At 41.1% G+C, this 71,449-nt stretch overlaps 4 protein-coding genes, 1 non-coding gene and 1 pseudogene across 8 annotated transcripts in view; 4 read left to right on the forward strand and 2 right to left on the reverse strand.

Annotated features, from left to right (window-relative positions):
- The first annotated feature begins 2,414 nt into the window (after positions 1 to 2,414).
- On the forward strand, positions 2,415 to 4,044 carry DEFB121 (defensin beta 121). The gene is made up of 2 exons (XM_008995589.4): positions 2,415 to 2,530; positions 3,522 to 4,044. The coding sequence occupies exons 1-2, from the start codon at positions 2,473 to 2,475 to the stop codon at positions 3,695 to 3,697; spliced, it is 234 nt and encodes a 77-aa protein (XP_008993837.3). The 5' UTR covers positions 2,415 to 2,472; the 3' UTR covers positions 3,698 to 4,044.
- Positions 4,045 to 21,202: 17,158 nt separating this feature from the next.
- On the forward strand, positions 21,203 to 33,849 carry DEFB119 (defensin beta 119). Of its 4 annotated transcripts, none has more exons than XM_008995588.5 (3): positions 21,203 to 21,479; positions 21,919 to 21,990; positions 33,576 to 33,849. In XM_008995588.5, the coding sequence occupies exons 2-3, from the start codon at positions 21,930 to 21,932 to the stop codon at positions 33,767 to 33,769; spliced, it is 255 nt and encodes an 84-aa protein (XP_008993836.1). In that variant the 5' UTR covers positions 21,203 to 21,479; positions 21,919 to 21,929; the 3' UTR covers positions 33,770 to 33,849. The 4 variants fall into 4 exon arrangements, with proteins under 4 accessions (XP_008993836.1, XP_017827357.1, XP_078231589.1 ...); XM_017971868.4 differs by lacking the exon at positions 33,576 to 33,849 and adding an exon at positions 23,172 to 31,036; XM_078375463.1 differs by lacking the exon at positions 21,203 to 21,479 and having other exon boundaries at positions 21,868 to 21,990.
- Positions 33,850 to 34,549: 700 nt separating this feature from the next.
- LOC144582924 (small nucleolar RNA SNORA40) lies at positions 34,550 to 34,677 on the reverse strand. Its single transcript, XR_013536475.1, has one exon. It is a non-coding gene; the product is annotated as a small nucleolar RNA SNORA40 (small nucleolar RNA).
- Positions 34,678 to 37,058: 2,381 nt separating this feature from the next.
- On the reverse strand, positions 37,059 to 39,879 carry DEFB118 (defensin beta 118). Its single transcript, XM_002747388.6, has 2 exons — positions 39,772 to 39,879; positions 37,059 to 38,099 (listed from the first exon to the last, which is right to left on the reverse strand). Exons 1-2 carry the CDS (start codon positions 39,827 to 39,829, stop codon positions 37,786 to 37,788), a joined length of 372 nt encoding a protein of 123 aa, XP_002747434.1. The 5' UTR covers positions 39,830 to 39,879; the 3' UTR covers positions 37,059 to 37,785.
- A 15,873-nt stretch (positions 39,880 to 55,752) lies between these two features.
- On the forward strand, positions 55,753 to 58,669 carry LOC100393636 (HAUS augmin-like complex subunit 6; annotated as a pseudogene).
- An 11,158-nt stretch (positions 58,670 to 69,827) lies between these two features.
- DEFB116 (defensin beta 116) overlaps positions 69,828 to 71,449 on the forward strand; it is a 5,859-nt gene continuing 4,237 nt past the window's right edge. The window contains 1 exon segment of the mRNA XM_017973099.1: positions 69,828 to 69,894. Within this exon segment, the coding sequence (XP_017828588.1) occupies positions 69,828 to 69,894 (67 nt within the window).

A 71,449-nucleotide genomic window follows, 5' to 3' on the forward strand; every position in this document is an offset into this window, starting at 1 on the left:
GAACGATTGAGGGAAAGAGCAGCTTCTGGAAAGGTTTGGCAACAGTGAAGATAAGAGGCCAGTGAAGAGATCCTGGGAGGGACAAGGAGAGTGAGGAAAAGGGATAAGCTTGGAAACATGTTCTGATAAAAAGCCGGGCATTTATCCTCTTATCTTTCCCCAGTGCCTGAACAGTCACATCGAATACACTCCGAGCCTGGACGCTGGGTGAGCCCTCTGGGTCTTAGACTTGAGATACTAAGTATTGAAATTTTCAAACTTGAAAATCACAGTAAGAGGAGAGATCTCTGAGCTACTGCCCATCCTAGGGTCGCTTGCATTGAACGTTGATTATGTTGACAATGAAAAGCCAGGAGAGCTTCAAGAAGGAAAGAGGACAATAGCTAAATGTTCCAAGAAGTCAAGGAGGGTGTGAATTTGTAGTAAATAGCAATAACTTATCAGATGCTTTCTGATTATCAGCGTTGTCAGCGGCTTTCCCCTACACCAGGCACTGTTCTGTGAGCTTTACAAGTATTACCTAGTTTAATCTTCAGTCCAGTGTACTCGACCCCTTCACAGCAAACCTCCACTGTCAGTAGCATCACCTCCATATTAGAGATAATTAAACTGAAGTTCAGAGACACTAATTAACTTGTTCAAATCACGTGGCTAATATGTGGCAAAGTGAGGATTTGAACCCAGATTTGTCTGGCTGCAAAGCTGTGTTCTTTCCGTTACCCCACATTACCCCTAGTGATAGATTGTCAAACGCCATGTCAAATAAATCAAATAAAAAAGCCCAACGTATTCATTACCATTGCTAATTACACATAGCACCAGGAGCCAGAGAGTTGGAATAGAACCCCGGAAAATCTCCAAGCCTTATTTAGGCCTGAAGTTTCATCTTCTTTGCCCACTACCCTCCAACGCTTCCTACCCGCAAAGATTACCAAGAAGTGACATGTAAATACATTTCCTTTCCTGCTGCAGTGCTCCCGGCAGGGAACTAACCAGAAGTGGGTGGAAGAAATCTGAGAAAGGAGTGGAAGGGTGCTGGGCAAACGCTTCAACTGGGGTCACTTACGGTTTATGAGTCAAAGCAAGAGTCAATGGCCAGGCAGGGAACAGGTTCAGACTTTTCTGAAAAAGAAAGATAGATCTTACCATTTTTGTACTAAAAAGCACTTGGCTCTTTCCTAATCTATCTGCTGGCCTTATGCATAAGTTAGCCATTACTATGTAACGTTCCATGCCAAAACTCAGTGGCTTCAAACAGCAATCTTTTATATGTGGCTAGATTGCTCTGCTTGAGGCTGGAGTGCCTGGTGCAGCTCTGTTTCTCACTGTAGATTTGTGAGTCACCTGGAGTAGCTCTGCCCCACATAGCTCTCATCCTCCTTGGACCACTGGGGCATGTTCTTCTCATAGTGATGGCAGAGGCACAAAAAGGCACATGAAAACATTCATCGTCTCTTAAAACCTAGGCTCAGAACTGGCACACTGTCACTCCTGTCCATATGGCACTGGCCAAAGCAAATCACATGCCAAGACCAAAGTGAAGGGACAACAAAATAGAGTTCTCCTCTAGAATGAGTCCTTGACAAATGTGTGAATTCAAGTATGGGGGATGAAGTAGGGCCAAGAATGCAATCCACCATTTCTTATGTGAAGGACCAGGCTGGGCATGATGGGTCATGCCTATAATCCCAGCATTTTGGGAGGCCAAGGCGGGATAATTGCTTGAGACCAAGAGTTTGGGGTTGCAGTGAGCTATGATTGTGCCACTGTGCTCCAGCCTGGGTGACAGAGCTGAAGACTCTGTCTCAAAAAAATAAACAATAATAAAAAGGAAAGACCACAACAATAATAAATGGCTTTTCTTTTGCTTCCTATGAGGTTGCTATTTGTTCCTATTAAACACGTTCTGTTAAAAGTGAGGGCTGTGGCTTTCCTGCTCATTCCACTCCATGAATACTGACATTCTAGTTTCCAGTGGTGATGGCCGTGAAGATACTAAGGCATTTTCCCCTGCTCTGCCCTTTATTTGGTATTCTTATAAAGAATCACCAACACATGGGGCATCCTAAGATGCCCTTGTTGCTGGGAGGAACCCAACGTGCACAGAAGTATCACTCCTTTCTGTCTCACCTGTTTTTTGGCGTCTTTTTTCTCATTAATAAAAAATAAATTAGTAATCAAAATGCTTTCCCCCTTCTTGGTTCTCCAGGTGTATTATAAAATTCTTCAAAGGCAAGACTCTGTCTTCTCTTCGTTAACCTTCCTTCCCCCTCTGCCAGCCCCCTCATTCAGTGCGGTTGATACCTTCCTTGCCTGCCTGTCTGATCTCAAATGACTGTTCTCTTTCTGGTTGACTGATCCGGGCTCTGCCATGCTCCTCAGGACAATAAATACCAGTCTGGACTGCCCAGAATGGAGTCCTCTGTTTTTCCAGTGAGAAGCCTCCTATCCCTCTCTAATCACTCATCATTCATGAAGCTCCTTCTTCTGGTTTTCACTGTTACCCTGCTCCTGGCCCAGGTCACCCCAGGTAAACAGGATATCCAGAAGGGTATGGGAGTCAGGGAACCTGATGCATGTTCAGAGAACTCTGGGGGCTCTGACAGGTTGGGCTGGGAGAATGGCCTGGTAGAGTTCACTGAGGCCTTTTGGTCGTCTCTCTAGTCATAGGCAAGTTTGAGTTCTCTGGTACCAGCTGGTCTTCCCAGTGTCCATTACTTGACCACTCCAACCTTATCTCTGGTTGGCTCTGGAGAAGCTGAACATGATGACCTGAGGGTGGGATAGGGTGTAAAGAGAGAGACTTGGGTATGGATTATAGAGAAAATAGGGACTTTTAAAAAAAATTGCTTGCAAGGATTTGAATTTTGAGCTATCGTTGCCTCTAGGAAAATGGTTCTCAAATTTCCGATTGTGTGAGGATTCTGATTCCACTTTTTTATGCAGCCCCAAATTATGTGGGTTATCTTAAGTTGTAGATTTCCCAGAGTGGCTGTTCCTAATTCCCTAGAGAAAAGTCCCAGGATGTTGTGAAGAAGGCAGTATAATATCCTTGAAAGTTTTGCAGATGCTGCAGAAACCTTACAGATATTCTCATTTGTTTATTTCATATTCCTGTCACCTTTCATTGACATGGTTATAGGGGGTACTCAAGGATATCAAGAAAAGGTGGCTAATTGCTACTAGACACCTGGGTACATTATAATATGGGGGAGATAAAACCCTGGAGAGAGGGTCCTCTTCCCTCTCCCAAGGAGCTGGCCAAGGAGGGGAAGCTGCCCAGTAGGTCCCATGCCACTGAGCCGGGGGTGTTCTGGGGGTCCTAACGGGGCACAAGTGGAAGAAGAAAGCATAGTGGTCTATAATCTCCCTTAAACTTAGGGGATCCTATGTAAGGGCATCTTCCTCACAGATCTCCTCCTTTTCCTTCTACTCCTCTACTGGGCTTTAGCCTCTCCCTTTCCCACCCTTCTGCTTTCTTTCAAAACTGACCCTGCTGTCTTCTTCCTTTTTGTTTTCAGTCATGAAGTGTTGGGGTAAGTCAGGCAGGTGCAGAACAATGTGTAAAGAAAGTGAAGTATACTATCTATTGTGCAACACCGAGGCTAAGTGCTGTGTGGATCCCAAGTATGTACCTGTAGAACCACCAAAACTACCAAACACAAATACAAGCCTGGAATCAATTTCTGCAGTCTGACACCTCTCTTCCAACCTGGAGCCTCAACATCCTGGGATCCCACAGTTCTATTAAACCATTCTTGGCAGTATCCTGTTTCTGTCTGATAGTTCTACCTAGTTATGTTTAGAAACAAGTAAATAAGGAAGAAAAGAGTGTGTGTGTGTGTGTGTGTGCGCGCACGTGCATGTGTATGCATGTGAGTGTGCATGCACATTAGGAAGAACAAGACGTACCAGTAGGTGGTAATAATCTAAACTTTGCAAATAGCTCCCAGCCTGCTGACCCATAGCTGGTCCCAGAGGAAGTAAATTAAAGAATATTAATCATGTCCACTTGATTTCTGTTTTCTTCTAGACCAGCACTGCCAACAGAACATTATGCCATGATGGAAATGTTTCCTATTTGTGTTGTTCAATATGGTAGCTGTTAGCCACATGTGCTACTCAGCACTTGAAATGTGCCCAGTGTGAATGAGGACCTGAAGTTTTAATTTGATTCAACCTAGCTTTAAATTTATATAGCTAAATGTGGCTAGTGGTTACTGTGTTGTACAGCATGGCTTTAGAATCTAGACTGAAGCAGGCTGTGGGTCCCAATCTATGAGTATTTTAGAGGAGTCCAGGAGGCAAGCAAGAGTCTATGATGAACGTAAGAACCCATCGCTGGCCCAGGGCTTCTCTCTATTCTCACACCCACGGCTTTAATTTTCCCTTGATCACACCTGCAGTCTGCCCCTCAGGGGCTCCAGTGTGTTGCCTCTTGTGAATCTTCCTCACCGTGGAGGGTGCTGGCATCAGGCACTGTGTGGATCCGTGCTCCACCTCTTTCCATTCCCTCCATTTGAGGCCATGGGACATTAAACTGCTGGCCGATTATTTTCCAGAACTGATCCTGAACCGAGACCACAGGAATTTTACCACATTCTGCCCCATGATCCCAAGTATCCCCAACTCTTGCTATTTATCTGACTAATAAAAAATAACTTGATTCTTTTTTTATTTTTAAGATGGGGTTTCACCATGATGGCCAGGCTGGTCTCGAACTCCTGACCTCAGGTGATCCACCCACCTCGGGCTCCCAAAGTGCTAGGATTACAGGCGTGAGCCACCGTGCCCGGCCTATTTTTTTTTTTTTTTAATTGTACTTTAGGTTCTGGAGTACATGTGCAGATCATGCAGGATTGTTGCACAGGTACACACATGGCAATGTGGTTTGCTGCCTCCATCCCCCTCCTCCCGTCACCTACATCTGACATTTCTCCCCATGTTATCCCTCCCTGACCTCCCCATCCCCCCGCTGTGTTTTATCCTGTGTTTAAAAGTTCTGTTTGGAGTCACCTGCCTCCTATTCAGCCCTTTCACATTGGAGTCCTGACCTGGCTTCAGCCTTATGTCCCCAGTTCATCTTACTGATGACAAACTTCAGCCTCAGTTTCAGTGTCTAAGTATCACCAAAGCTGTCTAGGGAAGACCATTCGATGTAGGATCAGAAAATCTGGGGTCAAATCCTTACTTCATCACATGTCAGCTGCATGACCCTAGGCAAGCCATTTAACCCTCTCTGCTCTATTTTCTCATCTCTAAAATGGGGAACTTTCCTACTCAAGGCATAGGGTTGTCATGAGAATTAAATGGGCATCTAGCGCGCATTCAGTTCTTGATAAAAATGTAAGATGAATCTGGGCTGATCTCATTTTGTAATTTTCTACTTTTAGGTTCTGCACAGTAATTCTCTGCCCGGAAAAAGTTAAATCCTCCTTCACTATGTTGCCACCAGCTCCTACTTCTCAGAGTTAATAACTTATAAAGTTGAAGTAAAGTCCTGTACGCTACCATTTTTTCACTAATTGTCTTACCCTCCTGATTCAATTTCCCTTCAGTTTAGTCCTGTAATATTTATCTTGCAGACTCAGCTCCCTTGCTCTACTCTGCATGGTATTAATGCCAAACTCCCAACCATGGTAGAACACAAGCACCTAATTGCTTTCTCTATAGGTAAACTTTATTTTTTAAGGCAAGATCTTGCTCGGTTACCCAGGCTGGAGCGCAGTGGTGTGATCATAGCTCATTATAGCCTTAACCTCCTGGGCTCAAGGGATTCCCCTGATTCTTCTGCCTCAGCTTCCCAAATAGCTGGGACTACAGGTGTGTGCTACCACTCTTGGCTGTTATTTTTTTATTTTTATTTTTGGTAGAGATGTGGGTGTTTCTGTGTTTCCCAGCCTGGTCTCGAACTTCTGCCCTTAAGTGATCATCCTCCTGCCTTGGTCTCCCTAAGTATTGGGATTACAGGCGTGAGCCACTGTGCCTGATCTATATATAGGTCAGTAGTTGATTGTTCTTAGAAAAAATAATCCAACTAGTTACACTGATTACACTGGAAATTCAGGGCCTCCAGCCTCAAAGACCACTCAATACTGCCCAGCTAATCTCCTGTTTTTCCCTATGAAGCTTGATTTCTCATTCTTTGAAATGACTAGTCCATGTTTTTTCCTCTCTCCTCAATTGTCTACCATTCTCTATCCCCACCAAAATATCATTTCTTGCCTTGTATTTTGAGAAAATAGAAACCATCAGAATCAACTCCTTCATCTTCTCTCTACTAAGTCTACACACTGTGGTATTGGGTCCTACAGCTCCTGTCCTGCTTTGGTTTACAATGAAAGAATGTCTACTCCTGAGAAACTGGCCCTTTTGCTTGTCCACATTCATTTCCTCTCCCCTTCCCAAGAACTTCATATTCATTTATTCTCCCCTTCTCTGCCAGATCATTTCTATCATACAAAGATGCTCTAGTACCTTCCATCTTTTTTTTCTTTTTTTTGAGACAGAATCACCATACTGGAGTGCAGTGGCAAGATCCTGGAGCACTGCAACTTCCGTTTTCTGGTTTCAAGCAATTCTCCTGCCTCAGCCTCCCAAATAGCTGGGACTACAGGCATGAACCACCACGCCCGGCCGATTTTTTGTATTTTTAGTAAAGACGAGATTTCACCATGTTGGCCAGGATGGTCTCGATCTCTTGACCTCGTGATCCACCCGCTTCGGCCTCCCAAAGTGCTGGGATTACAGGCATGAGCCACCACGCCCCGCTCACCTTCCATCTTTTTTTTAAAAAAGTCCCTGAGTCCCACATTTCTCTCTGGACAATGCCTCATTTATTTGCAGTGCTTAAAAAAATACTTCTCAAAATGTTGTCTGCCTTCACTTTATCCATTTTTTTCTCATCCACCTTTCAACTCAGTTCAATTTGGTTTTGACTCTGCCACCGAACCTTTTCTAGTAAAGATTACCAACTATCTTCAGTGTTGTCAAACCCAACAGAGGCACCCCTGTTTTCCTCTTATTGACCACCGAAGAGGTGTTTGACATAGAGGCCACAACGTCCTCATTGAAATGCTTTCTTCTCTTGCCTTCTAAGATAGCAGACTCTCCTGGTTTTCCTCTGAACCCCTGAGCCATTCATTTTTCACCACCACCCTGTGCCTACTAGGCAGAAGAGGAACCCGAGGCTCAGGAAATGAAGGGAAATGGCCAAGGCAGCAGAGTCTGGCCAGGGAGCCTGCCCCCTGTGCCCCTTCAGTCTTCTGTCCTGGTTCCTCCTTCCCTTTCCAAAGGCCAGGACTGTTTCTGGGCTCTTTTTCTCTTTTCTCTCTGCTCTTTTTCACTAGGTACTTTGAGTACCTTCCATATGCTGATCATTCTCAAATTCATAGCTTCTATCCTGAACTTTCTCTAATGTCTAAACTGGTATATCTTTTCCCTTAAATGACATCTCCATCTGGTTATCTAATATATCAAAATGGAACTCCCAATGGGGACCTCACCTCACCGGGCCTTGTTAGTACCCTGTTACTTTCTTTCTTAGTAAATGGTAACAACATGTGCCCAGATGCACCAAACTTACAAGTTGTGCATGATTCCTCACTTCACCTATTTGCATTCAATTTCTCAGCAAGTCCTGCGGCTCTACCTTCAAAATGCATATCAAATTTATCCATTTCTTTCCATCTAGTTCAGGCCACTGCCATTTTCATGTGGTCCTCTACAGTAGTCTCCTGTTTTCTCTAATTAATTTTGCACATAGCAGCCAAATGGTAAATTATTTTCATTTTTTTTCAGATCTAGTCTGAATCCAGAAAGGTAAATTATATCCTGTTACTACTCTGTTTTGCACCAAACAATAGCATTCCATTTCACTAAGAATAAAATCCAGACTCCTTGACGTGGACTAGGAGGCCTTGCCCTACCAGTCCTTGCTCACCTCTCTGTCCTTCTCCTTATACTCAGGTCACCCAGGCTTCCTTTCTGTTTCTTGATGTCAACATGCTCTTTTCCTGTCCCAGGGCCTACTTACATGCTGCTCCCTCTTCCCAAGAAGGCTCTGACTCTGGTGTCTATATGGCTTTTTTTGTCCCATCATCCAGGCCTTAATTTAAATGTTATTCTTGATTATTATATCTAATGAAGTCCTTTATATCACTATGCAAATGTATGTTCTAGCACTTCTCAAAAATCAGTATTTTGTTTATTTACTTTTTTCTTGTCTCTCTTCCAGGAGAATTTGGGTTTTATGATCGCAGGGACCTTGCTGGTTTTACTCACCATTCCGTGGTGCCTGGTACACTGTAGGAACACAATGAGTACTTGCTACCTACGTGATGGGTAAACTCCAGGAATGGTCACTTTCCCACTCAAACAGGTCTTCCTTTTCAAGTTCTTGTGTTTTACCATCGCCTGAAACTCAAGCCTTCTTTTTCCACCCATGGTTCACCCTCATGATTTAGTAAATGCTTCTCTTTCCTTGATGTGGATATTCTAAGCAGGAGTGGTACAGTGTGAGTTTAAGGCACCTTATACAAGGGGGCAGTCTAAGATAGCCAAGCACTTCTTTTTGAGATTCTGATGAACATCAGATTCAAGAAGACAGGACTTTCTTCAATCTGGGCATTCAGGGATTTGAGTACATTATAGAACATATCTAGCAATGGGGAGTAGGTGGGAAAGGACAGGAAAAATAATACTGTTTGTGCCCAAACTGGAGTTATCTAAATTCTGGCTAATTTACATGAAGCCTTTGTTCTATATTTTGAGTCCACAAAGATCTGTCTGTGTATGGGCAATCACTCAAGAGTCTGATGGCAGGCTGGCACGGTGGCTCATGCTTGTAGTCCCAGCACCTTGGACTGGCTGAGGCAGGTAGATCACTTGAGGTCAGGAGTTCAAGACCTGCCCAGCCCAACATGGTGAAACCTTGTCTCTACTAAAAATAAAAAAAATTAGCTGAGTGTGGTGGGGGGCACCTGTAGTCCCAGCTACTTGGGAGGCTGAGGCAGGAGAGTCACTTCAACTGAGGAGGTGGAGCCTGCAGTGAGCTGAGGTCACGCTATTGCACTTCAGCTTGGGCAAAAGAATGAGACTCTGTTGGTAGCTCTCAAAAAAAAAAACAATCTGATGGCAGCTCTATGCTGTCTTGAGACTGACTTTGTATGTTCATCTCTTGACTTCTCACATCAAGTCAGCCATCGAGGTCCCTTGATTCTTCCTCTGTGATGTTTTGGTGCAAACCTTACTCTCCTCATTCTTTTTGGGACTGCTTTCTAAGCTCAGTCCCTTATTAGCAATCTGCCTCCTCTTCCCCATATTGAGGCCTTCTACCCTGAGTTTTGCAGCTGTTCCTCTAATCTCTCTGTCAGGTCAGATTGTCCCACATTCTGGAAACCAATCTCACAAGAGTTTCTTACTGAATATAGCAACATTCCCTCAACATATTTGAAGATGAAACACTTTACATTTGTTATTAGATGTAATATGAGAGTTCATTAGAGAGCAATTTAAGCAAAAAGGATAATTTCTTGGAAGGATAACATGTAGCTCATAGAATTGACCAGAAGTCTAGACAACTGGGCTTGGAAAGACCAAGACAGAGTGGGCTACAGAAATAGCCCAGCAAGATCTTACCACAAGCATTGCTGCCGGAGCACTGGGTACCAGTATCACACCTGGACTCTTGCCATTGCTGCTGCCACCGTGTATTTCCTCCACCTTCCCTGTGGTTTGGATTTAGTCCTTTAAGATTCGAGTCATTTGTGCAGGCACCCAATTGTGGGAGCCTGGGTCATGCATCTGTCTGCCAATTCTGATAGCCAGGGCCAGGACTAGGGTGAGGAGCGGGAGGTGCCTAGGGTATGACACATAAGGAGGCCCTCATTCTCAGGGTCGTGCAAATGCCTCCTTAAATGTCACCCTTTAGGTACCTGTTGCACTTCTCACTTCACCCTGGACCCGGTCCTGCTAACTGCATCCTGCACGTGACCTTTGCAGCACCCGCCGCACCTGTACTTAACCTTTGCTCAGCATCCATTTTCATCCATTTCATGGAGACTGTAATCTCCATGAAGACATAGACCATGACTGATTCATTCTCTGTACCTGGAATAGAATCTGGCATTTATTGCATATTCAACCAATATTAGTCGAGCAATTGATGGGCTAAAATGAGGTATATAAGTAGCTTAAAAAAGACAGCAGAAATGGCCTCACAAGAAAATTCCTTCTTTCAGGTTTACTCACATTAGAAGAGTGTTTGATATTCAATGGGCACAGACTAATACTAAAATTCATATTGAAAATAGAAGATGAGACACTTGACAGAGATAGGTGGTGGTCACATCCATCACTGTGATGGTCGCCAGTCAACGATTTCATTATCAATGAGTAGATTGAGAGTTGTGCTTTCAAGCCAGGTGTGCTAGCTCTTGTCTGTAATCCCAGCATTTTGGGAGGCTGAGGCAGGCAGATCACCTGAGGTCGGGAGTCTGAGACCAGCCTGGCCAACATAAGAAATCCTTTTTCTACTGAAAAAAAAATTACAAAAATTAGCTGGGTGTGGTGAGGCCTCTAGTCCCAGCTACTCAGTAGGTTGAGGCAGGAGAATTGAACCTAGGAGGTGGAGGTTGCAGTGAGCCAAGATTGGGCCACTGCACTCTAGCCTGGGTGAGAGAATGAGACTCCATCTCAGGAAGAAAAAAAAAAAAAAAAGGCAACACATTCCTTCACTGTCTGGTATTCCCATTTAAAAGCAAGGACACGTCCGGGTGCAGTGGCTGACAACCATAATCCTAGCACTTTGGGAGGCCTCGGCAGGCAGATCACTTGAGGTCAGGAGATCAAGACCAGCCTGGCAAACATGGTGAAACCCAGTCTTTACTAAAAATACAAAAATATTAGCCAGGCATGGTGGCAGGCACCTGTAATCCCAGCTACTTGGGAGGCTGAGGCAGGAGAATTGTTTGACACCAGGAGGCGGAGGTTGCAGTGAGGGGAGATTGAACCATCACACTCCAGCCTGGGCAACAGAGCGAGACTGAATCTCAAAACAACAACAACAACAAAAACAAGGACACATAGTAAGTTGCTCAGTCTTGTCTATTAATCAGATCAACTATATACATGTATTTAATGCTTTTTTAAATAAACATTTTGGCAAGGTGATGTATCAAGAATTTAGATAGCAATTACCTGATAATTTTTTCCCTTATTTTGTTCAAACAGGCATCAGCAAAAAGAATGAAAATATATTTTTCTATTCTATTTTTGGAAAGGAAGTTAGTACTTTGTATTTGAAATCCTGGCTTTCCTTTTCTACTGGGGAGTTGAAAATGTGTGTGTGTGTGTGTGTGTGTGTAGGTCAGGGGACACAATGAAGACAATCCTTGCCATTTTTCATTTGGGAGGCCTAGGCACAAAGGGGGTAATTAAATTTTATGGTTTCCAAACACTGCATGTTCTCACTCACAAGTGGGAGTTGAACATGGACACAGGGAGGGGAACATCACATGCTGGGGCCTGTTGGAGAGTGGGGGACAAGGGGAGGGAGAGCATTAGGACAAATACCTAATGCATGCAGGGCTTAAAACCTAGATGATGGGTGGATAGGTGCAGCAAACTACCATGGCACATGTATACCTGTGTGTGTGTGTGCATAGGTATACATGTGCCATGGTGTACACATTCTGCACATGTATCCCAGAACTTAATACCTAATGCATGCAGGGCTTAAAACCTAGATGATGGGTGGATAGGTACAGCAAACTACCATGGCACATGTATACCTGTGTGTGTGTGTGCATAGGTATACATGTGCCATGGTGTACACATTCTGCACATGTATCCCAGAACTTGAAATAAAATAAAAATGAATAAAACTTTCAGAAGAAAAACCGTATGGTTTCAGGAGAAGTGAGATGAGGAATTTTAGCTTGAAGGTCAAGAGAGAAGAGTGTTACACATCTAAGGGTGTTGAATTTTCTCAGAACTGGGAGAGGAGGTGGGGGTTTGGCTTCAAGGGAGTTTGATGAAGCACTCCAAACTGCTACTGCTACCCCACAGTAGCAGGTGCTGGATGAGGTGGCCTGCATGGAAGGCAGTCACTGTGGAGACAGCCACTGTGGCCGTAGCCCTGGGAGGAGCAGCAAAGGCCTCGATGGCTGCGCTGATGGTTGGTGGAGATAGCCATGGTGAAGAGCAATTTTCCAGCTGCCCAGAACTACCCAATGAACAGCAATGGAGCCCATCCGCAATATCCCAACCATGAAGAGCAGGGAAATAAAGATCATCATCATGGAATAAGGACCAGATCCTTCCCTGTTTCCCAGAATCATCAGGTCCTAGTGGGATCAAGTGGAGGATGGCATGAAACCCCAGTACTGACGCTGGACATCTCGCTAACTTTGACATGTAGTGTCTTGGAGCTGCACCTAAATAAACAAGTAAATTTAGCATTTCCTGAGGCTTGAGTGTGTGGGGCATTCATAGCTAGTATGTGACTGTTAATATTTTAATGAATTGTAGAAGAAATATTCTTACTAGCATTTATCTTTTTTCATGAACACTGCTTGAAATAGGACACAGTTGTGGATATGCTGGCGTAGAGGGTTTCTCTGGAATCCAGCCACTCTAAAACAGCCGCATCACACTTTTATGCAAACTGGGTCCTCATATTATCTCTCTCCGAACCACCTACCTTTGCCTGGACACTTTCCCTACCTCACTGGGGAAGTAAGGAGATGGTGTAAATGCATGGAAGTGAAAGATGCCCGTAAAAGGCTGTGAGTTTATGACTCTTATTTCTTTCACATCTTTGTCATATTATTCACCTAATTGATTAGTGGGAGGAGTCAATGAGATAGGGTAAAAATACCTGGCCTGTGTGAACTCCTTCCTGGAAACTTGATAACTAGTATTAATAATTCCCTACTCTCCCTACGTGGAATTTAGGCTGCAGGGAGTGGGTGGCTTTTCAAGGACTTACAAATGCAACTGTGCAGATTCGAGGGAGTGGGTGGTGTCCAGTCTTCAGAACTGGCCAGGCCAGGCTGTCCCCACGTGGGAGGCATTACAAAGCCTGAGACTACAGTCTGTTCTAGTCTTGGTGGGCCCCAGGAGATATCAGGCAGCAATTATGGGCCAAGTTGGCTCTCCGACTAACACTCCCCTCAGCCCCCAGCTCCTGGCCTCTTTTCCCCCAGTGGCTTCAGCTTCCTGGCCACGATACTCCCGACACTCCCTTCAGCCACTTCCCTTAGCCTTAGCCCATATCTCCCAGCTGAATAGAAGAACCACCAAACTGTTGTGTTCCAGAGTCACAGGATGTAGAGATCTGAGAGGAACAAAGAGACTGAACTGAATGGAGCTCCACGCTACGGCATTTGGAGATCTGAGAACAGATGCACATGTACATAGGTACTAAACAACACAGAAACACATATTCTAATGTCTACATGCAAACTGATGCAAGAATCAACATATGCACGTGGATGCATTCAAGTACTCACATACACAAAATACATGTCAATAACACATACAAAATATGCATAAGATACATAAAATTTGAGCATGTAAACACATGCACAAATCTACACATGTATACATAAGTATACACACAAACAAAATACAGCACAAATATAAATCCACATACTGAACTATAAATGTTCTATAGCAATTAAATCATTTTTAAAAATTTCTCCTGATGTAGGTCAAGGTCATTTTTCTGAGTCATCACAGTACTCCTTGGGCAGTCCTGTGCAAACAGGGATTCCTAAGAGGGCTTATGAAATATTGAAAAGAGCTGTAGTGAGGAAGTGCCTGGAACCTCCAGGTTGGAAACTTCTGGTTTAGTACAATAATAACAGCACATATTTATACTGATGCCAAGTATCAGTTATTGTTCTAAGTGCCTTATGTATATTTACTCATTTAAACCTAACATCAACCTTACAAAATATTATTACTCCCATTTTATAGCAGAGGAAACTGAGGCTCAGAGGGGTTAAGCAGCTTTCTTTTTTTGAGACAGAATCTCACACTGTTGCCCAGGCTGGAGTGCAGTAGTGTGATCCTGGCTCACTGCAACTTCTGCCTCCAGAATTCAACTGATTCTCCTGCCTCAGTGTCCTGAGTATCTGGGATTACAGGCATGTCCCACCACACCTGGCTAATTTTTGTAATTTTTAGTAGAGACTGGGTTTCACCATGTTGGCCAGGCTGGTCTCAAACTCCGGACTTCAAATGATCCACCTGCCTCAGCCTTTCAAATTGCTGAGATTACAGGCGTGAGCCACCACGCCCAGTGTTAGGTCACTTTTTAAAGGTAACTCAGCCAGGAGACTAACTCCAGAATATAGTCTTGTAACCCATCTGCTATGATGTCTCATTTCAATACAGAGCCCTGACATGTTGCATGACATGCTCAAGGACACATGGTAAGTTGCTCAGTCTTGGACCAAATTGCATGCCTGGCATGTTCATCACACTGCTGGACAGCACCCCCAAATTCCCTCATCCTGGTCAGCTCCATCGCACACCAAGGAAGTCTTCATGAACACTTTAGTAACATGAAACACCAAGAAGTTTACAGTGCTACCAGTGGAATTCAAAACAAACAACACTCAACTCTGAAATAATATTTTACTTCTGTGAAATGATACAAAACATTCCTGTCTGCTGAGATTAAAGGGGGTTCTTTAGATTTTCTGAATTTGTTTTTGGCCGCGCCTTACCAGTGCCCTGAGTCTGGGCATATGCTCAGTCCTATTGAGCCATCCAGTCCTGATCACAGTCCCCCCCACCCCCACAGCTCTCTGCCCAGTGTATCTCCTCCATGCCCCACAGGGCCTTCTCCAGATCTCACTTGTTTTCTCCAATCTCTAATCCCTGACACAGCAGGAAACCTGGCTTCACTTTCACTGAGGCTGTAGAGGACAGACACGCTCAAGACTCTAAATTCCCTCCTCCCTTACCTCAAAACAAAGAATTGTAACTAAGATGTATTGAGCTTACTACCTGCCAGGCACTGTACTGAACTCTAGATAGGCACTTATCACTTAAAGGTTACAACAAACCATAAGCCAGTATTATTAGCTCCAAAACTTTTTAAACAACTTACCCACGGTCACTGCATTGATAAGGGTTTTTTTTGTTTTTATTTTAGATGGAGTCTCACTCTGTAGCCCAGGCTGGAGTATGGTGGCATGATCTTGGCTCACTGCAACCTCTGCCTCCCGGGTCCTAGTTCAAGCAATTCTCCCACCTCAGCCTGCCAAGTAGCTGGGATTACAGATGCACACCACCATACCCAGCTAATTTTTGTGTTTTTAGTAAAGATGGGGTTTTACCATGTTGGCCAGGCTGGCCTTGAACTCCTGAGCTCATGATCTGCCTGCCTCGACTTTCCAAAGTGCTGGGATTACAGGTGTGAGCTACCACACCAGGCCTTCAATAAGAGTTTTTAGCAAACGGAATCTTTTGTCTGCTTGGAAGTTCAGAGAATTCCTAGAGCGAGATTTAGAAAATGGGTAGGACTAGGGAGGTAGGGTAAGAGGAGACAGAGTGAAAAATCACGCCAGGGACCCGGTCTAGTGAGGACACAGCTGCACCAAACTCCGTTTCTCAGAACCCTAAACTCTACAACTATTTGTCCTGCTTTCCTATTGCCCCTGGACACTGGCTCCTTTGCTAAGGTAAATTCTCTACTGTTCCTTCTTCCTGGAATCATGAGCACCTGATTTAAAAAAATAGCATGGGACAACATACCAGAATTTCTGGGACACATTTAAAGCAGTCTCTAGAGGAAAATATATAACTATAAGTGCCCACATGAGAAGAGTGGAGAGATCCAAAATTGACACCCTAATGTCAAAATTGAAAGAGCTGGAGGAGCAAGATCAAAAAAACTCAAAACCTAGCAGAAGACAAGAAATAACCAAGATCAGAGCAGAACTGAAGGAGATAGAGACACAAAAAACCCTTCAAAAAATCAATAAATCCAAGAGCTGGTTTTTTGAAAAGATCAACAAAATAGACAGACCGCTAGCCAGATTGATAAAAAAGAAAAGAGAGAACAACCAAATAGATGCAATAAAAAAAAAAAAAAAAACGATTAAGGGGAAATCACCACAGATTCCACAGAAATTCAAACCATCATCAGAGAATATTACAAACAACTCTATGCACATAAACTAGTAAACCTGGAAGAAATGGATAAATTCCTGGACACCTGTGTCCTCCCAAGCCTAAACCAGGAGGAAGCCGAAACTATGAATAGACCAATAACAAGGTCTGAAGTCGAGGCAGCAATTAAGAGGCTACCATACAAAAAAAAAAGCCCAGGTCCAGATGGGTTCACAGCGGAATTCTACCAGACACACAAAGACAAACTGTTACCATTCCTTCTGAAACTATTCCAAATAATCCAAAAAGAGGGAATCCTTCCCAAATCATTTTATGAGACCAACAGCATCCTGATACCAAAACCCGGCAGAGACTCAACAAGAAAAGAAAACTTCAGGCCAATATCCATGATGAACATAGATGCAAAAATCTTCAATAAAATACTGGCAAGCTGATTGCAACAGCACATCAAAAAACTTATCCATCATGATCAAGTAGGATTCATCCCGGGGATGCAAGGCTGGTTCAACATACACAAGTCTATAAACGTAATTCACCACATAAACAAAACCAAAAACAAAAACCACATGATTATCTCAATTGACACAGAGAAGGCCTTTGACAAAATTCAACAGCCCTTTATGCTAAAAACCCTCAATAAACTCGGTATTGATGGAATGTATCTCAAAATAATAAAAGCTATTTATGACAAACTAACAGCCAATATCATACTGAATGGGCAAAAACTGGAAGCATTCCCTTTGAAATTGAGCACTAGACAAGGATGCCCTCTCTCACCACTCCTATTCAATATAGTACTGGAAGTTCTAGCCAGAGCAATCAGGCAAGAAAAAAAAAATAAAGGGTATTCAAATAGGAAAGGAGGAAGCCAAATTGTCTCTATTTGCAGATGACATGATAGTATACCTAGAGGACCCCATCATCTCAGCCCAAAAACTCCTGAAACTGTTAAGCAACTTCAGCAAAGTCTCAGGATATAAAATCAATGTGCAAAAATCACAAGCATTCCTATACACCAATAACAGACTTAAAGAAAGCCAAATCAAGAACAAACTGCCATTCACAATTGCTACAAAGAGAATAAAATACCTAGGAATACAACTTACAAGGAACGTAAGGGACCTCTTCAAGGAGAACTACAAACCACTGCTCAACGAAATAAGAGAGGACACAAACAGATGGAGAAACATTCCATGTTCATGGTTAGGAAGAATCAATATCGTGAAAATGGCTATACTGCCCAAAGTAATTTACAGACTCAACGCTATCCCCATCAAACTACCATTGACTTTCTTCACAGAGCTGGAAAAAACCACCTTGAACTTCATATGGAACCAAAAGAGAGCCCGCATAGCCAAGTCAATTCTAAGCAAAAAGAACACAGCAGGAGGCATCACACTACTGGACTTCAAACTATACTACAAGGCTACAGTAATCAAAACAGCATGGTACTGGTACCAAAACAGAGATATAGACCAATGGAACAGAACAGAGGCATCGGAGGCAACACAACATATCTACAACCATACAATCTTTGATAAACCTGACAAAAACAAGCAATGGGGAAAGGATTCCCTGTTTAATAAATGGTGTTGGGAAAACTGGCTAGCCATGTGCAGAAAGCAGAAACTGGACCCCTTCCTGACACCTTACACTAAAATTAACTCCCGATGGATTAAAGACTTAAACATAAGACCTGGCACCATAAAAACCCTAGAAGGAAATCCAGGCAAAACCATTCAGGACATAGGAGTAGGCAAGGACTTCATGACCAAAACACCAAAAGCATTGGCAGCAAAAGCCAAAATAGACAAATGGGACCTAATGAAACTCCACAGCTTCTGCACAGCAAAAGAAACAGTCACTAGAGTGGATCGGCAACCAACAGAATGGGAAAAAATTTTTGCAGTTTACCCATCTGACAAAGGGCTGATATCCAGAATTTACAAAGAACTCAAACAGATTTACAGGAAAAAAACAAACAAGCCCATTCAAAATTGGGCAAAGGATATGAACAGACACTTTACAAAAGCAGACATACATGAGGCCAACAAACATATGAAAAAATGGTCATTATCACTGGTCATCAGAGAAATGCAAATTAAAACTACTTTGAGATACCATCTCACGCCAGTTAGAATGGTGATCATTAAAAAATCTGGAGACAACAGATGCTGGAGAGGATGTGGAGAAATAGGAAAACTTTTGCACTGCTGGTGGGAGTGTAAATTAGTTCAACCATTGTGGAAGACAGTGTGGCGATTCCTCAAGGACCTAGAAATAGAAATTCCATTTGACCCAGCAATCCCATTACTGGGTATATATCCAAAGGACTATAAATCATTCTACTATAAGGACACATGCACACGAATGTTCATTGCAGCACTGTTTACAATAGCAAAGACCTGGAACCAACCCAAATGCCCATAAATGATAGATTGGACTGGAAAAAATGTGGCACATATACACCATGGAATATTATGCAGCCATCAAAAACGATGAGTTCGTGTTCTTTGTAGACATGGATGAATCTGGAGAACATCATTCTCAGCAAACTGACACAAGAACAGAAAATGAAATACCACATATTCTCACTCATAGGCGGGTGATGAACAATGAGAAAACATGGACACAGGGAGGGTAGCACTACACACTGGGGTCTATTGGGGGGAATAGGGGAGGGACAGTGCGGGGGGCGCTGGGGAGGGATAGCATGGAGAGAAATGCCAGATGTGGGTGAAGGGGAGGAAAACAGCAAATCACACTGCCAGGTGTGTACCTATGCAACTATCTTGCATGTTCTGCACATGTACCCCAAAACCTAAAATGCAATAAAAAGAAAATAGCATGGGAGTCATCTGATTGGCTGAACCTACCCACGTGTCCATATTCTAGCTGCAGGGAAATATGCAGAAAAACAAGCATTTGAATGTTTTGCAGCCTTGAACTCCTAGGCTTAATCAATCCTCCCATCTTGGCAGGTACTACAGGTCCTGAGTAGCAGGGACTACACGTGTGTATCACCACACCTGCCAAATTAAAAAAAAATTTTTTTGTAGTGATGAGGTCACATATGTTGCCCAAGCTGGTCTGGAATTCCTGGGCTCAAGCAGATTCCCCTCTTGGCCTTCCAAAGCCCTGGAGTTACAAGGACTTGGGTTTCTTCTCTACTAGATCACTTCTCATAGATGTACTCAATGTATACGTTATTTCTTATCTGCAATTAGTTATTAAACTAAGTGATATTTATTGTTTATTGTCTATAGAGATTTATTAAATATTATTTAATATTTAATGCCAGGTATGTCAGAGATTGCTAGAACTTCCTCTGTGTATCTCTTTCCCTTCTTAGTAAGACAACCCCTAAATTTTAGCTGGAAATGGTTGCCTAGAATAAAGAAAATATTTCCAGCCTCTTTTGCAGCTGGGTGTGACGGTCTGAATGAGCTCTGGGAGGTGGACAGGATTGGAAGTGAAGGGTGCAACTTATTATTATTTTTTGTAGGGATGGTGTCTTGTCCTGTCGCCCAGGCTGGAGTGCAGTGTGCAGTGGTGTGATCTCGGTTCACTGCAACCTCCATCTCCTGGGATAAAGCCATTCTCCTGCCTCATGCTCCTGATTAGCTGGGATTACAAGTGCCCACCACTATGCCCAGCTATTTTTTTTTTTGTATTTTTAGTAGAGACAGAGTTTCATCAGATTGGCCAGGCTGGTCTGGAACTCCTGACCTCAAGTGATCCACCCACCTCGGTCTCTCAAAATGCTGTGCTTATAGGTGCAAGGCAACCATGCCAAGCTGAGGGGTGCAACTTCTGAATGGTGTCCTTAAAGAAAAGGGTGTTGCATTTCACTTCCATTTCTCCTTTCCTGATGGCTGGATGGGGACTTAATGGTGGGAACTGGAGCAGCTCATAGTCATCACATGAAGCATCCTCTTGAAGACGGCAGAGCATCAAGCCAGCAGGAATCTAGCTCCCTGCTGAATGGTGAAGCTGCCACACTTAACTGTATACCCAGACTTTTACATAAAAAAGAAATCCATGTCTGTCTTTGGGAATCATTCTTCTTTGGGGAGAATATCAGTCAAAATGGCTGAATAAGTATCTTAATGCACCAGGTGATGTTATGGGTACTGGGGTTATAAGCCAAGTTTCTGACATTCTAAGTGGAGAGACAAAGATCAAACATGTAAAATAAAAATTTAAAGAATAGGTACATATATGAAGGTCACAAACAGTTATTACAGTCCAGAGTGACTGCAGGTTGGAGTACTGTTATCTAAGGTGGCCTGGGAAAGCCTCTCCAAGGAGGTGACATTTGGGATGATATGGAATGATGAGCAGGAGATTTTCATGGGCAGATTTGGTGGAAGAGCTTTACAGGGAGAACAGATGACAACTGCTAAGGCCCTGAACTGGGAACAAGATTGGCAAATTGAAAGTTCCGAAAGACATTAGACATATGTATCCTGTTCGAAAGCTGAGAAGAAGTAACTTTTGGTTAATTAATTAATTCGTTAATTAATTAATTAATTAATTATCTATTGAGCTGGAGTCTTGCTCTGTCACCCAGGCTGCATGACCCTAGGCAAGCCATTTAAACTTCTCAGCTCTGTTTTCTCATCTCTAAAATGGGGAACCTTCCTACTCAAGGCATAGGGTTGTCAGGAGAATGAAATGAGATGAGACAGGGAAGTGCTTGCCCAGCACAGCATCTAGCGTGCATTCAGTTCTTGATAAAAATGTAAGATGAATCTGGGCTGATCTCATTTTGTAATTTTCTCCTTTTAGGCTCTGCACAGCAATTTTCTGCCTGGAAAAAGTTAAATCCTCCTTCACTATGTTGCCACCGACTCCTACTTCTCAGAGTTAATAACTCTTTTTTTTTTTTGTGATGGAATCTCACACTGTCACCCAGGCTGGAGTGAAATGGCACGATGTCGGCTCACTGCAGTCTCCACCTCCAGGGTTCACATGATTCTCCTGCCTCAGCCTACTGAGTAGCTGGGATTATAGGCGCCCACCACCGCCCCTGGTTAATTTTTTTATTTTTAGTGGAGACAGGGTTTCACCATGTTGGCCAGGCTGGTCAGGCCAGGCTCCTGACCTCGTGATCCACCGCCCCCTTGGTCTCCCAAAGTGCTGGGATTACAGGTGTGAACCACCACAACCGGCCTGTTTAATGTATTTTTTATGTTTTAAATATGTTTTAAACATGTATAGGCAAGTACTATATCTTAAAGCAGAACATAATCATGGAGAAGAGTACTGTCACCCAGCATGACAAGGCAGCTGATATAATAACAGCACTGAAGAGCTCTTGTAAATCGGTAAGTGCACAACAGCAGTCCGGTAGAATTTTCCAGATATCTGACTAAATAATTCAAAAGGAAGTAATAAGAAGACCAGTGCATGTGTTGAATAAATGTTCTATTTATCAGAGAAATGCAAAGTAATTTTTAAATTGAATATTTCTCGATATATATTTATTAAGTATTAATAATTCCTTTGTGGGTCTCAAAGGCCAAATGGCTTTAATTGGCCTGTCCCTTTACTGGCACGAGTGCTGGCCAGTTTCCCACACGCTCATCTTGTGCTCTGCTCAGACATCTGCTACACACTGTCCTTTGGCCTGGATGACCTCCAATAAATCCCCTCCTTTTCTAATTCACTGCCCACAGCGCTGCTGATAAAAGCAAGGCTCATCTCTGTCTTGCTGCAGGGAACTCTGTTTCCATCTGCTGCAGCTCACTCACCTCCTCCTCACAGGTGTGCCAGCCATGAAACTTCTTGTCCTGTTTCTTGCCATCCTTCTGGCCATAGAAGAACCAGTGGTATCAGGTAATGTGAGCCTCTCTCGGGGTCTGGGCTCCTGGTCATGCGCTTCCTGTCTTTCCCTCTCCTCTCACTGTGGGCAGCATTTGAAACCTTTTCTTCTCTCCTGCTGCTTTGGGAGGTTTCCCCAGGATCATCTTGTTAATATCTCTCTCTGATTCTTTTTTCAGAGTGGTGTGATGATAGATGTTTGGAGCATCTGGTGCTTGAGGGCCAGGATGACATCCTGGTGGGAGCTTGGGAGAGGTTTGAGTGGCAAAGCATAGGTGCTGGCTGGGGGACTTGTTGAGGACTTTGGGAGATTAGAGTGAAGGTTGGGGAGGTTAGAGCGAAGGTGGAGGAAAAACCTTGGAACTGGAATGATAGAAGGAATATTAGGACGAGCTGGAGGTGAGGAGCTGGGCTTTCCTGATGGTTTAGGGTACAGTTGGAGAGGGGATGGGATTTGGGGTTGAGTGGAGCTGGTGTTGGGATTAGGCTGGAGCTTGGGCTGAGGCTGGGAGTCGGTGCTGGATGGTGCAGGGTGTTTGGGTTCAGCTTGCTGATGGGACACTGCTGGGAATTGAGGTTAGTGACTTGATTAGATTAGGGTTTGATTAGTTTGGATTAGATTAGACTAGGGTTTGGCTTGGAGTTGGGGCCTGGGGGCATTGAGTTGAGTAAGGCTGGGAATTCTAATTAAGGTAGGCCTGAATGAGTTTGAGTTTGAATTGGGTTAATCAGGAAGATTGGAGATTGGGTTGCAGCTGGAGCCAGGGCTTGTTAGGTTTATGTTAAACAGGGTCAGGCTGTGGATAAAAAATCGGGTCTGTGTAACATGAGTGAATCCTCTTCGTTGCCTAATATTAGAGGTGATCATGTCCTTTTCCCTCATTCCTAGCTCTGCAAGGTGGGGCATTAATTAGCTTTAGTTGATTCCAAAGTAAGGAGTAAGAAGTTGGGGATAGGAAGACAGAAGGCTGAAAAAGGCTCTCCCAAAAACTTTAGAGTTCTCAGTTGGAACCATTGTCTCAGTTCTCTTCCCTCTCAAGGACTCTTCTCTCTTTTCCTGGAACTGGGTCTAGCATTACTCACTCAGCTGGCTTTCTTCTCTTCTTCCCTGTCCTCCTGTTCCTCCTCTGCCTTCTGTTTTCCCTCCACTTGCGTGATACTAACATCTGCTTAACTGTTGTTCGTATGCCCTGAAGTAGAGTGTTGGATGGATGGACACTGCCGGTTGCTGTGCAGAGATGATGAAGACAGCATCATACGCTGCCGAAATCGTAAGCGGTGCTGTGTCCCTAGTCGCTATTTAACAATCGAACCAGTAACAATTCATGGAACCCTTGGCTGGACCACTCCTCAGATACCCACAACAGCTCCGCAAACGAAGAGAAATAAAAATCATGGATAGAAATGGCTTTGTTTCAGGAAGCTTAGGGTCCACATTGCATTAAAACTCACAATTTTTTTTCTTGTGTCTATCAATCATAAGGAATGATGCCCCAGATGGGTTGAGGGTGGGGGGATGGCGGGGTGGGGAGGCAAAGAGATAATAGAGAGAAGTCCCTAGGGCTGGGTCATAGCAATGGTGTGATCGTTACAGTCTCAAAGACAGTTTCCCATCTACCAGTGGCAGGAGAGGCTATTGAGTCTGGAATGGACTGGGGAGAACATGGTGGGAGCTGAGAGATTTAAAGGCATAGCAGATGCCTAGAGAGTGGGAGAATCCTTGTGCTGGGACAGCTGGTCCATCTTGAGAGTGAATGGGCTGAGGGTAGATGGGGCTTAATAGAACCCAAATCCTTGGGGTTCTAGGGAAACCAGCTGACACACCTTCTGGTGCTCAAAAGCCCTAGTCCCAGGGATCAGAAGGTGTCTAAGTATTAAAAAAAGATAAAGCACATGATTTACTTATTTATGTATGAATTTGTTCATTATTCATTTTTTTCCATTCTTTTATTGGTTCATTCATTCATATTCGTCTCAGCTCTGCCACTTACTACTGGCAGACTTTGCTTATAAACCTCTCAGAACTTCATCTTCCTTGTCTGTAAATTAGAGCAATAGTAGAATCTATTTCAGAATTGAGGTAAGGATGAAATTAGATAATAGTGCAAAGGTAAGCACTCAACAAATGCCATCAGCTGCTATTGTTCATTGATTTACTCAAGGATTTGTGGAATATGAGCTGTGTGCCTTCTAACTGTGTTAGACTCTGAGGGAGACAGAAGCCTGTCTCATTTCAACTGGTACTTCAGCCTGGGAGAAGACTCACTCGTGGGGAATATTTAAGAATTTTGATTGAGAATCTAGGGAATCCGGGTGTCTTCCCAGGCTTTATTATCCCAAGTTCTATTCTCTGGGCCTCGTTTAACCAACACAGTTGTTTATCCCTGAACTGTGTCCTCTGCTGTGAGGCCAGGGGCTGAGAGTGTTCTGTAAAGCATGGTGCATGGCACAGAGACAGACAGAAGGAGTTCACTCCCATCCAGGAAGACTCTGTTCTCAGCTCAATATTTCTGCTCTTAGACTCTGAAAGAGGGGCCCCTCCTCTGATCTTGGTCTGACTCTGGCCTTCTTCTGGCTAAGTCCCTCCCCATGGGGTGAGGAGTTGCTGGGGGCAAGGGGAATATGCCCATGAAGAGCCTTTGCCTGTCCTCCTCCCTTTCTGAGCCACGCTTTGAGTAGCTGGGTTCTGGGATTGCCTGCCCAGGGAAACCTTGTGCCTGCTTCAAGGAGCTACAGGGGCCTTTCCTCAATGTCCATTCCTGGGGGGTTGGGCTAATTGGGTGCAGACCCCGAGGCAGGAGAGGCATCAAGGGATGCTCCTGTTTGCAGGGTCTGTGAGCAGAGTTGGGGATGGCTGAAAAGAGAGGTGAGCTGTGGGCTGGGCATGGAGTTCTGAGGAATCAGATAATTATAAATTCAAAACTGACCTTTCAGGTCATTATGAAGGGCTATCTCATAAATGAGGGTGGATATATTTTATGTACTCATTTTATTAGCTTGATTAATAACATTTAAGTATGCAGACAAATGACATGACACAGTAGCCTTCATTTGCCTTCTTGCCCTAGGACCTGCAAATATTAGGGTTGTGCCTGCTATGGAATCCTGCTCTGGTTGATAATACATTTCTTTTAAAAAATTATTATTTTTAATTCACAAATAATAATTGCACATATTTATGGTATACAGTGTGATAGTTCAATACACATATAGAAAGTGTAGCCATCAAATCAGAGTAATTAGCATATCCATCACTTCAAACATTTATCATTTCTTTGTGTTGGGAACATTCAAAATCCTCTTTGTAGCTGATTGAAAATACACAATAGGCTGGATGCGGGTGGCTCACACCTGTAATCCCAGCATTTTGGGAGGCTGAGGTGGGTGGATCACCACGAGGTCAGAAGTTTGAGACCAGCCTGGTCAATAAGGTGAAACCCTGTCTCTACTAAATACAAAAAATTAGCCAGGCTGGGTGGCTGTAATCCCAGCTACTTGGGAGGCTGAGTCAGGAAAATCACTTGAACCTGGGAGGCGGAGGTTGCAGTGAGCTGAGATTCCACCGCTGCGCTCCAGCCTTGCTGATAGAGCAAGAATCTGTTTCAAACAAACAAACAAAAAAAAAAGAAAAGAAAACATACAATAAATGATAGTTAATTTCAGTCACCCTATAGAGCTATGGAATACTAGACCATGTTCCTCCTATCTAGCTGTGATTTTGCATTTGTTAACCCACCTCTCCTTATCTTCCCCTCCCGCTTACCCTTCCCAGTCTCTGATGAACACAATTCTGCTCTCTACTTCAATGAGACTCACAGGTTTTTTGTTTGTTTGTTTGGAGACAGAGTCCTGCTCTGTCGCCAGGCTGGAGTGCAGTGGCGCAATATCCGCTCACAGCAACCTCCGCCTCCTAGGATGAAGCAATTCTCCTGCCTCAGGCACCCAAGCATCTGGGACTACAGGCGCGCGCCACTAAGCCCAGCTAATTTTTGTATTTTTAGTAGAGACAAGGATTCACCATGCTAGTCAGGATGGCCTCCATCTCTCGACCTTGTGATCTGCTCACTTCGGCCTCCCATAGTGCTGGGATTACAGATGTGAGCCACAGCACCGGGCCAAGATCCACATTTTTAAGTTTCCACATATGAGTAAGAACAGTAATATTTATCTTTCTGTATCTGCTTTATTTCACTTAACATCATCCGTGTTGCCACAAATGACAGGATTTCATGTTTTGTGGCCAAATAGTACTCCATTGTGTGTAATACAAACTTTCTTTGTTCCTTCATCTGTTGACGCACATTTAGGTTCACAATCTATTTTTCAGCCCACTTCAGAGGCAGGAGCTGCATAGTCTTTTCACAGTTTTGCTGCCTGTCTGTGAGCTGGGACACTCAGGCTGCCCATGAAAGCTACTTGTGCGGCAAGGCATTGGATTATCGCTTGACTCTGGCCATTCTATGAGAAAGGGACAATTCTCAGGGAAGCCTGAAGTGAGGCAGGAGCAGAGATCTGGAGGAGAAAAAGGATTTTTAATTGAGAAAACAGCGAGGGTTGAGGTGGTATCATTCCTTGCCTCTTTTAGACTTTCTTCACCTCTGTCTAGCAGAATAATAGTCTTGTCATAGCAGTTTGTTAATTTGTATTCCTGGGATCTAAGGAAGAAACGTTTGTTTGTTGTATTGTGGATTCACATTCATTCTGATTAAGGTGAGAGCAGTGGCTTTAAAAAAATTTTTAATTTTTTTTGAAATTTACAATAATGTGTGAACTCAGTTGAGATGGTGTCTTGTGGTGTCTATATTAAAAAAGAAAATAGAAGGCAGAGCGAATTGACTTAGGTTAGGTTGAAAACAAAAAGAAAAGAATGATAATGATAATTATTGCTCTTACCACTCACAAGACCATCAAAACATCGTGAAATGTGAACAGTGGAAACACTGTCTCTGAACATTAGAAAAAGTTTTTAAAAATTTGTGCTAAAAGTCTACATTTCGTGTATTTAGGGAGGATAATGTCAGGGTGGAGGGCTCTCAGCTGATGCTAATCAGCACACATGTAGAATAGAGGACCCTTTTTGTCCTAATTCCAGTTTTCACATTGCAGATATCTGCCTAAATGTAATGCTTTATACTGTGGTTGTGACTCACCTCTCATCCACCATGATTTAATTTCCCATACCATGTCTGCAATTCTTTCACTTTGATTCTTAGCCCTTCATATAGGAAATCTTTCCTTTCTTCTTGTAGTTTACTTTTTTGTTTTTGGTGAATTTTTTATTTAAAAATTTTTTTTATTTTTAATTTTTGTGATACATAGTAGGTGTATATATTTATGGGGTACATGAAATAGTTTGATACAGGAATTCAGTGTATACTGATCACATCAGGGTAAATGGCATATCCATCACCTCAAGCATTCTTCTTTGTGTTACAAAAAATCCAATTATACTCTTTTAGCTATCTAAAAATGTATGATAAATTATTGTGAACTGCAGTCACCATGTTGTGCTATCAAATACTAGATCTGATTCATTCTGTCGAACATATTTTTATGCCCCTGTAATTTACTCTGAAGAAGCTCCTGTTGGTAATCAAGTCTCTCAGTGGGTTTACTTCTGAAAATACCTAATTGTATGCTTAACTATTGTGTTAGCCCATTTTCACACTGCTATGAAGAAATACCCATGACTGGATAATTTATAAAGAAAAAGAGGTTTAATGATTCACAGTTTCCCATGGCTGGGAGGCCTCACAATCATGGCAGAAGGAAAAGGAGGAGCAAAAGCACATTTTACATGACAGCAGGCGGAAGAGTGTGTGCAGGGAAACTGCCCTTTATAAAACCATCAGATCTTGTGAGACTCTTTTTTTCCTTTTCTTTTTAAACAGAGTTTTGTTCTGTTGCCCAGGCTGGAGTTCAATGGCACAGTCTTGGCTCACTGCAGCCTCCACCTTCCGGATTCAAGCCAGTCTCCTGCCTCAGGCTCATGAGTAGCTGGGATTATAGATGCACGCCACCATGCCTGACTAATTTTTGTATTTTTTGGTAGACACAAGGTTTCACCATGTTGGCCAGGCTGGTCTTGAACTCTCAAGTGACCCACTCACCTCGGCCTCCCAAAGTGCTAGGATTATAGGTGTGAGCCACTGCACCCAGCCAGATCTCCCGAGACTTACTGTCACAAAAACAGCACAGGAAAAACCTATCCCCATGATGCAATTACCTCCCACAGGATCCCTTCCGTGATATGTGGGGATTATGGGAGCTATCATTTAAGACGAGATTTGAGTGGGGCCATAGCCAAACCATATCATCTGTTGAGAAAATTGTAGCTAAGTATACAACTCTAGCTTGAACCATAATTTCCCTCAGCACGCAACATTTCTTCTCTGTTTACTGGCTCTTTAAAGGCTATGGAGAATTTGATGTCCCCTTTCTAGGTTATCACTCTTTCTCCAAACTGATTTCTGATTGGCTGCACAAACTGTCACTCTTAAGAAGTTATGACACATATTAGTTATTGTGTAATTATTTAGTATTGTCCCCTTTCCACCAATCCCCCACACACATATTAGGTGGAAATCCTTAGAGGCTGAGATAATGTTTTGTTTACATCTGTGTGCCTGATGTTAAGCCTAGTGCTGCTGGGTATGAATGTGATTTACTGAGTGTTTCTCTTTTCTTTTTTTGAGATGCACTGGAGTGCGGTGCATCTCAGCTCACTGCAACCTCCACCTCCTGGGTTGAAGCCATTCTCTTGCCTCAGCCTCCCCAGTAGCTGAGATTACAGGCATGCACCACCATGCCCAGCTCATTTTTGTATTTTTACTAGAGACGGGGTTTCACCATGTTGGCCAGGATGGTCTCGATCTCCTGATCTTGTGATCTGCCCGCCTCGGCCTCCCAAAGTGCTGGGATTACAGGTGTGAGCCACCATGCCCAGCCTAGGGAGTATTTTTTGAATATGAATAATGAATTCACAAGTGAAACCATGAGTAGATCTGGTGGGGGTACAAATGGCTGACTCCAGGTTCCAGGAATCTGGGTGGAGAACTTTCTGGGGTGGAGGGAGCAGAGGACCACTGTGTCAGGTACATATGGTTCTGGCTGGCACGGTTAGCAAGGATGCAGAGGAGTTCCTGGGTCTTGCTCAAATAATAATAAAAACAACAATAATAGTTAACATGCATTTAGTTCTTACTGTGTGTCAGTCCCTCATTGCTTTCTATGTATTCAGCCACTAATCCTCATAACTCTTAGGGGTTAGGTATTTTTCCAGTCTACACTGTACATATGAGAAAAAGGGGGTAGAACAGAGAGGCACAGAAACTTGCTCCAGGATACACAGCAAGTAAAACGGGAGCTGGGATTGGAACTCAGGTGTTAATGTTTTTTAGATTTTGTTGTTTCAATCTCTGGTTAGCCCCTTAGGTTATTTTATTTGTTCATATTTTAACTTTTTATTTTGAAATAATTATAGATTCACAGGATGTTACAAGAGAGAGTTCCCATGTAGTCTTCGCCCAGATTCCTCCAAGGCTTAGATTTTATGTAGCTGTAATACAATATGAAAACCAGGAAACTGATATTGGTACAATGCGTGTGCATATTTCTATGCCATTTCATCATGTGTAGATAGATGTAACCACCGTCATGACCGAGCTGCAGAACTGTTCCATCACCACGAAGATCTGCCTCCTGGTGCTCCTTTAAAGTCATACCAGTTCTCTTCCCTGTCCCCACCCACTGTCACTGTGCCAAACCCCTGGCAACCACCAATCAGTTTTCCCATCTCTGCAATTTTGTCACGTGACAGTGTTGTATAAATAGAATCATATGTGAGATTTCGTGATTGGCTTTTTTTGGCTCAGCATTCTTTTTGAAACAGGGTCTGGCTCTGTCACCCAGGCTGGAGCGCAGTGGCGTGATCTTAGCTCACTGCAACCTCTTTCTCCCAGGCCCAAGTGATCCTTTCACCTCAGCCTCCCCAGTAGCTGGGACTACAGATTTGTGCTACAACGTGTGGCTAATTTTTTATTTCTTGTAGAGATGGATTTTTGCCATGTCACCCAGGGTAGTCTTGAACTCCGGAGCTCAAATGATCTTCACGCCAAAGTGCTGGGATTACAGGCATGAGCACCACACCCAGCTAAGCAGCATTATGCTCTTGAGATCCATCCACACTATGTGTCTCAATAATTTGTTCCTTTTAGTTCTGAGTATTTCTAGCCATTGCATTAAGGCAAGAAAAGGAAATGAAAGGCATGCAGATTAGACAGGAAGGAATAAAACCGAGTCTATCTGAGGATGTCATCATGGTTCACGTAGAAAATCCTAAGAAATCTACAGACAAAGCCAAATAAAACAAAAGCAAACGCAAAACACCTAAAACTAATGAGTAGGTTCAGCAAGGTCAGAGGATACGAGGTAAACATATGCCAATCAATTATATTTCTATATAATAGCAATGAACATGTGCACTCCAAAATTAAAAATACAGTATCATTCAAAGTCACTCCAAGAAAAGAAAACACTTAAGTGTGCATCTAACAAGCTATATACAGAAATTGAATGATGAAAACTACAGAATATTGGTAAAAGAAATAATATCTAAACAAATGAAGAGACACCCCATCTTAGTATCTTGTAAGACTCAACTAACAGATATTAATTCTTCTCAAATTGGCATATGCATTTATGTCAAAATCCCAGAAAGATTTTTTTGTAGAGGTAGACAAATCATTCTGTCTATACAGGCCTAAAGAGAAATCTGCAAACAAACAAAAATAGCTCAAACAAATTTGAAAAATAACAAAGTTGGAAGAATTATTCTACCAGATTTTAAGACTTATATAGTAATTGAGATTGTGTGGTCTTGGTGGAGAGATAGATACACTGATCAGTGGAAGAGCATAGGGAACTCAGACATAGCCTCATACAAGTATAGCCGACTGAGTTTTGACAGAGGTGCAAAAGCAATTCATTGGAGAAAGGTTCTTCTCAACACATGATGCTGGAGCAATTGAATATCTACAGGCAAAAAAAAAAAAAAAGAAAAGAAATCTAAACCTAAAGCTCACACCTTTCACAAACATTTACTCAAAATGGATCATGAGAGCCAGTCATGGTGGCTCACATCTGTAATCCCAGTGACTCAGGATGCTGAGGTGGGAGGATCAATTGAGTCCAGGAGTTCCAGACCAGCCTGGGCAACATCCCATCTCTACAAAAATAAAAGAAATTAGCTGGGCATGGTGATATGTGCCTCTAGTTCCCAGCTACTCAAAGTGCTGAGGTGGGAAGATCACTTGAGTTAGGGAGTTTGTGGTTACAGTGAGCTATGATTGTGCCACTGCATTCCAGCCTGGGCAACAAAGCAAGACCCCATCTCTAAAGAAAATTATTTTTAAACAATCACATATTTAAATATAAAATGTAAAACTATAAAACTTCTAGAAGAAAGAGTAGGAAAAACCTTCAGACCGAGTGCTTGGTGAAGAGGTCTTAGATACGAAAGGACAACCTAACAAGGAGAATCAATAAATTGGACTCACTCAAAATTTAAAACTTTCATTCTGCAAAAGACCCTGTGAAGAGGATGAGTGAAAAGACAAATTACAACAGGGCAAGATTATTTTCCAACCACATATCTGGCAAAGAGCTTGTATCTGGAATATAGAACCAACTCCTAAGACTCAACAATAATAAACAATCCAATTAGAAATGGCCAAAATATGAAAAGACATTTCACTGAAGGGGATGTACAGATAGCAAATAAGCACTTGAAAAGATATTCAACATTATTAGCCAATAGAGAAATGCATATTCAGACCAGAATAAGACACTACTACCTACCTATTAGAACAGCTAAAATTAAAATAGTGGTTTTCCAAACTTTTTCTTAGTTAAGGCCCACTCATCCTCCATTATCTTGTCTTTTAATGCCCTCTGACAAATTAAAAGAATGTATCCAGGCCAGGTACAATGGACTTTGGGAGGCTGAGGCGGGCAGATCACTTGAGGTCGGGAGTTCGAGACCAACCTGGCCAACATTGTGAAACCTCATCTCTGCTAAAAATACGATTAGCTGGGCGTGGTGGCATGAGCCTGTAATCTTAGCTACATGGGAGGCCAAGGTGTGAAAATCTCCTGAACCCGGGAGGCAGAGGTTGCAGTGAGCTGAGATCATGCCATTGCATTCCAGCCTGGGCAACAGAGCAAGACTCTGTCTCAAAACAAAAGGAAGAAAAGTGTCCACCTTTCGTCTGCCAGATATTTGTTCCAAATGACCTATTTTATTATTACTAGAAACAAGAGTATAAAAAACCCTTTATTTAGTCCATTGTATGTTTAAATGTTCCTGTCATTTTATCCAAAAATTTCACCTATTATCAGGTTGATCCTCTTTAATTTATAAACGATAAGGATTTTCAAAAACATTTTATTTGGGGGAGAAGTTGTTAAATAAAGAACTTGGTCTTAGAAAAAAACTCCAAACACCCAATAGACCTGGAAACAACCAAAATGGCCCTCAATAGACAAGTGATTAAATAGACTGTACTACATGTGTACCGTGGAATATTACTTAGAAGTAAAAGGAATGAACTATAGATACACACAACTTGGGTTGCTCTCAGTTCTGTTGATTGTCTTTTTTTTTTTTTCATTGAAGTTGAGATTCTCCTGGTTATAATTACAATGAGTAATTTTTGCTGGGACCTGGACATTTCTGGTATTATGTTATGAGATACTGGATTGTATTTCAATGGTCTTTGTTGGCTTGCTTCCTCTGACATGGCTCTGGTGAGGACAGTGGGGCGCTGCCTGGATACTGCAAGGTGGGGGTGGAAGTCCAGGTGTGTCTCCTCGGATACCGCTTGGTTGGGATGGGGAGGTACGTTTTGTTCCCCATGTGGCCTCCAAGTCACATCACAGGAAGTGGTGGCCCTGTTACTACTGCGTGGTGGTGAAAGTCCTGTCTCTACACTAGGCCCCCTCTGTCACAACCCCATCAAGGAGGTAGAGAGATGGATGCCTTCTTCCCACCAGATAGGGGAAATCAAAGTTCCCCACCCGATTCCTATCGACACTGCGTGGTGGTGATGGGCATTGTGACCATCCAGCAATGATAACATTCCCTGCTCCCCACACCTCCTTACAACGTGGAAAGGGCAGAATTTGAGGCTCCCCACGTGGCCTTCTTTGGTGGATGTATGAGTGGGAGAGTAGTTTTGTCTTTGGTTTTTCCTGGAGTGGAACGGTTATTGTCTAAAATGTTCTCTCTTGCTAGGTTGACCTTTTCTGGTTCTTTGGCTAGAGAGGGGAGACTTTTTTTGGGACTCTGTGTCTACACTAGTTTGTGTTTCTAGGTTGCCAGTCTCTCCAGCACAAGTCTGGGCTTGATGAGGCAAAAAGAAAACCCAGGGAATTCATGGCTGTGTCCTTCCTTAGGTTCCAAGGTCTCTGGAAGTGGAACTCAATATTACCCTTTAGGTTTCTTTTTCCCCTTTAGACTTTTAGGATGCTTCCTAATGTATCGGATTTATGTCTTTCCTAGGTGGAAATTAACTATTTATATGTATTTTTTCTTTTGCCAGGCAAACGTCACATCCTTCTATGCATGGGTAACAGTGGAATCTGTAGGGCCTCTTGCAAAAAGAATGAACAGCCGTACTTCTATTGCAGAAATTATCAGTTCTGCTGCCTCCAGTCCTACATGAGGATAAGCATTTCTGGCAAAGAGGAAAATACTGACTGGTCTTATGAGAAGCAGTGGCCAAGGCTACCTTGAGTGCTGGCGATCACCATTCTCAAGCTCCCTGGGCACCGAGACCTGCTGTCAACCCCCCTCATTAAAATTCATGTACCTGCCATGCTTGTCTGTCTTTGATCCAATGGAAATCACAGGGAGAGACTGGGCTTCGCATGGTGACAATGCCTGTCTCATTCTGGATGGGCCCTGTGAGAGAGAAGGCTGGAAAACTGGGGTAACAATTACAGAGAAGCTAGACAGGCCGGTGAGGAAGGGGGAAGAATGAATCCAATGAGGGAGGGTTGAAGGTTTTAGGCAGATTATGACTCAATCTGTGCCATGTAGGACTCAGAGAGGGTCTACAACCAGTGGGATGGATGCATGGGTAAGTAGGTGGAGGTCTTGTAGACAACTTTGATTTAGTTCATGAAAACATTTTAGAACCAAGAGACCTGTTGTAATGTGGAATAAGCTGTGCTGGTTTCAAGCTGTGAGGCTGAGGGGTCTGTTTGGTGGTTATTGCAGATGGTCCTTGAATATTGGATGCTGTTGCTGATAGTTAAGGTCCTTTAATTCTTCAAAAAAAAGAGGCTTATGCCTCCAATGAGAACTAATACCAGCTTTTTAATATAAAATTTTAATTTCACTTTTAAAGTCGTAACTCCCACTAGTAAGTTCTAAATTCTGTCAGAAGTAGGGTAGTACTTACCCACTCTCTTTCTCTACTTTTCTGACTCTCCTCAACTCACTACAGTTTGCCTCTGTGCTCACTGTGCTCTGGCCAAGCTCACTAGTGGGCCTCCTTTTATTTTAATAATAATTATTCCTCCTTATACATATCAAAACTCCTGCTAAACAATGAGTTCTGGGTTGCAAAAGAGGATTTATTTTTTGCACGTGTCTATAAGTCTTTGTCCACAAGTTAAACAAAAACATAAACAAGTGCAGCTGGACCTCCTTTTTCAAAGTTTCCTAATGCTCCTCAACTTGTATCTCCATCTGCTTTTGGGCAGCATTGCCTCTGTGGGTTGTTCTCTCCCTGAAAACCTTAACCGCCTAGTCTTCTGTGATTTCACCCTTTGTTTTCTTCCTAACTTTCAGGCTGCCCCTTCTCCATCATCATCTGTTATTTGTCCATTGGATTCTTCCCGGGTTACTGTTCTCATCTGAGAATAAAAACTCTCCACATTCCTAGGAAAAGGCTGATAGTCCTATGGTCACTATAACAAGTAAATACCTTGAAACGTTTTAAACTTTTTTCATTGATCAATGACAACTTGCTTCAGTGAACACACTTCTGATAGCTAATTGCCAGTGACAGCACTATGCTTTGATTATGCCAATCAGGTTTGAATTCTTTTCAGTGTACATACTTCTAAATTGTCATTGACCAATTCCCACTCCTGTAGCCAACACAACTCCCTCAGAATGTGTTCCCCAAATGCTGTGTAAGTTCAACACTTTGCTCTGCTGAAGGAACTTACGATGGAGCAGCATGGCTCTCCTGTTTTTAAGAAAGCAATCATTTCAGCATTTTGGTTTTAGACGTGAGCTATAGTTTCATCCTTTGACAAACGTCTTTTTTTCTCCTTCCTCTGGTGCTGGCACCCATCCCAACAACGAAGTCTATGATCTGGATAAAGTGTTGGTTTTGGACTCCGTTTCAGGAAGAATACTGGGTGAAGAACCCAGGCTGATCCCGCCACTGAAAACAGTGAGAAAAACTCACTTAAAATATACAACAACGGTGGCTCAAGCCTGTAATCCCAGCACTTTGGGAGACCGAGGCGGGTGGATCACGAGGTCAACAGATAGAGACCATCCTGGTCGACATGGTGAAACCCCGTCTCTACTAAAAATACAAAAAATTAGCTGGGCATGGTGGCGTGTGCCTGTAATCCCAGCTACTCAGGAGGCTGAGGCAGGAGAATTGCCTGAACCCAGGAGGCGGAGGTTGTGGTGAGCGGAGATCGCACCATTGTGCTCCAGCCTGGGTAACAAGAGCGAAACTCCGTCTCAAAAAAAAAAAATATATATATATATATATATATATATACAACAAAACTTTAAAGCATCTTTAACCTTGCAAGAAAGTAAGGCCAAGAGTATTAAAACCAAGTGCAAGTGGGCACTCTTTCAAAGGCAGTAACTGAAGCCAGCTTCAGTGTCTTTTGTCACAAAGACACTTGCTGAATCAGGTGAACTTGAGCTTCGGTTTCCATGGCTTTGGCCAAGGTGGATGTGGGCAGGGGAGAGAAGGCAGTGACTAGGTTCTGAAAAAATACGAATCTAGTAGGAGATGCCTACATAAACCTGTCTTTAAAGTGTTAAAAATACTGTGTGAAAATAAAGCAGATACAGCATCCCTTCTCCTTCACCAGAGGTTTTCATGGAAAATTGCCTGGTTTTGAACCTAAGTACTCAGCAAATAGAAAAAAATCTTCACTGAGAATTTATTATCTCAAGGTAGAGCTCATATAGTCTCTCAGCCTGAATTCACTGTATATGGATCATGCGGAAAAAAAAAAAAAAAAAAAAAAAACAAGCTTAAAGTTGTCCCAGACTAGTAGCGCCAAACAGACGGAGGCAAACAAAGGAGTAGACCTTTAACTCAGGACTCAACTAGTTTATTCGACTAAACTTCAGAGGAAAATGGACAGACCAGAGTCCCAAATCGCAAAACACACAAGGAAATAAGGTGCCATGAATTAAGGTCAGCAGAAATCATAGACTAGAGATTCAGACTTTCAAAGACTTCAAATATCAGACTGATCAAGAATAAGAAGTTTAAAAAAATAATGAGACCCAAATTTCCCATCATGAGTTAGGTATTATCTAACCCCTTGGATAATACAATTAGACCTGTGAAGAAGCATTACAGTGTTAAGTGAAAGTTCTATGTTCAAAACTGGACCTTAGCAGGTTTGGCAAGCAGAAACTGCAGAAGCAGGTGGTTCAGATCCCTATCGCACCCGTTCCTGTTTTATTGCCTCTCCTTCATCACACACTAATGGTATCATGAGGGGTTCCTATGGTTAGTCAACACAGGAGGAAAAAGCAAGGCCAGATTTGTAGAATGATCTACAGCACCGGACAGAAGTGCTACATTACAGCCTTACGTAGCGGTGGCCTATAAGACAGTGGTTAAGGGAAATCTTTCCAGTAGAAGGAAGGCTTGCCTAGGTATGGATCTATAGTAATTCGTGAACACTGGTAATGGATTGGCGGGTTGTTTAGGTACTTGGGAAGAGCAAAATTGGAAGATTTGTAACAATGAAGTCTGTGGTAGAGTTAAGCGGATGGGACAGGGTGTGAAAACTTTTTTTGGTATCAGAGGGAGACAAGTAAAGCTCTCAGTAATCAGGTGGACAAATGATCCATCCTTTCACCCACAATTGAGGGGCATCCTTACCTTTGGATGTTCATGTAAGATCAAGACTTGGTCAAAGAAATGGGTTTATGGAGGCATAGAAGCTTTTCGACAGCTTCTATTTCAACCCCGAAGCCACTGGGACAAAGAGGAGTCTTCATAGCTCACGCTTGGGGCAGCCAATTTCCTACAGTGAGAGATGAAACATGGCTCCAAGACCATAGTAGGAAAATGAATGCTTTCACCTGAAGTGTCTCCTGTTCTAGAAAAAAAAGCTTTTAGTGTCCTGGTAGCTACTTTCACAGAGACAAAGATTTAGAATTTTGATCATGAACACTTATGCTGCTATTAAAACGCCTTTTGGGAAGACAGGAAGACACATAAAAAAATTGTTGTTGGAATAGTTAACTAAGCTACTGAGGTGGTGCATAGGTCACTAGCAAACAAGAAATACTAAAGGTAGGTTAAAACTTGTGGAAATAATTTGACATTCCAAGAAGAGCACTGAAGAGTTTATCACTGGAAATAGTGACAATTTTAGGCTTATTTACATAGCTGTTTATCTATTAATAGAATTACATATTGGTAGGGGGTGGAAGGGTCACTGTGGTATTTTCAGTGCTTTATCTATATGTGACTTAGTTCATCACTCCGAGGACAGGGGTGAGTGACATCCGAGAGGAAGTCATGAGCTATGGGGAACATTTGGGAGAGAGGTCTGAGTTCCCCATCCTGACTCAGACTCTTCAACCACGTCTTTCTTGCTGCTTACTTCAAAGTAGTCTGTAGTGAATTTTACTGTTAAAATATCATCCATACTTCCTGGTGATGAATCACTCAAGGGTGTGGAAGATGTCGTAGGAACTTGCTTGCGGTCTTCATAGGATGGAATGCAGCAGACACGAAGATTTTTGCATGTTTCCCTCACTGCTTCTCCATCTTTGCATTGTTTCCTGCAGTGCCCTGATTTGTTCCAGCATTTTTTTTCACCACTATAGGCTGAATAATAAAAGGAAAGACGTTCAGAACACTGTGCGCAGTGGGAGTCTGAACAAGTTATTGGCCTCTCTGCTATGAAGGCAGAGGAATAGAGGCATTAATGGAATAAATATTTTTAGACTTACCTTTATTTTCTTCCCACCCCACCAGACTTACCTTTAACTTGGTTATTTGCCTTCTAGGAATCTATCCTATTTAAGCCATTGTTCAAATATGTAAATATATTAATATTTGTACAAGCATATTATTGATGTGTTGTCTCAAATGACCATATATGACTTTGGCATTCCACAGTGGAACTTTACAACTTTATAAACAATGAGGCAGATATTTAGATTGGTAACAGGGAAAGATCGCCACAAAATAGTAAGTGAAATAATAGTGCTGTATAGGGCCGGGCGCTGTGGCTCACACCTGTAATCCCAGCGTTTTGGGAGGCCAAAGCTGGTGGATCACCTGAGGTCAGGAGTTCAAGACCAGCCATGGCCAACATGGTGAAACCCTGTCTCTACTAGAAACACAGAAATTAGTTGGGCATGATGGTGCACACCTGTAATCTCAGGTACTTGAGAGGCTGAAGCAGAAGAATTGCTTGAACCCAGGAGGCAGAGGTTGCAGTGAGCTGAGATTGTACCACTGCTAGGTGGTGACAATCTAGCCAGGTGACAAAGCAAGATTCCTTCTAAAAAAAAAAAAAAAAAAAAAGCTAGGCACAGTGGCTCATGCCTGTAATCCCAGCACTTTGGGAGGCCAAGGCGGGTGCATCACCTGAGGTTGCGAGTTCAAGACCAGCCTGACCAACATGGAGAAACCCCATCTCTACTAAAAATACAAAATTACCTGGGCATGGTGGCACATGCCTGTAATCCTAGCTACTTGGGAGGCTGAAGCAGGAGAATCATTTGAACCCGGGAGGTGGAGGTTGCAGTGAGCTGAGATTGCACCATTGAACTCCAGCCTGGGAGACAAAAGAGAAACTTTGTCTCAAAAAAAAAAGAGTGCTGCGTAGCCATGCACAGAATGTGCTTACTTTGTTTTAAAACAGAAATATTTGAATTCATGTTTACGTAAGCTCAATCATACATTGAAATGCATCTTAAAAAACATAAAACAAAGGGGAAAGTAGGCTTCTTCACCAGTAATTTCAAAGTTCTGGTCTTGCCTTTAGATATACTTAAGAAAGCAGTGATTATGAAAAGCTTAGACTTCTATCATAGAAGGAAGAAGAAAAGCCAGTTCTGTCTTCCATATAACAGCTCTGATGATATTTTCTGACCTGTTCACCAAATTCTAGAATATTAGAAAACAAAAAGAACCTCATTACAGCTATAGCAGGACTTTTAGGGCCAAGAAAACATAGCAAAGTGGGCTGCAGGAATCATTTTCAAGAGCTGGCACAAGTTGGAAAGAGAACGGAAGTGAGTCTAGCTTTCCTCTAGTTCCTTAGGTGGTAACTTGGAATATAGCACAAAGGCCAGCTCTGGATGGTGGGAGTGCCCCTGTCCATTGAGGATAACTTGCTCTACTCCCAGGTTTTACCCCAGTCAGGAACATAGTCCCACTGTGGGAGCTGTGGAGTTGCCCAGGTTGGGGGGTAAGTGACACATTGGAATGCTCATGAGCCAGAACCCACTATACCTCTATTTTTGTAGCTTCCCTGACCTCTGATTACCTGGGATCACTTGGGGTAGGAGCACAAGCATTGAAAGAGCCAGCAGCAGGGGTTTCATGGTCCTTGGGAAACAGGAGGCAGTGGATCCAGGGGTTCAGAACACTGTGTGCAGTGTGAGTCTGCACAAGAGTTTTATTGGCTTCTCTGCAGTAGGGGCAGAGGGATGGGCACTGAACCAGCCAGATATCTAAGAGCTTATCCATGCGTAACAACAGTCTGTTGTGTGGCACACAGGCTGAGCATTTGATCCAGGCACTGGGAGGGCATGCAGAGGGTTACAAGTCACAGGCTTTGAGGAGGTGTTTGGAGCAATGGAGAGGGAGGATTCACACTGGGACGTCTTCCCTGGCTTTCCCCAATCTTTCATTAGGGCCCAGCCATTCTTCACAGCCTGTCTCACTCTAGCATAATCCTGCTTTTGAATGGTCTACTTATCTGTGTGTTTCCTGCACTGGGCTGTGAAATTCCTGAGAGCAGGGAATGTGTCTTTCATTTTTGAGTCCCCATGGCACAAAGCATGCTCTCAGTGAAGGTTTGTGGAAATAAACGATAATGAACATATGTCAATCTATAAGCCAAATCCCTCTCTTATGTGCCCACCAGGAAAAATGACTTGGCCAAGAAGTTATTTGCTGCAGAAGTTTGAGGGAGATCATTTATAAAATTCAAAGGAGGGTACTACTCAATGTCATTTAAAAAAAAATCCCGACTGAAGGCAGATCTACAATAAGTTGTGGTGTTGCTTTTGACAAGGGCACCATGAGGGACATCAGAGGTCTGGGAGCTGTCCACAAAGACCCCAACGTTTAGGCCTGCTTTTGGGAGGCAGAACCTTGATGTCACCCACAGAGTTAGCCTGGGTCCTGTGTTGCTTTTTTTGCATTTTCATCCTGTTTAAACTTTTGCTCCCTCTTGTTTATTTGGCTCTCAAAGTCTCTGTAAAGCTTTAGAGGAGGTTGCTGACTTTTCTCTTCTGGAATTGATGACCTTCACAGTGAGAAAAATCAATGGATTTAGCGGGGTTGCCATGTGAGTGAAGAGACTTCTGGATAGAACCATGTGGAGAGCTAACTTTTGTATTTTTAGTAGAGATAGGGTTTCACCATGTTGGCCAGACTGGTCTCAAACTCGTGACCTCAAGTGATCTGCCCACCTTGGCCTTCCAAAGTGCTGGGATTACAGGTGTGAGCCACTGCTCCTGGTCTGGACCTAAGTTTTCTTACCTGTAACATGATAATAGTTTTAGTCTCTACGTTACAGCTTATTTATTAATTTTTTTTCTTTTTTGAGTGCTGCTGTGTTTCAGTAGTGGTTTATTCTTGTAACTCAAGTTTACTTGTTGTTAGGTTTCCAAGAAGAGAAATAGAGTTCCTAATATTTCAACATCTATAGTTTAGAGAGAGTGACATCAGCAGGGAGCTCATAGTAACTTAGTAACAAAAACTAATTGGATGAGGGCAATTGGTCCAGGAACATTTTGCAGGATTGTGGCCAGTACTCCTGGTCTTAACCACAGCTGCTGTTCCAAGTGCTTCTGATTTAGGACAAGATTTTCCTAAAATTTCCACAATGTGAGATCATCACACATTGAAGTCATGAGGGGAAACTCAGGGCTTCTCACCTTGTTGAGTCTCCAAGGAGATGGAGATGCGCAAAGACCAAAATCAACATGGAGTCCTTCGGGACTTGGTGAATGCTGCGTTTCACCAGCCTAATGCCATGCAATAGGCTGACTAAAAAAGTCTCCAATTTTTTACCCCTCCTGCGATCCATGCCCTTTGCTGTATAACTTTATGATGCCCTCCTGTTACAGTCAGAGGGTCTACCGCACCATTTTGCTCTGCACTCATCCATGAGACTTGCTTGGTAGCAAATGTGATTTCTTATGTAGGCCAAAGTTTATTTACTAATGTGTTAGTTTCTTCCACCCAAGTCCCAACAAGGCCTGACCCTTCTTAACTTCCGAGATCAGACAAGATTTGTCACATTCAGGGTGGTATGGCTGTAGACTAATGTGTTAGTTTCTACGTATGAGTTCTTTGCCATTCTCTTATCATTAATTTCTAATTTTATTATGTAGGGGAATATAACCTGAATGCTATTCTTTTTTCTTCTTTCTTTTTTTGGTATGCTATTCTTTAATGAAATTTTCTTTGTGGTCTAAAATGTGGGACATTTTTGCAAATTGTTGTATGTGCTCAAAAGAATGCTTACTCTCTGTTGAGCATAGAAATATCTGGATATAAATGTATATCCAATAAATTGAAGCATATTAAATACATTGGCCAAACTTTCAGTGTGTTGCTGTCAGTCGAGCATTAACATTTGGGTTGAAGATCTCCAAATGTTATCGTTGACTTAACCATGAAGTGCTGTCATTTGTTGTTTTGCAAATTTGAAAGCTGAAATTATAGTTGCTATTATGTTCTTGTGGCTCAATAATAACAAATAATAATAATAATCTTTTAGAGACAGGGTCTTATTCTGTTGCCCAGGCTGAAGTGCCGTGGTATGATCATGGCTCGCTTGCTGCAGCCCTGACCTCCTGAGCTCTTGCTTCAGCTTCCCAAGTAGCTAGGACTATAAGTATGCACCACCATGTCCAGCTATTTTAAAAAATTTTTTGTAGAGATGGGGTCTCACTATGTTGCCCAGTCTGGCCTCCAACTCCAGGCCTCATGTCATCCTCCCATGTGGGCTTCCCAAAGTGCTGGGATTACAGGTGTGAGTCACTGTGCTCAACCTCAAATATTTCTTTATCAGTATATAACCCATCCCTTTGTCAATTATTATACACTTTGCTGTGAATTCTTCTCTGTCACATATTAAGATTGTCACTCCAGTTTTCTTTCTTTCTTTCTTTTTTTCAGATAGGGTCTCACTCTGCTGCTCAGGCTGGAGTGCAGTGGCACAATCCCTCCCAGCTCACTGCAGCCTCCTCCTGGGCTCAAGTGATCCTGCCACCTCATCCTCCTGAGTAGCTGGGACTACAGGCATGCATCACCATGCCCTACTAATTTTTGTGTTTTTTTTTGTAGAGTGGGAGTCTCAACATGTTGCGCAGGTGACTCCAGCTTTCTTTTAGGTTATATTTGCCTAGTATGGCACATGTGTCTGTGTCATTTAGACAACATGCTATTTGAGCTTTCTTTGTCTCATTTGAGGGTGTAAGACTTTATTTAATGAGTTTAACCCACTTACATTTATTGCAAGTAAAATTACATTGGGACTTATTTCTGCTAACTTATTCTATATTTTCTATTTATTGTACTTTTTTTTTGCTTGCTTACTATTTTCAATTAGGTGGATAAAGGGTCCCTTAGTTGGTATAAAATGTATTCATTTTATTTTTATTCTTATTCTACAAGCAATCTTATAAAGCCTGTGTCCATGATAATCTACCTTTATTGACATTTAAAACTTACCAGTAATTGTATTTTACCTCTTACCAAAGCAAGTACTTTAGCAGTGCTCTTACATTCCTTGGCTTTCTTTCCACTGAGCTTTGCCCATCCCCTCCCTTAACTATGGTGATTATCGGCCGGGCATGGTGGCTCACACCTATAATCCCAGCACTTTGGGAGGCTGAGGCGGGTGGATCACAAGGTCAAGAGATCGAGACCATCCTGGTCAACCTGGTGAAACCCCGTCTCTACTAAAAATACAAAAATTAGCTGGGCATGGTGGTACGCACCTGTAGTCCCAGCTACTCGGGAGGCTGAGGCAGGAGAACTGCTTGAACCCAGAAGGCGGAGGTTGCGGTGAGCCAAGATCGTGCCATTGCACTCCAGTCTGGGTAACAAGAGCGAAACTCAGTCTCAAAACAACAACAACAACACTATGGTGATTATCTAAAATTTATGGGCAATTATTGGATACATTCTTTCTCTCATTCTAGTCTAATTTTAAAGTCAACTAGAAAATTACAAGTAATTGGTAATTCTTACCTTTCATATATCATTTACAACATCCTTCTGTATTTGTTTCTCTTTTTGATTGAGTTTTTTCTTCAGTCTTTGTGTGGCAAGCATTCTGAGTCCTTCTATGCTTGAGATTATTTTTATTATGCCCCTATATTTAAATAGCAGTATAAATGTATATAAAATTCTAGGTTAAAAGTTCATTTCCTTCACTATTTAGAGTATTTATTTTTTCTTTCACACCAGCGTTACAATTGAGAAGTTGCCACAACCCAAATTTTTCTAGGTTTGCATAAAACAAGTTCATATTAGTTTTCTAAAGCCTTTATTTTTTTGCCCTAGAAGGCAAGCAATTTCATCCAGCCATGTATGACCCAAAGGAGACTTAGAAAAGGTGCTCATGGAAAACAAAATTATACGCTTACTCAACCTAGCAAATTGACTTCTAGGATCTTGTTTAGACATTTTTACTCAAGTATATAAAAATATATGTGCAAAGGGTCAGTTGTGGTTTTGTTTTATCAAAGATCTAGAAAAATTCCATTTTATACTCAATAGAGATTAGATGTATAAATTATGATCTATCCATATGATGGAATAATATGTAACTTCCAGAAGCAATAAGGCAAATTTTTATGTGCTGACAAGGAAGATGTCTAGAATATACTGCTGAATTAAAAAAATTTTAGAGCAATGTATAGTTACCTTTTTTGGTTAAAAACAACTAAAGGTACATGTATATTTATATGCATTTATACACGCATAGGAACAAGGTTTTAAATATCAGACAGAAGAGGAGGATGGTACCTTGTCTAAACATTATTCAGGCCTTCATAAACAGTAGTTTCAAAACGCTGGCCATTTGTGAAATCTCACTGGAAATAATTAAGAAAATCACAGACTTTAATGGTTGGAAAGGAGCAGAAAGGCCTGTACTTTCTTCCACATCTCTGCTCTGCAGATACTTTTATCCCAGAATAGCAGTACAGGAACTTCGTATGAAGTAATAATAGAACTTAATGTCCAAAAAAGGCCTAAGACTCACGATTTGGTAGAGATTAGAAAGACAGCTGAAGTCAGGCAGCCCCTCGGTTTGGGTCATTGGGACATTGGAGCAAAGTACCATCTGCAGTTTGGGATGCCGAGGCTACAGCTGAGTATGAAATGGACTTCTCATAAGACAGCTTTCCCTAATATATGGTTCCAGGGGTCCTGGCCAGATACACAGTCCCAATATGGAGCCTTAGGTTTGTCCTAAGAGGAAAGCATTCTGATAAATTCAAGCCCATTTCAACCATCCCTGAAAACGCTTCTCAGTGGAGGAAAATACATTAAGCCTTCCATGGACAGTTCCCCAGGCTGCCTCTTTTTCCCTTCTTCCTTGGTTCCATTTTCCTGGGAACATCTGGAACAGGACCAAAAATACAGTAAAAGCCAGTAGCCAGAATTTCATGGTCTGTGGATGAATGTGGCAGATCCAGGAGTTGAGAACATCCTGCAATGGGGCTCTGGACTCAGGTTTTTATTTGCATCATCATGGATGATGATGCAAAGAGCGGTATAAGGAGACATTGGCCCTTTCAGAGCTCTGTTCTAGATACACTGAGAGGAGGCAGAAGAGTGGAAGAAAAGGTAAAACCGTCATGGAAGTATATACAGAGACCACAAACCAGGAAGTCTTCCTTCCTATGGGAGTTTTGGGGTCTCTCCTCATAGCTCCTCGTATTGTGTCCTAACGCTCATCACACCGCATCAGAACCAACTGCAAACACCTTGTTTCCAGGGCCAGGGGCTTAAACCTAGGGAGCTCAGAAAATAATATTTTAACATTCTATTAATATCAATATTTTAATATTCTTTTCTGATACACATATTTTTAACACATTAAGAAATCTTAAATGTGCTAAACACATCTTAATAAACACATTTTTAGATAATGCATAACATCAGGATTTTTGAAATCAAGTAGGTCAGACTTCTTTATTTTACAGATGGCAGCACTAAGGTCAAGAGAGGAAGAGCAACTAGCAGGCAGGAGAGTTGGGGAAAGGATGCTTATAACAGGGCCTGAAATGCCCTCTTCCCGGTGAAGGGTCTTGGGAATGCTACTTCTGACACAGGCATCCTAGAAAGAGTACAGTCACTTCTATGAACCCCAATACACAGTGCAAACTTTGCATACAACTGTCACCCAGGATCCACCTAGTCTTGTTTTTCTTAGGACTCATTTTCACACTCTATCAGTCCCTGTGGAGAGAAGTCATATAATCGTATACTTACATGCCTGCTTGGCTGCAGAAGAGCTAATCAAGCTTGAGAAGAGGGGCTTAATGTTGTTTTTCTGGATAAATTTCCAGGTGATTTATTTCTTTTGGTTATTTTTGTTTATGATTGATTTCTGGCCGTAATCTACTATGGTCAGAAACAAGGGACTAATAATCTTTGGTTTTGGGAATTTAGTAATGATTTCTTCTTGTCAAAGAACTTGGTCCTTTCATATGCTATGGGACAAAGTCCTCTATTAAGTTAGCTTTTCACTCCCTTAATCAATGTAAATATTCCACTTATTTTCTACTTACTTCAAGTATAAAATACTCAGAGAACTATATTAAAATCCCCATGTGATTAAGCATTTAAACAAGTTCTTGTATTTTAGTAGTTTTTACATTACATACTTACTTTGTTGCTTTATTTTATGGTGCATACATTTCTATGTTGCCAAGGCTGGTCTTGAACTCCTGGCCTCAAGCAATCCTCCTGCCTTGGCCTCCTAAAGTGTTGGAATTATAGGCATGAGCCATTGTGCCTGGCCACTGTACTGTGTTTCTTCCAGAATTGCAGATGAGAAGTCTGATGTTAGTTTGATTCTTTTTTCGTTGTTGGTATCTTGTATCTTTTGCCAAGAAACTTCTGATGTTGCCCTTTTATCCTGGAAATTATACACACATTTTTAAAAAAGCAATTTGTGTCTAGATATGTGCTTTTCTCATGGGTATGCTTGGGACCTGGGAATCCTCTCAACACAAAAACTCATGTCTTCCTTCAGTTCTGAGAAATTTTCTTCTGTTTTGTCTCTAATTGTAATTTCTACTTCTTTCTTTCTAATTTTTGAGCTTATTGTTTGTAGAGGTGGCATGAAAGTGTTCTTTAAAATACTTTTCCCTCTTTAAGAGTGCAGCAGGTTTCCTCTCAAAAGCATGAAGAATGTGCAGGAAGCATTACCCCAGCTAACAATTTTTATTTCATTATATTTTGCTTTCCATTGTGAAATATCTCTTACATTTCATCTTTTAGATCACCAATTTGTTGCTACTATGGCCATCTTTTGTTTATTTCTTTTACTACAATTTTAAACTGACCATAATACTTTAAGTTACAGAAGGTCTTTTTAAAATTATATTATACTCTAAGTTCTGGGGTACATGTGCAGATCATCAGGATTGTTATATAGGTATACACATGCCATGGTGGTTTGCTGCATCCGTCCACCCATCACCTACATTAGGTTTTTCTCCTAATGTTATCCCTCCCCAATCCCCCCACCCCCTGCTGTCCCTCCCCCAAGCCCCCTCGTCCCACAACAGGCCCTGGTGTGTGAAGTTCCCCTATAGAAGGTCTTTTTTGTGTTTTACTTCTATTTCCTGGAAAGTCTGTGTTATGTTAAAATTTTAAATTTTCATCCAAGTCTTTTATTCATTTCTTTTGAAAGAGGATGCAGTAGGAGTAAGCTGCTCTCATCTGCAGTTCATGACCCTTTGGGGAACTGACTCTCGGTGGGGCTGTTAATCACAGGATCGTAACCCCATAACCATTGATGAGGACACATGGGCCGTGGTGAGCAACTTGATCCTGGAATTAAGATCTTGAGCAGAAACAACTGGGGGTCACATGCCTTTACCCTAGAAGCAAAATTGTAGCCTTCCTGTCTTCAGAAAATGAGATGTGCTCTTTCACTTTGTCTCATATGACAAGGAATTATCTGACCATAAGGCAGTGCAGATTTTGGGCATCTGATACAGGTGAATGACCACGACTGCCCCTTCATTAATAAGTGACAGAGCCAGGATTCAGATCCAAGTCTGCCTGACATCCGAGATTTTGGTCTTAGCCGTGTTATACTTTCTGCAAAACACTTATCTTCTTTAAAACAGCATGTCCTCTTTGTCCACGGCAATATTTCCCCTGAGCCTCTTGACACCATTTTCTATTGCTTCCTCTGGGTCTTTGTTCCATTAATCACTTCTCATCCCTTTGTATTTTCAACTTCTTGCTCTGTATTAGATTCCTTTCCCCATTAGACATAGTCCCTTCTCTGCTCATTGTCCTGGTCTGGCCTCTGAAGAGTCAAGAGTAGCTGTCATTTAACCATTGTATAACATTGAGTCAATTTTTTTTCTTGGATGAGCCACAGTTTCCTCCTCTGGAAAATAAAGATAAAGATACCTACCTTGTTGTGGGGATTAATCACATTAAAGGCTCAACATATGGCCAAAGATATTGTTTTGTTTCTTAGATTATGAAGGCAAAGATGAGTTCCCAAGCATATGTTCTTAAGTAAAGGGGTATTGATGTTGAATTCACCTCCGTCTTCTCTGCAGATGCTAAAGATTACTCCCCCATAGCCCAATTCTTCTATCAAAGTCATGGGAGTGGACAGCCAGGGAGCTCCTCTGCCTTTAGTGTTACCATGCTGAGGCTGCTGACGCCCTGGGCATGACAAACATTTAATTATCTATTGCTGCATTATAACCAACCCCAGTATCTTACTGGCTTAAAATGATAATATAAATCCATTATCTCTCACAGTTTCTGTGGGTCAGGAATTCAGGAGTGGCTTGGCTGGGTGCTTTTGGCTGTGGGTCTCTTACGAGGTTGCGGTTAGATGTTAGTCCTCTGAAGGCTCGGCTGGAGCTGCAGGTTCTTCTTCCTCATGGTTGATGAATTGATGTTGGTTCTTGGTAGACCTCACAGTTCCTTTCCATATGGAAATCCAGAAAAAGTGACTTTCAGGTAGTGAAAATCTCAAGAGCTAAGACCCTGAGGTGGAAATGACCTCAGTGCATTTGAGGAACAGAGACATGGCCACTCCCTTTAATCATGCCTACCTCCCTTCTTCGTGAATGAACTCCCATCTCTTTCAGGTAAAGGGTTTCATTCATACTTCAACTCCTGCCTCAGTGTCTAACACACAGCTTTGTCATGGTGCCACATATTCCCTTAGGTTAAAATTCTGCTTCAGACTCATCTTACGTAGTTCTTGCCCAAGTGCTAGAATCAGTCATTTCTCCAAGGAAGCCTGTGTCTTTTACTAGAGAATGCTATTAGAAACCAAGTTCTGGAACTAGATATTCCTATTGCTCCAGGGGTGTCATCGCTTCTAAACTCTCTCAGCTGACAGAACAAAGAAATATGTATGTGTACATTAACTCACATCCCCAGAGGAAGTAACTTTACTAACTAGAATGTGATGCTCATATACTTTTTTGCTTTTGTCTTAGAGACTCCGTTCATTTCCCGTTAGTCAGGTCAGCTGTTATCCTTCCAACTCCTTTCAGTGTGATTACTTCTCATACTTGTAACACAGTAAGAGTCTTTTGTCATAGTCTGCCTTCTATCCTGGGATTCCTGACCTCCTTAACAAGTTTTTTTTTTTTTTTTTTTTTTAGATGGAGTCTTACTCTGTTGTCTGACTGGAGTGCAGTGGCACGATCTTAGCTCCGGGCAACCTCCGCCTCCCTGGTTCAAGGGATTGTCTCAGCCTCCTGAGTAGCTGGGACTAAAGGTGCATGCCATCATGCCCAGCTAAGTTTTGTATTTTTAGTAGAGATGGGGTTTCACCATGGTGGCCAGGATGGTCTCCATCTGTTGACCTCATGATCTGCCCACCTCAGCCTCCCAAAGTGCTGGGATTACGGGAGTGAGCCATCGCGCTTGGCCAACAATTTTTAGAATGTGCGTAACTACTTTGCATACTTTGGGCTGTAAAGTTCTGTGGGTTTTGATAATGCATAATGTCATATATTCACCATTACAGTGTCATACAGTCTAGCTTTACCACCCCCTAAATTTCCTTCATTTCACCTATCCAACCCTTCTTCCTCCCCCTACATTCCTGGAACCCCCCCGGGCTTTTTACCACTCTGTAGCCTTTGCCTTTTCCAAATCACATATAGTTGGAGTCATACATTACGTAGCCTTTTCATGCTGACTTTCACTTGAGTAAGAGCTAGAAGAATCCCTGGGAATACCAGGCAGAGCCTCTCGTTCTCTTCCCTTACTCTCCCACAAAGAAAAATTCTTTCTCTGTGGTGAACTACCTGAAGCTGAGGGAGGGGTGATGCAAACCCTCCTGTGGTTACCAATATTGGGACTGTGCTGGGACGCATCTGAAGCCAGCACAGCACTGGGTCTCACTCAGGGCTGGTGGTGCCCCTGGCCTCAAGGGCTTTTCAGTCAGCAAACGGCAAACCCAGCCAGGCTTGTGTCCTTTCCTCCAGGGCAGTGTGCTCCCCTCTGCCCCAGGGCAGATTCAGAAATGCTATTTGGGAACCAGAGTGTGGAGTTGGGAATCTACCTGGTGCTGTGTTTTGCTGCAGCTCAGCTGGCACCCACGCCACAAGACAAACTTTTTCCCACTGTCCCCTCTCCTTTCCTCATGCAGAAGGAGTGTCTCCTCATGGCCAGCACTGTCCCAGGACCATGCAGGTAGTGCCTGGCTACTGCTCACTCAAAGCTCAAGTGCCCTTCAGTCAGCTTGGTGAATGCTGCCAGGCCTGGATCTCTCCCTTCAGGGCAGGGGCTCCCTCTGGCCCACGGTGGAACTAGAAATGCTGTCCAGAATCCACGGCCTGGAATTGGGAGCCTGGAACAGGAGCCTGGTTGGAACTCTACTCCACTGTGGCCGAGCTGGTGCCCAAGCTGCAAAGTCCCCTTTACTTTTCCCCCTCTTTTCCTCAAGCAGAAGGAGTCCCTCTCCATGGCCACTACAGCTGGCATGTGCCGGGTCATGCCTGAAGCCAGTGCAGCCCTGGGTCTCACTCAGGGCCTACAGCGAGTACTGCCTGGGTACTTCCTGGGGACCCCTGATGTTTATTCAAGGCCCAAGGGCTCTTTATTCAGCAGGTAATTAATCTTGTCAGGACTCAGTCCTTCCCTTTAAGGCAGTGGATTCCCTTCTGGCCCAAGGTGTGTTTAGAAATGTTGCCCAGGAGCTAGGGCCTGGAATGGGGGTCTGAGGACTTTGTTTGGTGCTCTTTTCTGCTGTGGTTGAGCTGGCATCCCAATTGCAAGACAAAGTCCACTTTATTCTCCCCTCTTCTTGCCTCAGGCAGAAAGAAGTCTCTCTCAGAGCTGCACTGCCTGGGGTTGGAGGAGGGGTGATATGAGCACTCCCTCGGCTACCTCAGCTGGTGTCTCCCTACGTCACGTGCCTCCCGAGTCCACTGGCTTTGAGTCCAGCACAGCACCAGGACTTCTCAGTTCCTCACACGGGGGCACCAATTGTCTGGGTCTGACTGGCAGACCCTGACCCAGCAACAGATGAACAAATACACTCACAGACAAACATCCAGTGAAAGATCAGGCTAGGTGGTCAAGCCACTCACCAATACTGAGAAGGGTCCAGTTAAAAGTCAGCAGCTGTGGCCCTGACCTGCCAGTGAAATTCACTTTTATTTAGTACAGATTAAATGACAAAGGTCTTGAGTAAACACCACTGCAGGGTAACTGACATTGCTGACCTCCCAATTAGAGAGTAATCATGCACCTGCGGATAATCAAAGGTTGGTCTTAAGACCACATGAGTGAACAAGCTATTTAGATAAACTCCTCTACATTCCTATGTGTCTACACCCTAAGCTCTTAAGATAATTCAGCTGCCTTCAGCCAAACCTTTTACTGAAGCTATGCAAACCCCCTAGCCATCCAAGGTTTGTGAATATTGCCAATAATTATCTTTATAATTTTTCCTCTAAAATGTGTCTTTGGAGGACTGACTCTTATTATAGGTTTGTACTTGAAAAGATTATTTGCAAACAAAGACACTGAAGTACTGAATTATTTAAAACCTTTTGGTCAAAAGGAATATTACGCTCTTGGGAATAACATAAAACTATATAAATAAAAAATGTATAAAGAACTCTGTCAAAATCACCAAAGATCTTAAAAATAATTTTAATGGTGCTCTTGTTTCCTGGTATAAATACTTTTACTTAAAAATGTTTTGGGATGAGAAAAGGCAATATCTAATTTTAGTTAAATGACCTTAATGTTCCTGCCAAGTACAATATGAGGAACAAAAGATATGCAAATTAACTTTAGGCTTAATGAGTAATCATAAAAAGGGTTATAAAACCCTTGCAAAAGCTTTTAATATCATTTAATTGAGGGAGAGATTTTATAGCTATATCCAGTTCCCATTAATACTCCCAAGCAGGAAAAACATTTTTATTTTTTGATAAAGTTTGGGTTAAGAGGAGTCTATATTCATTCTCTCCGAATTTGCTTCAGTGGGAAATAAAAATACAAACTTAAGATTTTAATTTATCTAAGACTTTTAATTTATTTATATTTTACAAAACAGTTAAAGCAAATACTTAAATTTCTTACATTTAATTTGCAAATTGGATGTTTTTATTAATTGTAATAATATTTAAATATATAAATTAAAACATAAGGTCTTAAATTGAGCCATAATTTTAGCATATAGTACATATAAATTTGGTTCTTATAAACTTGAGACAGTATTCTATTATGTAGGTTGATAGTTTCATCACTTAAACCAGCTGGGTCTAGTTTTATAATTTTCTTGTTTCCCTGTCAAATTGTTGTTATAAACTGTGATTTCATTATCGTTTAAAGTTAACTGGGGGAACGATCCAAGATGGCTGATCGCTAACATCTCAGGATTGCAGCTCCCAGTGAAAGCGCAGAGAACGAGAGGACGCCACACTTTCAGACAAATTTTGGTCTCTCACAGAGCAGAAGATTCCAAGTGGAGGAGCCCCACGGGTTGCCAGCGCGACTCTTGCAGCTGGCACAGCAGTTTTGCCAGCACCTTGGCACGGCAGCTCTTGTTGCAGAGTAAACGGGACTGGTTCCCCTTCTGACTGAGGTTTGGAGCTCTGGGAAGGCAGAATTGCCTCTTATGGACTCAAGAAGGAAGCCAGACTGGAGATTCCTGGGCAGAAAAGCACCATCAGTCTTAACATCGCTGTTTTGGCTGGCACAGTGGGTTGCTCATATTTCGGCCCTGGGAATTAACAACTTGGACGTCCACCCAGAGACCTAATCTGAAAGTCAGTAATTACAAAGACGACAGCTGGATAAATTTACAATGATGGGAAGAAACCAGCGTAAAAAGGCTGAGAATACTCAAAATCAGAACGCCTCTCCCTCTAAAGAGGATCACAGTTCCTCATCAACAAGGGAACAAGGCTTGATGGAGAACGAGCACATCCCATTAACAGAATCAGGCTTCAGAAGATGGATAATAAGACATTTCTGTGAGTTAAAAGAACATGTTGCAGCCCAATGTAAAGAAACTAAGAACTTTGAAAAAAGGTTTGATGAAATCCTAATGAGAATAGACAACTTAGAGAGGAATATAAGTGAATTAATGGAACTGAAGAATACAATACAGGAACTCCGAGAAGTATGCACAGGTTTAAACACTCGAATTGTTCAAGCAGAAGAAAGGATATCAGAGGTCGAAATCCAACTTAATGAAATAAAATGAGAAGACGAGATTAGAGAAAAAAGGCTAAAAAGGAATGAGCAAAGTCTCCAAGAAATGTGGGACTATGTGAAAAGACCAAATTTACGTTTGATAGGTGTACCTGAATGTGACGGAGAGAATGAATCCAAGCTGGAAAATATTCTTCAGGATATTATTCAGGAAAATTTTCCTAAACTAGCAAAGCAGGACAATATTCAACCCCAGGTAATACAGAGAACACCACAAAGATATTCCTCAAGAAGAGCAACCCCAAGGCACATAATCGTTAGATTCACCAGGGTTGAAACGAAGGAGAAAATACTAAGGGCAGCGAGAGAGAAAGGTCAGATTGCCCAGAAAGGGAAGCCTATCAGACTTACAGCAGATCTCTCAGCAGAAACTCTACAAGCCAGAAGAGAGTGGGAGCTAATATTCAACATCCTCAAAGAACAGAACTTTCAGCCCAGAATTTCATATCCAGCCAAACTAAGCTTCACAACTGAAGGAAAAATAAAATCTTTTATGAACAAGCAAGAACTCAGAGATTTTATTACCACCAGGCCTGCTTTACAAGAGCTTCTGAAAGAAGCATTACACATAGAAAGGAACAACAAGTATTAGCCTTTCTAAAAATATACCAAAAAGTAAAGAGCATCAACATAAAGAAGAATTTACATCCACGAATGGATAAAATAGCCAGTTAACATCAAATGGCAGTAATCCTAAATTTAAATCGACTAAATTCCCCAATCAAAAGATACAGCCAAAACCCAATGGTATGCTACATCCAGACCCATTTCACATGCAAAGACTCAGAACAAAGGAATGGAGAAAGATTTACCAACCAAATGGAGAGAAAAAATAAATAAATAAATAAAAAGCAGGAGTTGCAATTCTCGTATCTGATAAAATAGATTTTAAAGCAACAAAGATATAGTGGTAAAAGGATCAGTGCAACAACAAGAGCTAACGATCCTAACACCCAGATACATAGAGACTTAGACTCAATGAGACAGAAAATTAATAAGGATATCAAGGACTCGAACTCAGATCTGGAACAAGTAAACTTAATAAATATTTATAGAGCTCTCCACTTTAAATACACAAAATATACATTCTTGTCAATACCACATCACACCTACTCATAGGTTTAAATGAAATATTGATTGGCCAGTATTAATACCCATTTTTTTTTAGAATAAAGCAACATTTCCGTTCTCTCTCCCTCTTTTTCTTCCTCTTTCTTCCTCTCCTTCACTCCTTTTTTTTCTTTTCTTCTCTCAAAAAAAGAAGAAAAGAAATCAACTTGTAGACCTCTAGATCCAGGTCGGCAATGTCTCTCATTGCCTGATTTCCTTCCTTCCCTTCTCTCCCTCCCTCCCTCCCTCCCTCCCTTCCTCCTTTCCTCCCTTCCTGCCTTCCTCCCTTCCTCCAAATAAATAAATAAATAAATAAAATAAAGTTAACTAATATTTTCTAAAATCCATCATTGGTTTAGGATCTTTAGAACAATTTAATATTATGGCACTTGGATAGAAATCTTTATTTATCTTGACACTTTTAAATAAAATTTGGAGAGACCCTGAAAGTGAAGTGTATAGTTACCACATTGTCTTCATTTAAAAAAAAACTGATGTATTCTCATGGATAGAAATTAATTTGTTCTAGGCTGGGTGCAGTGGCTCATGCCTGTAATCCTAGCACTTTGGGAGGCTGAGGCGGGCAGATCACCTGAGGTTGGGAGTTCGAGACCAGCTTGACCAACATGGAGAAACCCCGTCTCTATAAAAGATACAAAATAAGGCTGGTGTAGTGGTGCATGCCTGTAATCCCAACTACTAGGGAGGCTGAGGCAGGAGAATCATTTGAACCTGGGAGGTGGAGGTTGCTGTGAGCCAAGATTGTGCCATTGTACGTCAGCCTGGGGAACAAGAGGGAAACTCTGTCTCAAGAAAAAAAAATTAATTTATTCTTCAAATTACACAAATAAAGGTAGTTACACCAATCAAGGGATTATATACATTGTCCTAATATGTGCTTGAAAAGATACTTATGCTTTAAACATTAGAACTTTTAAGCTTAAATAACATTGACCTTTAATCATTGTTTAGTTCAGAACATTGTAGGCTTCGAGTAGGCAGCTGTGGCCGCACAATCGTGACAGGCTCCATTTACTAGAGACTGTACAGCTCTTTGAGGTGAAATGGCTCCAGTGAGAAAGATGCAGGCAGTGGCAAAGGAGGGCCCTCCGAGATCTCAGGCTGCTCATGGGGAGGGATCCTGAGGGCTGTAAGAGTCCTTAGGGCTTGTGCTTTCTTTCTTTATAATCACATGCCTACCATGAGGATGACCTTGGCCTGGATCACCTCTTTCCAGAAGGAGCATCTCTGAATGTATCTGCAGGGGCTCAGCTTTGAGTCAGGCCCAGTTTTGACCATGGCCTGCAGAGAGGGTGTCAAGTATACACCTTGTAATGAACATATTTGATAAGCTGAACCGTGATGCCTTTCATATAGTTTCTTATTTTTTGTTTCAAATACTGGACCAGTCCCTCACTGAAGAAGTTTTCAAATTTTGTTGGCCTCCATTTGACCAAAAAAGTGATAATTGTATTTGGGAAACATTGCTGTGAATGATTAACAAGGATTTCTGCGGAATGTGGAAGCTCTCCTCAAATTGTTGTTCACTATTTCTCCTGGCGGTTCTGTTTATTCATCTGATGTAACATTTTGCAAGATGTGTTGCAATAAAATATATTAAAACCAATTCTAAAACTTCTCTATGTTTTGCAGACATTTAATGTGAAGTCACAAGATTTGCACAAGTGCAAAGCCAGATGCCACTTAGCACGTAACAAAGTTTTACAAATTTTGCAAAGAGCAGATTGTATTACCCATAAATTTCAGGAAAATGTACAATTATTAGTTAAGTATGTCTAAAATTCAAGATCTGAATATATAGAACTTCAAAACCAGATTAAAAAATGGAACCCCATGATGACCAAAGTAGTATAGAAGAAAAAACTCAAAAGGTTGGGGCTTTGTGAACTTCAGTGAATGAAACACTCACATTTCTAGAAAAAGAGAAGTTGTTAGTTCAGTCCTTAGTCTAACCAATATGCTTTAGATGGAACTAATGTTGTTATTAGTTAACTCTTACTTGACAACATTGAGAGACAAATGTGTCAGTTGCACATAGGAGATGTTTGAGGCTGGAAAATTGAAACTCTTAACAGTTATTCTCATATTAAATAAAGTCTTGAAAGTAATGAAATAGGAAGGTCAGGCTGTCCAAGCAAGATTGACAATAGACCTTCACTACTTGGAAAAATATACCAAATTTCAGAGGGAAAGATAATCAGATCTGAAGCATGCAGGCCATAGAATAAAAAGATCTCACAACTATAAGACATTCCACTGTTGGAAAGCAAGGGCAATGGCATAGGAAGTGGAAAGAATTTCTTGGTCTGTCTTCCTTCACTCTAATTAAACGTTGACCTCCAGTCGTGGATCTTTACCATCTATGTCTCCCCTTTCGTTTGGTCTTGACTCAGAAGTACATGCAAAGAGTGTTCTTTTTCAGTATCCTGTTTCACTGGTATTGCCAGAATCATTACCTGTGTTGCATAATCAGAGAATTTATCATTGTCTGGTTTCTCTTAGAAACCACTGTATCCGATTTTGGTCTTAGATACACCTGAGAACATAAGCAAGAAAATGGTTGCAGAGGAGACAATGATACTTCGGTGCGGTACATGATCTAGCCAACAGCCTGCTTCTTTCTTGTTGCAGTCAACTTTATCATCAGATAGAAACAATGTTACATCACTTGAAAAGGACAGGAAGATGAGAACTCCCAAAGAGAAAAATAAAACAATTTCTAAGAAAATACCAGATTTTGAAGTGGAGGATTCTCCATTATCAGGTGTTACAAAGAATAGAGAGTGGTGTATTTAGAGGGTCTCTGCCAGCTAAGAAATAAGTGATCAGTTCCAAAATAAGAGCAAGATCATCTGCTAGAAGTGGTTGCTGGAGCAGTTTTATCTGGTTCATCACAGCTCCGTGAGAGGGAAGAAGTAAATTTAGGGGAACTAACAGACTCTCTAGGTTCTAACCTCTTCTTAACAACGAAGCAGATTTTCCATACTCAGAAAACTTCAAAATGGAAATTAGGAGCTCATAGAGAAAAACTATTGAAATAGAAGAAAATGGAACTACAGAACCAATTCAGATGGATACTGAGCACAGAGAAGTATTGCTGGGATCATTACCTATTTAGGATTATCAAAGAGAATGTAGCATGGTCAATTTTCTCTTAGACCGTTGTAAGAGATTTTGGCCAGTCTCATTTGACTGAAATAAGATTGCAAGTGTGTGCCTCAGAAATATGTGGTGACCAGTCATGTAAGTGAACCACCAACGCGAAATCAGTCCAATTTGTTGAGTAAGAAAATAATTTGCAAGTAAGAATTGGAGTGTATAGCTTTACCAACCAACTAAGCTTTCAGAAACTAGCCAAATAGACATTCTCACCTGCTGTCAGCAATGTATAGACAAGTTGGGTAGCAGTGAAGAGGATTATATGAAAATATTGGACCATTCACAATCTTCTTGTAACAAACTTCCCATGAATAAAACTACATTATGGAACTCTTTTCAGATATCAAGTGGAATTAGTTCTAAGAGTTTTAAGGATATTGATTTTGGCATATTTACATTTGGAATGAAACATTTCTGGAGGACATTGGTCCCGTAAGTGTTAAAAAAAAGTTCCAGCAGTTTAGAGTACAGTTTTAAGTGGAACCAAATAGTCCTGTGGACAGGGACATTTTTCTAGGAGATGTTGTGGGAGATGGACAGACTACTCCAGAATCAGACTTTAATCTATAGACTGTTTGCAGTAGTTATGAGACTCTGAAGAAATCTCTCTCCAAGAAAAGGGAAGAATCTTACCTCTCTAATCTTGAAACACATGAAATACACAAACTAGAACTGAGCCCTACTCCCCAAAATTTGCAAACAGATGATATGCTTAACTTTTTGGAGACTCATAATTTGTACATTGAATATACAAAACCACCTTTACACATGTCCCTTGGTGAAAGAAAACAGTCTCTTTCACCACTAATTAAGTTTCCTCCACTAGAACAAAGATTGACCACGATACCATGTAGTTTTGGAAACTTCCACCTAATTTAAAAGAAGACGACATCTTGAATAAGAGCCTTAATGCAACAGAATCACCGTCTGACTTGACAAGATGAAGCGACGCAGAGTTACTATAACTATGATGTACTTAGACTGAAGTTATGCCACAGGATGGAAACTGATTTATAAGTTAAATACATGTTGGAAGTGTAATACTCGTTTTCAAGGTCTAAAAAATTCTAAATGCCTTTTAGACTCCTGTAATATTTTTAGGTTAGAAAAGTATGTTTGGATTATTTCTCTTTGTAGGGATATGGGGTTGAAATGTGAAGTATTTGGAAAGCAAATGTCAAGTAATGGGAAGCCATTTTGATTTCTTGAGTAGGCTTGCAAGCATTAAGTAAAAGACAAAAGTAGTAGTTTAATTTATTATAATTTCAGGTAATTAACATAAGGATGTGTAGTTTTTGCTGTACCTTCACTAAGTGGTTAATAGCCATTGAAGATACTGATCTTTCATTTTAAAGAAGTATACAACTTTGTTTTTTGTTTTGAAATGGAATCTTTCCCTATTGCCCAGACTAAAGTGCAGTGCTGTGATCTCAACTCACTGCAGCCTCCGCTTCCCAAGTTCAAGTGATGCTCTTGCTCAGCCACCCGAGTAGCTGGGACTACAGGTGCACGTCATCATGTCTGGCTAATTTTTGCATTTTCAGTAGAGACGGGGTTTTTACCATGTTGGCCAGGCTAGTCTCGAACTCCTGGTCTCAAGTGATCCACTCGCCTTGGCCTGCCAAAGTGCTGGAATTAAAGGCATGAGCCACCGTGCCTGACCTTTTATTGTTTCTTTATGGAACATTCTGTACTAACTAGAAAAAGTGAGAAAGGAAGTTGCCTTGGGATGTGCAGCCAAGATGACAAGTTTTAAGACTGGGAAAGCTCTAAACAGGCTTAATGATTATTCGAGTAGATTGATTTTGAGAAGCGAGGTTTGCTGGAATAAAGTGCATATGATGATAAGTGAAGACTGGGGCAGAATGATTTTAAAAAAAGAAAAAAGATGGAACTGTGTCCTTTTCCTTTTAAGAAGGAACTTGAAAAGAACTGTCAAACTACAGCTCCATTCAGTGGGTGGTATCACGTTTATATTGAGTCTAATTTACTCTAATATTTAGTCTTATGTTTAAACTAAATATAAATCCTAGTTTTATATTTTAACAAAACTATAAATAAAACTTTCATGAGTCTGTTTAAAAATGTATATATACACATATGAACATATCAAGATATATTAAACCTAATGAAAACAATAACTTTGAACTAAATATAGGAGAAAAGATTGATAGATCAGAGAAAAGAAAGTTAAACTCAAGGTATATGCTATATTCTCAATATGAAGTAGCAAATATTTCTTTGCTTTCTGTATATTTTGTACAGGCAGTCAACGTTTTCCCATTGAGAAATCAAGTGTGTTTTTTCATATCTCAAAACAGCTTTGACTCTAATTATGCACTTAACCATAAGTGCATTTTATAATGTAGACAATTATAAAGAGAATAAGGATTCCCTTGCTTCTGGAGTAGCTAAAATTTCTAATGATCCTTCTTTTAACATCTACAGTGTTGATTGTAAGATACCAAAACCGGTTATTCACCCAGTCTAGATGGTGACCTTCTTTTGATCTCAAGCACCTATGCTCCTGTGTTCAAGTGGCAGGGCTCACAGATACTCTCCTTGTTCAACATCAGGACTCAAATTTAGACCTTCAGAGAGTGACAGGCATCTTTTGCATGCAGATCTGCTTTAGCCTTCACAGGTAGCTGCTCTTTTGCACCAAATATTTGCTCTCTTACTTTGCTTATGTAATCTCTGGCATGACACACATACAGAGAGAAAGACAGCATTTTAGCAATAATTAGGCTCAATTAGTATGCTTTAGAGTCTTCCAGAATTACTTAACAATATTGTAGAAGCAATTTTATTTTATGGTGTTCAGGTAAAGAAAGCAGCTCATACTTCCATTCAGAGGCCTATTGTAACTATTTAGATAGATTTTTATATGTGTGAAATGTGATCTAGATAAACATATTTCAGTGATTCTGTGCATGTTGTTAGGAAGGGCAGAACCATACCCATGTGTAAATATGTATGCAATGACTGTCTGTAGAAGGACTTGTATAATATCCTGCTTCTTGATGGTTTTTGGGCCACCATGCACAAAACAATGCCTTCATAGCCTTCACTGTAAAATATTAATGGTTAAAGCTCTGGCTACTTCTCCAGGGACCAACCATTGGAGAAGAATTGTGTTGGGTAATCTTGAGTTAGATTATTGCAAGGCATTCAGGAAGCATGCCAGTGCTTCTTCACCAGAAGCCCTCTAATTGATCCAGATGGGCATGTCATTGAATAAGCTGGGCAATGGATTTCATATCAAGTTTACTCAGTGGGAATTATTGCTCAAACCTCACTGGAAAAGGCCCCACCAAGAGCCAACTTCGAACATGGTGTCCAGCCCTGAGATATCTGCCTCCCACTGTAAGGAAATGTGTTCCTCACCTATTTAACAACATCTTGTTCTTAATTTGTATTCTTTTTTTAGGCACAGGGACGACCCACTTCTTTACAATGTCTTTAAATTACCTGAACAGCTGAAGACCCACTCTGCCTTTGATCTCATCCCTAAAATACCAGAGTTTTCAAACTACACCACTACAATGAAGTCCACATTGAAACAATTACTGCAAATTTCCAGTGAGAGAGCATTTGACTTTCTGATTGAGCTTGCTTTGGGCTTCGCTGGTTTGTTCCTAAAAATTAGATTATTCTTCTTCATCTTCTTCCTAGAAATACACAACCTATTTCTGCCAAGAATATGTTTATTTTCCCACCAGGAAATAAGTCCTATATATGACATATCTCACAACATGGAAAGTTTGAGAAAAAATGTAAATTTTTTCCTTTCCTTCAAAGAAGTCAGTAATGCTGACAAAAAGCAAAATCTTGTAGTTTGATAGTTGCTACAACTTTCTACAGAACTTTACAGATTGACCATTGAGCCTCAATGGTAAGGTAAAGAGTCTTTAAAAGATTAAGACTGAAATGATAAGACTGTGTCTAGGTAATTTTGCTGTGCTTTTGACAGTGAGACCCCAAAGACACAACAGTAAATCCATTTAACTATCTTATTTATATGTAAAAGACCCAAACATTTTAAAATGCTTGCTCACATACCACATGGCGCCAAGGGAGAAATTCCCAGGGCTTTCTCTTGGGACAACAGGCATAACAGTTGAATAGTTGAATATTAAGTACTCCTTAATATGCAGAGATTGATACTGGTTCAGACTTTCAGGATACTGGTTCAACGTTGGTGCTTCTCTGTTTCATCACCATGGTAGGAAAATACAGAGGTACTTACATTGTATATAGTTGCCAGGGTTCCTGGGTTGTGAGGTTGTCAACAGCAGCATCATAATAATGCTCATAACCATACTCCGGATTGCACTAAAAATGTCATACTTGCAGAATATAATGCCATATTGTTTCTGGCGAAACTAACAACTTTAAGAAGGGTGCTCTGAATTCCCCTGATCATCCTGTGGAAGTGATGGCAGCTGTACATGAAGGTTGTAAGTTCCTCTGCCATATTCTGTAGGCTCAGCATTGGTGAATCCATCACCAGCCAAGAAGATTCTACCATATAGTTCAGGCAAATGAGTTTGGCCAAACATCCAGAAGAGTGAGTCATCTCAGGAATGTATACCATGGCCCTGGTTCAGAGGACTTCTCCTTTTACCTCCCCTCAGTTCCCTGGCTATTCCTTCCTCTTTCTGCTTCACTTTTGCCATTCTTGATCACGTTGTTCTTCTCCATTGCCTTTGGACCTTGAGCACGTTTCTCTGAAATCCCCAGTGGATTGCAAGGAAAATGAACTGTTTTAAATTTAGTTAATCAGAAGATTGGGTGTGTGTGTTGTGGGGGAGTCTCTTTTGAGATTTTGTAATCCCAAGCAGGACCTCAGTTAGTATATAGCCTGAATCATGGCACTCTGGTGATATGAAAAATCTAAAGCTGAGAATCTAATTAATACAGGCCCAGACTGGTAATGCCCTCTGCTTCCTGACAGAAGTAAACATACATATTCTCTGAATAACTCATCTTAATCCTAGGGCTCTTTAAAAAAGTTTAAAGAAAATGATCAGGCCAAAGACAAAAATCACAAAACTCTCAAGGAAATAAAGCATCATGAGTGAGAAGCAGCAGAAACAATAAATAGTAAACTCAAACCTGGAACAATTGAGATATTGATGTTGTCAGTCACAGAATAGAAAATAATTATCTTTATGGCTGGGCACATTGGCTCACGTCTATAATCCCATACTTTGGGAGGCCAAGGTGGGCAAGTCACCTGAGGTTGAGAGTACAAGCCCAGCCTGGCCAACGTGATTAAACCCCATCTCTACTAAAAATAAAAAAACAAAAACAGAAATTAGTCAGGTGTGGTGGCATGTGCCTGTGATCCCACCTACTCGAGAGGCTGAGCCAGGAGAATCACTTGAACCCAGAAGGCAAAGGTTGCAGTGAGCTGAGATTGTGGCAGCCTGGTCAACAAAGCACTTCAGCCTGGGTGAAAAAGCAAGACTCCATCAAAAAAACAAAAAAACAAAAAACACCTTTAATATGTTTAAAGAAAAAAATCAAGACTTGAAATTATAAATAAAAGCTAAGCAGATCTTGGTCAGGTGTAGTGGCTCATACCTGTAACCCCAGCACTTTGGGAGGTCAAGGTGGGTGGGTTGCCTGAGCTCAGAAGTTTGCGACCACTTAGGGCAAGTTGAGAAAACCCTGTCTCTACCAAAATAAAAAAAATTAGCTGGGTGTGGTGGTGCACATCTGTAGTTTCAGCTACTCAGGAGGCAGAGGTGGGAGGATTCCGTGAGCTGGGGAGGGGGAGGTTGCAGTGAGCTGACATTGTGCCACTGCACTCCAGCCTCAGTGACAGAGTGAGTGTCTGTCTATCACAAAAAATAAAAAAAAAAAGCAAGCAGATATGAAAAATGAATAGAAATAACTTGAAATAAGATGAAGATAAAAACTTGTATTTAACAACTTTACATTAGACATAGCTGAAGAGAGAATTAGTGAATTAAGAGATTATTCAGAAGAAATTATTCAGAACTGAGCAAAGATAGACAAAGAGATTTAAAAAGTTAAAAGAAAGGTTAAGAGACATGGAAAATATAGTGAGAAGTCCTAAACATGTTTATTTGGAATTCTGGAAGGAAAGAGAAGAGAAAATGGGAGCAGAAGAAGAAGTTAACATGACTGAGATCTTACACAGAACTGATGAAAGACACTGATCTTTGAGACTCAAAAAAGAACCCCTAATAAATCCAAACAAGGGTAAATACAAGAAACGCAACATGTAGATAGAACACAGGTAAAATGCAGAATAATGAAAACAAGGAGAAGATCTAAAACAAGCTAGAGAAAAAGAAGCTATTACTTTCAAGGGAGCAAATACTAGACTGACAACAGCTTTTTCAGCATTAACAATGAAAGCATGAAGACAATGATGCTCTATTTTCAGTGTGTGCTGAGACAGAATAACTCTCACATAATAACTCTCACAAAAATAATATTTTTGTGAACCAAAAACAATAAGATAAAATTGCATATAAATTAGGAGATATTTGGGATTAAAAAAATAAAGAAAAGTTGAAATGAATAGGAAATACACTAACCCAAAGAAAATGATTTAGCTAAACTAATATCACATGAAACAGACTTCCAGGAAAAAAGCATTTTTGAGATTAAAGGGATCACTGCATAGTGATAAAATGTTGAACTTACTGGGAAGATATATTTTCTAAATATATTTTTGAAGCTTTATTAAGATGGCATGGAAATATATGTAAATATGCAACAACAAGAGCTAATGATCCTAACACCCAGATACATAGAGACTTAGACTCAAAGAATCAGAAATTAAGAGAAACAGATGAATCCGCAATTAAAGTCAGGGACTTAGAAATACTCCTCTGAATATAGATGTGGTAATCACTAATTAGTAGGATTGAGCTAATATACTTATATAGAACACTGCATCCAAATAGTTCTCAAATAGAGACAAGAACATTTATAAAATATGACCATAGACTGAGTGACATGGGAAGTCATATCACATATTAACATAATTAATAACATCAGAATCTCTGCCTTATTTATTTGTCATTGTTACTTGACAAATTATGATTGTATATGTGGAACCTCTGTCTTTTGATTTTATTGTAGGCATTTGTTATGGATAATTTTATTTGCTTTTCTTATTGATTTATATGATATATATGGCTTTTTGGAGTGTTGTAGAGAGATCTAAATTTAGGTTGCTAAACAGAATCCAGAAACCTCACAAGCATTAAAACGTAAATATTTCAGTTTTGCCAACTTAAATTGACTAGAACCAACAGCACACTATTAGCAATAAGCCTAAGGGCCCAGATTTTGGTCTGCAAGTCACCTCTTCACTCAAAGGAGCCAGGGTCGTTTAGAAAAATGGCCGAACCCTTCATCTGGTGCTGTGGACTTACAGAGTGAGCCCAGGACATTTTCTTGTACAGAAATCATCAAAGCTTTAAAAAAGGAATGGGTCATGTACAGGGATATATAATCTAACCAGAGGAAATTTCTACTTGATAAAGTTATAACAATGTGAGCATCAAGAATAATAACAAAATGGATTGGAATACAACGAATCAATGAAAAGACACGATTGCCTAAAGATACTCAGAGATGGGATAACAAGAAAAACTCATATGTCACCATTTGAAGCAGCTAGTAAGCAAACTACTTACTTTGAAGACCAATAGGTAATTTGAAAGAATTAGGCATTTATCCTGCCTCTCCAGTAAGAACTGTATTTCTAGTAATCAGCTAGCTCTAGTTGATGAGGGAAAACTCTATTTTACTGAATTGTATTCTGCAATGCCTAAAGAATTTATTGACTCAGTCAAGGACTACAATTTGTGTAGTGAGATTTCATTTTAATAAAATCTATGCATAGAAAAAGATCTAGTAATATACCGTTAAGATGTTACTGTGGCAATCTCTAGGTAATAGTGATACAGTGTTTTTATTGTTTCAATTTTTGCTTATCTATATTTTAATATACAATAAAATATGCCACTCTTGTAATAATATTAGTTTGAAAATGAGCTAAGCATTAAATTTTAGATACTTGAAAAAGGGCAAGAGGATATCTAGAGAAGAGAAATGATATAATAAGTTCAGGCATTTCACAGAATTTAATCCAGTGGATTACAATAACTATGAATCCCCCGGAGTATAAATAACAGAACTGGAATCTTAATTCCTTTTAAGGATAAATAAAATAAACAGATTTTTGATAATCTTATCAAGAAAAAAGAAAATGAAAATAATTAAAAATAGTTCGAAAGCTGGAAATAACTATAGGTGCAACAAGATTAAGAATAATAAAACTCTAGGATGGGCAAATATACACAATACATTTGAAAAATACCTCAAGGAATACAATCCATCAGGACTAGCCCTGGAGAAAGCACAAACCTGAGAAGATCAACCAAGCATAAAGACACTGAAATGGTACCGACAGGCCTTCCCCTCCCACTAGGTCCCGCTTCATAAAGTATTAACATTGAGTTCTATTTTGCTTTGCTTAAAATAGTTCATGTTCTTTTGTCTTGGAATAATTATTAATAATGCCCCCTTTAAATGTGTCCTAGTTACATAAATTATAGAAGCATTGTATAATACCCTTAGATCTAGCAAACTTTGAAGGAACAGTTAGTTCTTGTATTGCACGATTTGTTCCAGAAAATAGAGGAAATGTAAAAGCAGCCGAAATGATCTTAGGAGGTTAGTGTTATCTTGACTTCAAAGGCAGGTAGGAACAACAAAGAAGAGAAACAACAGGCTGTGTCTCCTCTGCATATACATGCCAAAATCCAAAATAAAATGGCAAATAATGGAACTTAATACTGTGTTAAAATATACTTCCTGTTTAATCAATTAAGATCTATCTGGAAAACATGAGGATGAATAATGTCAGAAAATCTAACAATGTAAATCTCTACCTTAATAGACAAAAGGAGAATTATATGATTCTTAAAGGACACATAGAAAATATTTTATAAATTTCAAAAATTAAGTATAGTAGAATATCTTAGCTAATCAGGAAGAGACGAGAACTATCAAACACGCTAAAGGTTAAATGCCAAAATTTTGTAGTAAACATTAGATTTATTCAAGGAACTTTAGGTCCAGTCCCTTTAAAATGGGGAAAAAAACCTAAGGACTCTCATTAATAATGCAAATATTTATAGCAAGAGTAGACGGAGGGCCTGCCCTTGTTTTTAGGAAACAATAAGAAATAAGTTCAAGGACTAAAAAGGAGGAGCTAATTTCACAGATTGTGGAAATCAATAAACAAACTCAAAGATTTATAGAAATAAATGGGCCAAGAATAGCCAATATAATTGTGAAGAACAAAGTTAGAGGATTTACCTTCCTGGATATTCAGACTTATCACAAAGCCATAGTAATCAGAAGATGTACTACAGATGCGAAGGTAAAGAAACTAAGGAACAAAGTAGAGAGTTTAAAAATAGATCTAGTCATGTCAGATTACACGAGAAAGTGGAACAATTGAATAATGGCAGAAGGATGGTGTTTTCCATAAATGGTTATCAGTTGGTCTTTCCTTCACACCTCAAATCAGTTCCATGTAGATAATAATAATAACAAACCAATGAAGTCTCTGGAACAAACATAGGAGAATGTGTTTCTGACCTTGGGGTAAGGAAAGATTTCTTAAGACACAGAATGTACCGACTATAAAGAAAGAGATTGATACATTATGCTTCATTAAAATTAGGAATGTCTGTTGAACAAAAGATGCTGTAAAGAGAGAGAAAAGTTAAGCCACAAAATTGTGGTGGCTATTTTCAAAACATATAACCAACAAAGATCTTGTGTGTTGAATACACGAAGAATTTTTACAATTCATTAAGAAAAATTCAGACACAGATTCCAAGAACAAAACAGCAGAAGTGTTGAACAGAACATCCGAATGACCCATAAACATATGAAAACATTCAGATTCTGAACCTTAAGGAAATACAAATTAAAACCGTAATGAGCTACCATTTCACACACAGCTTAGCTAAAACTAATGAATAACGATATCAAGTGTCAGTGGTGGTGTATTAAAACGATACACCACTTTGGGAAGCTATTTGACAGAAGATTAAAAAGCTGATCATATGCATATCTATGACCACTCAATTTCCCCAATAGAAAGGCCTATATATGTGGATAAAAAGTTATGACAAGAATGTTCAAGGCAGCATTGTTTATAATGACCCCAAACTAGAAAGAACCCAGTGCTTATGATCGGTGGTATGGATAAGTTAGTTACGGTAATAGAACACTATCCCATAATAAGAATGAATGAACAATTGCTATGTCTACACAACGTGGACAAATCTCAAAACATAATGATGGGTCAAACTTTTGGAGACTAACTTTAATAATAGAGTTACAGTCCATTCAATCACCAATGCTTTTCTCACATGTAAAGCATCTAACCAGGTGTGTTGCTCCTTCCCGTGACAGTGATTGAGTTATCAGCAACACCTGGTAGTGTACTTCTCAGCACTGTGATAATCTAGCCCTCCATTGGATAAATTCAGTGTGGATTTGTCTCCTAGTCTATATGAATAACACACCTTTTCAGAGGGATTATTCCATGATTTGGCCACATGATGGCGTAATGAGCCTAGGGAATTAATACCCTTTGTGTTTTCCATGGCATGAAGTAACAGGCAAGGTTTCACTGCTAAACATGGCGCTTCTAAACATTAACTCAAAAAGGAGAAATACCATGCTTGTTAAAGGGAGTTAACCTCAACTCTCATAGAACAAATACTAAGGCTCTGGGTCATTGTAAGCCAGTGGTTTGATTTAATTTAGCCAAATATTTTTTTCTTTTTCTTTTCTTTTTTTGAGATGGAGTCTCCCTCTGTTGGCCAGGTTGGAGTGCAGTGGCGTGATCTCTGCTCACTGCAAACTCTGCTTCCTGGTTTCAAGTGATCCTCCTGCCTCAGCCTCCCAAGTAGCTGGGATCACAAACAAAGACAGCAAAAGAGGAAGAAAGGAACAAAGGATGTATAAAATAGCCAGAAAAGAATGAACAAAAATGGCAAAAGTAAGTTCTTTTGCCTAAAAGCAATTACTTTGAATGTAAATGGATTCACTTTGCCTACTGAAAGTGAAAGACGTAGGGTGGCTGAATTGATTTTTTAAAATGACCCAACTATATTTTGCCTACAAGAGACTCATTTCACTTTTAAGGAAACAAATAGGCTGAAAGTTAAGGGATGGAAAAAGATGTCCCATGGAAAAGGAAACCAGAAAAGAGGAGGAGCAGCTTTTCTTAGAAAAACTAGACTTTAAGTAAAAAACCACAAAGTGAGACAAAGATAGTCATTATATAATAATAAAGGGATCAGTTAATTAAGAGATCAGCATGTTTATGACCTCAAATATTTATTATTTATTTGTGATCTTTACATTATTATTATCTATAGATACTGGAGCACTATTCAGGCTTTAAAAAATGAACCTGGAAGACATTATGTGAAGAGAAATAAACCAGGCACAGAAAGACAAATACTGTATGATCTCACTTAGATGTGGAATCTCAAAAAGTTGAACTCAGAGAAGTAGAGATTAACATGGTTGTTACCAGAGCCTCGAGTGAGGGTGGATGGGGATGGGGACATGTCGGTCAATGGGGACAATCTTTCAGTTAGATAGGAGGAATACGTTCTGGTGTTCTGTGGGCACAGCATGGTGACCACAGTTAAAAACAATTCTTTATTTCTTATATAATTATTTATAAGTTTTTTCAAGTGTGCTTGCTTGCTTGATTCATTCAAATTTGTCTCACACAAAATGCCGAATGTCTAATCTGTCTGTTACTTAATGGGAAGAAAGGCCCACCCAGGCATGAGCACTGCTGGCAAGTCTCCCGCATTTACACAGAGTATCCAGCTCAGATAAATGATCCATGTTGTCCTTCTGCCTGCCTGACCTCAGGTATCTCTCATCCCTTTTAGTTCACTGCACACAACCCTGGCCCATTTCCAAAACTAATAAAGGTGGGCCACCGCTTTGCTACAGTAATCTCTATTCAGTCACCTGCAACACAGCCCTTCATTCTGTTGGAACATGTCAGTCATGAAGCCCTGTTTAATGACCATTGTCATCCTTATGATCCTGGCTCAAAAAACTCCAGGTAACTCAGGCCTCTCTCAAAGTTCTGGGGTCTTGCATGTGGTACTGGTATCTTGGTGACCTCTGCAATGACTCGTACTCACATATAGTGGGCAACCCCTAAAGTCTTTTGGTCCTGCCAAGACAAATTTAAGAGGTTGTTCCTGGCGTAGTGGCTAGCCTAAGCACAAAACATCTTGGGTAGTGCTGTCACTGGGATGGGAGCTTAAGTCACGAGTTAGGGGTGAGAGACTGGATGCAAGTTGAGGAGCTGTAGGAGGAATATAGCAGTTTGGAGTTGGATAGTGAGTTGATGTGGGGCTGTTGTAAGACCTTAGAGAGAGGGTAATATCCAGAAAGTGAGTGGGGATGTGCATGGGATGAATGTTTATAGGATTGAGCTGAACGGATGTTTTGGTATAGTCTGGAGAGAAAATGGTATTTTTTTTTCTTGAATGAATCTGGGGGTAGAGTTGGTGGAACTGCGAGCTGGGGTATAGAGAGGTTTGTAGTTGGGCTGTGTTTTAGATTGATGCTGTGAATTGGGGTTGGGTGGCTTGGGTAGTGTTATGTTTGTATGTTTTGCAATTGGGCTTTGGAAGAGACAGGGCTTGAGTTGTAGTTACGTGTTTGCCTAAAGTGGGTATCTCATTCAGTTGGGTGTATGTGAGATTTATCTGGGCAGGGTCTGACTTAGCCTGGGTTTGGGAGTGATTAAGCTTGAGTGAGACAGTTGAATTCGTCACAGCAGGGCTATCCCTATTGAAATGGGGAGAATATTGACTCTCAGATGTATGATTTGCAAATATCTTCTCCCATTCTGTAGGTTCCTTCTTCATTTTATATATTGTTTCCTTTGCTGTGCAGGAGCTTTTTAGGTTGCTGCTGTCCACTTGTTTATTTTTGCTTTTGTTGCCTGTGCTTTTGGCATCATATCCAGGAAACCCTTCCCAAGGCCAATGTCAAGAAGCTTTTTACTCTATGTTTCTTCTAAGAGTTTTATGGTTTCATGTTTTAGATTTAAGTCTTTAATCCATTTTTAGATTTAATCCATGTTTTAGATTTAAGTCTTTAATCCATTTGATTTTTGTGTATGGTGTAAGATAAAGATCCCATTTTATTATTTTGTGTGGAGATATCTAGTTTTCCCAATATGTTTATTGAAGAGACTGTACTCTCATGAGTATGTCCTAGAAATCTACCGTACAACACAGTTCCTATAGTTAACGGTACTGTGTTGTATATTTCAAAAACTGCAAAGAGAGTGGATTTTATGCTGAGTGTTCTTTAAACAAGATTTGACATACAAAAAATAAAAATTAAATAAGACAGTGGGAGAAAACTTTCAGAGGTGGATAGGTTTATGGCATAGATTGTGATAATGGTTTCATGTGTGCAGTGTGTGCTTACCTCCAAACTCATCAAAATGTATAAATTAAATACGTATAGCTTTTTGTATGCCAATTATACTTCAACAAAGTGATTTAAACAAAGAAATGGAGAGAATAAACACGGGATGAAGAATATCCAGTATTATTTTCAAATTCTGAAGAAAGTTTTTTAGGGGCACTGAAGAA

This window comes from Callithrix jacchus, chromosome 5, assembly GCF_049354715.1.
Source record: "Callithrix jacchus isolate 240 chromosome 5, calJac240_pri, whole genome shotgun sequence".
Lineage (NCBI taxonomy): Eukaryota > Metazoa > Chordata > Mammalia > Primates > Cebidae > Callithrix > Callithrix jacchus.

Bases quoted from the DNA above. Each gene is read 5' to 3' on its own strand.
- DEFB118 (XM_002747388.6), bottom strand. From the start codon at position 39,829: ATGAAACCCCTGCTGCTGGCTCTTTCAATGCTTGTGCTCCTACCCCAA. The intron at 38,100-39,771 runs GTAATCAGAGGT...TTTATTATTCAG, and splicing joins CCTACCCCAAGTGATCCCAG to CCTATAGTGGTGAAAAAAAA.
- DEFB119 (XM_017971868.4), top strand. From the start codon at position 21,930: ATGAAACTTCTTGTCCTGTTTCTTGCCATCCTTCTGGCCATAGAAGAA. The intron at 21,991-23,171 runs GTAATGTGAGCC...TATGCCCTGAAG, and splicing joins AGAAGAACCAGTGGTATCAG to TAGAGTGTTGGATGGATGGA.
- DEFB121 (XM_008995589.4), top strand. From the start codon at position 2,473: ATGAAGCTCCTTCTTCTGGTTTTCACTGTTACCCTGCTCCTGGCCCAG. The intron at 2,531-3,521 runs GTAAACAGGATA...TTTTGTTTTCAG, and splicing joins CCTGGCCCAGGTCACCCCAG to TCATGAAGTGTTGGGGTAAG.